Genomic DNA, 71,045 nt, shown 5'->3' on the forward strand with positions numbered 1-71,045 from the left:
TAGCAAAAGACTATAAAGCAAATTTAAAAAAATAGCAAACAAACAATAAAAACAAAGACTGCCTACTAATAAGCTCAAAACAAATCTATATATACATATGAATATGTAAGAAGGAAATAAAATTAAAACATAAGCTTTTAATATTTTTATATTTATTACAATTTATTCACTTTGTATCCCAGCTGTAGCCCCTCCCTAATGCCCTCCCAATTCTGCCCTCCCTCCTTCTTCTCTACTACTGCTCTTCCCACAGTCCACTGATAGGGGAGGTCCTCCTCCCCTTCCATCTGATCCTAGCCTATCAGGTCTCATCAGGACTAGCTGCATTGTCTTCCTCTGTGGCCTGGTAAGGCTGCTCCCCTCTTAGGGGAGGTGATCAAAGAGCAGGCCAATCAGTTCATGTCAGATATAGTCCCTATTCCCATTACTAGGGAGCCCACTGGGCCACTGAGATGCCATGAGCTACATCTGTGCAGGGGTTCTAGGTTATCTCCATGCATAGTCCTTGGTTGGAGTATCAGTCTCAGGAAAGACCCTTATGCCCAGAGTTTTTGGTTCTGTTGCTCTCCTTGTTGAGCTCCTGTCCCCTCCAGGTCTTTCTATCTCCCCTTTCTTTTATAAAATTCCCTGCACTCTGTCCAAAGTTTGACTATGAGTCTCAGCATCTGCTTTAATACCCTCCTAGGTAGAGTCTTTCAGAGGCCCTCTGTGGTAGGCTCCTGTCTTATTCCCTGTTTTCTCCTTCTTCCAATGTCCCTCCTATTTGCCTTTCTGAATGAGGATTGATCATCTTACCCAGGGTCCTCCTTCTTGTTTAGCTTCTTTAGGTGTATAGACTTTAGTATGTTTATTACATGTCTAACATCCACTTACAAGTGAGTATGTACTGTGTGTGTCTTTCTGTTTCTGTGATACCTCACTCAGGATGATCTTTTCTAGTTCCCACCATTTGCCTACAAATTTCATGATTTCCTTGTTTTTAATTGCTGAGTAGTATTACATTGTGTAAATATACTACACTTCTGTATCCATTCCTCAGTTGAGGGACAGCTAGGTTGTTTTCAGATTCTGACTATTATGAATAAAGCTACTATGAACATGGTTCATAGTAGCAAATGTCCTTGGTGTATACTTGAGCATATTTTGGATATATGTCTAGGAGTGGTATGGCTGGGTCTTGAGGAAGCACTATTCCTAATTGTCTGAGAAAGCGCCAGATTGATTTCCAAAGTGCTTGTACAAGTTTACATTCCCACCAGGGTTCCCCTTTGTCCACATCCTCTCCAGCATGTGTTGTCACTTGAGTTTTTTATCTTAGCCATTCTGATGGGTAAAGATGAAATCTCAGGGTCGTTTTGATTTGCATTTCCCTGATGACTAAGGACTTTGAGCATTTTTAAAAAGTGTTTCTTTGCCGTTCAATATTCCTCAATTGAGAATTCTCTGTTCAGGTCTATACCCCATTTTTTGATTGGATTACTTGATTTCTTGCTGTTTAACTTCTTGGGTTCTTTATATATTCTGGATATTAGCCCTTTTTCAGATATAGGGTTGGTGATGATCCTTTCCTAGTCTGTTGTTTTGTTCTGATGACAGTGTCATTTGCTATACAGAAGCTTTTCAGTTTCATGAAGTCCCATTTATTGATTGTTGCTCTTAGAGCCTGTGCTGTGGGTGTTCTGTTCAGGAAGTTGTCTCCTGTGCCAATGAGCTCAAGGCTCTTCCCCACTTTTTCTTCTAACAGGTTTAGTGTGTCTGGTTTTATGTTAAGGTCTTTGATCCACTTGTATTTTAGTTTTGTGCAGGGTGATAAGTATAGATCTATTTGCATTTTTCTACATGTAGACATCCAGTTAGACCAGCACCATTTGTTGAAGATGCTATCTTTTTTTCCATTGAATGGTTTTGGCATCTTTGTCAAAAATCAGGTGTCCGTAGGGTTTATTAAATCAGGGTTTATTTCTGGGTCTTCTATTTGATTCCACTGATCTGTTTCTATGCCAGTACCATGCAGTTTTTATTACTGTTGTTCTATTGTACAGCTTGAGATCAGGAATGGAGATACCTCCAGAAGATCTTTTATTGTAGAGGATTGTTTTAGCTATTCTGGGATTCTTGTTATTCATGAAGTTGAGAATTTTTCTTTCCAGGTCTGTAAAGAATTGTGTTGGCAATTTGATGGGAATTGCATTGAATCTGTAGATGGCCATTTTTACTATGTTAATTTTGCCAAGCTATGAGCATGGGAGATCTTTCTATCTTCTGATATCTTCTTCAACTTCAGAGACTTGAAGTTTTTCATACAAGTCTTTGGCTTTCTTGGTTACAGTTACACCAAGATACTTTATGTCTTTTGTGGCTATTGTGAAGGGTGTTGTTTCCCTAATTTCTTTCTCAGCCCATTTGTCTTTCATATGCGAGAAGGCTACTGATATTTTTGAGTTAATTTTGTATTCAGCCACTTTGCTGAAGGTGTTTCTCAGCTGTAGGAGTTCCCTGGTAGGATTTTTGGGGTCACTCATGTATACTATCATATCATCTGCAAATAGTGATAATTTGACTTCTTCCTTTCCAATTTGTATCCCCTTGATCTCCTTCAACTGTCTTCTTGCTCTAGCAAAGACTTCCAGAACTATGTTGAAGAGATATGGAGAGAGTGGGCAGCTTTTCCTTGTCCCTGATTTTAGTGGGATTGCTTTAAGTTTTTCTCCATTGAGTTTGATGTTAGCTATAGGCTTGCTGTATATTGCCTTTACTACGTTTAGATATATGCCTTATATCCTTGATCTCTCCAAGACTTTAAACATGAATGGATGTTGGATTTTGTCAAATGCTTTTTCAGCATCCAAGGAGATTATCACGTGGTTTTTTTCTTTCAGTTTGTTAATATGGTGGATCACATTGATGGATTTCCGTATATTGAACCACCCCTGCACGCCTGGAAAATAAAACCTACTTGATCATAGTGGATGATATCGTTGATGTGTTCTTGGATTTGGTTTGTGAGAATTTGGTGAGTATTTTTGCGTCAATGTTCATAACAGATTGGCCTGGAATTTTCTTTCTTTCTTGGGTCTTTGTGAGGTTTAAATATTAAGGTGACTGTGGCTTCATAGAATGAGTTTAGTAATGTTCCTTCTGTTTCTATTTTGTGGCATGAGCTTTTTAAAAAAAATAAGGTAAAGTCAAAACTCTACCAAAATTATAGTACAGAAAAAAGAAAAGTGAAATAGATGATGGAAAAGAAAGAAGAAAAGAAAAAAAAGAAAAGAAAAGAAAAGTCAGAGATTGCCCAATAATGGGAAACATATATAAGTACAATTAGATGACTGCATAATGGGAATAACATTTTTATAAATCAAATAATAAAGCAAAATTATTGCTAAATGTGTATAAAAAAGGGAAAGAACACTGGGAAAAACCATAATATGTTGGGGCAGCTTCCATGTGATTGGAAATTAGGGAGAGATGGATTTTTATGGACTTGGGTGTTCTGTGACTTACGTTGGTTTCGAACTTGTACTGGAGAGTGGCCAGCATCCACCTTCTTCACATTAGCAGACTCCCTTCACTAAATGCGAGGCTGCTTTGCTAGTGAGTGTTCTTCTACCCTCAGGAGACTGAGCCTCCAGCATATCTATTTCAAGATACTTCCAAGAGAATTGAGACTGGGGGAAGCAGCTACAGCACTGAGATCTGTCTAGGAGAGAGACTTGTCCTAGTAGTTTCAAGACCTCCTAATCTCCCCACTGAGCTAACACACCTGTAGGTGTCTGTCCACTTATTGAAGCATTAGTGCATCAGGCTCTACAGCAGTGAAATAAAGAAAAGCGGTGGCAGAGGTTGATCGGTCTGCTGAGCACCTGCTGAGAACTACCAAACTTGAGCCTCACTTCCTAGGATCTGCTACTGGCTACACCAAGGTTTGCCTTTCCCTAGTTCACTGTCTGAGCTGATCCTCCTGAAGCCTGCGCTTTTTGGTTGGTCAGTTTATACCCCTCCTGCTCTCCGCAGCTACCTCCTAAGAAGTCATCCCTGGTCTCACCAGAGCCCACAACTCATTTGAGGTTTGCAGGGCTGTGGGTTGGGGCGTACAATAGAGCAGGACTGCCCATCTCCTTTCAGCACCTGGTTGGTCTTTTGGTGTCACTTTTGTTCCTCCTTTCCCGGTAGGGATCCACTCTGTTTGAACTGTGGTTAGCTTGGCGATTTTCTTCTCAGCCTGTCTTTTTCTTTGACTTTTCATTATCACTGCCTTTGTGAATTTCCAAGCCTCCTCCCTTTTCTCTGTTTGAAAAACAGCCTTTTCCTTATTATTCTGAGTCCTCTTTATGGAACGATACAGAGGCTGCTTCTCATTAACCAAATTATGCAGAAGTCTCCACCCTAAATATTTTTATTTAAAGAGATAAATGTTTATGTTGTTCAGTTTCTAATCCAAGAAAGATTATGAAATAATTCATATTAAAGTTAGACAAAGGTTCTGCGCTGGCTAATCTTCACTGCCAAGTTTATGGAGTTAAGAACCTCTTGTGGGTGTGTTTATGAAGGTGATTCCAGGAAGGTTTAACCAAGCAAAGAAGACCCATCCTGACCACGAGAGTCACCTTCTTGTGAGCTAAGGTTCTGCACTGAATAAAAAGGAGAAAGTGAGGTGTATATTAGAACTTGTCTTCTACCTGTTATGGTTAGCCACCTCATGTTCATGCCATCTCTGCTATGAACTGTAAGCCCACATAAGTCCTCTCTGCCTCCTTTCGGTTGCTGTTATTAGCTTCTTTGTCAGTGAGAATGCAGCAACTATTACATAGAGATGGTAGTGAGGAGCGGGCCTGTTGCTGAGAAGAACCTGACCGTGGCCAGGGTCTTTGGACCTGGTGTTAGAAATGTGGAGTGTTTTGAGCTTCAGGTTAGGGAAGCCCTGGAATGCTATATGTGGAATTCAGTCATTATGGTGGAGTTAGGACAGCCCAAGTTCCTAAAGAAATGTAGACAATTAGAGGCTCAGCTCTAGATGTTTCTGAGTGGAAGCAGTCATCAGGAACTGGGCAAGCAACTATCTATGTTGAGTTCCAGCAATGACTCTGGCTTCATCCTACTCAAGAACTTGAATGAGGCAGGACTCAAAAGCAATGAACTCATTTCTTTGGTGGAGGAAATTTCACGACAGGTAGCTTTCCAGTTGTGGCATGGTTATCCATCTCTACTTTCATTCACACCTACAATGTGAGAGAACAGAAAGACATGAAGAATGCTGTTTAATAAGAAACAACGTGCATCAACTTGGTTTACTTTCCTGCTGCTGTGATGAAACGCCATAACCAACACAACTTTAAAAAGAGTTTAATTTGGCTTACGGTTCCGTACGGATGAGAGTCCATTATGGTGGGGAGCCATGGAGGCAAGAGGCAGGCATGGGAGCAGACAGCATGAGCCTCCCTTATACTCCTTACTTTCAGGGATCTTCCACTTGGTATTTCTGGACTGAAGTCAGGTACCACAGGTACCTGAAAGCCAAGCCACAGAAAAGCAGGGACTCTGGGTATTCCTGATTCAAAGGGTTCACTTCCTGGAGAAGACAGGCAGATTTGGAGGTAAAGAAAAAAATGGCATTTTAAGTAAATATTAGCAAGCCTCCTACTCAGTAACCTCTGTCATGTACCAAGGATCTCACCACAAACAGGAATAATTTTCACCTCTGTGTGGAAGTCGGAGCATCCTAGGTTGTCTATGCAAACTAACCCTCAGCTGCAGGCCAGCTTGGGACCTCACTTTGGGAGTCAGAGTTGAAAAGCAGTAAGCCAGCCCATGATCACTGGCTGAAGGAGGGCATTCTGTGTGTCCCAGGGAAACCTATTTAGTTGAGGGGACAGCAAATCCCATCATCTCTTCCACCCCGCACTGGTCAGACTGAGCCCAAGGGTCACTAGTGAGACATCTGGTCTCCCTGGTTCATGTGACAGGCTGAGTTAGAGAGACATAAGGCCACAGCTAGAGGTCACAGGAAACTACAGAAGAAAAACAAAAACAGACAGAACGCTGAAGCCAAAAGTTCTTAACCCACAGGCAGTCCTCTAATCTGAATTCTCAACAACATTCCAGATGTTACAGCTCTGTAATGTGTCTAATTTCATCTTTTGAAGTTTCACAGTAATCTAAAAACCCAACAATACTGAAATCTCAAATCTTGGAGGCAGAGGCAGGAGAATCCCATACAGCCTAGCCTGGGTACAGTGTGAGATCTTGCCTAACAGCTCAGCACACAGAGAGACAAGCACATAGCTTAATGGTAGAGCATTTATTTGCCTATCATGTGCAAAGCACTGAGTTCAGTCTCATTACTGCAAATGTATAACACACACACACACACACACACACACACACACACACACACTGAATTAATTCTGGGCCAGCAAGGTAGCTCAGCCCATAAAGACTCTCTTTGCTGACCCTGGTGACCTGAATTCTATCCCTGGAGCCTGTGGGGTGGAAGAAGAGATTCAGCCTTTGAAACATAACATATACTCTGACCTCCACACATGGTGTATTTTCACGAACATATGTGTACAAAAATTAGCTAAAGAATTATAAGCATTTTTTTTAAAATTAGTGCAGAAGAAGGAAAAAAATAGTAAAAATGGCATCAGAAATGAAAAGAGAAGAGCAGGTATAAAATGTGTCTTTTGGTGAGGAAGAAGAGAGGAAACATCAATTATCCCACTCAAAAAAAATGAAAACAGTAAAGATATGAAAGATGGAAGAGAGAGAATCGAGTATGAGAAAACACAAATATCCATATCCGAACAGGAATAACAAAAGCGAAACAAACAGAATTGTGCAAATATATTCATGAGCCTGAACTTGAAGTGCCCCACTTTCTAAAAACAGAAGGAAGGCCCCAGGAAGCCCAGGTGACGAGTGCCTAAAGTGCTAACCAAACCAAAACATCTGTGAGATCAGCACCCTACACAACTGCCCAGCCTTTCCTGGACACTCAAAAGCTCTCTGTGCCGGGGGTGGGGTGGATTGTTTCTTTAGGTCTGCCATGGAAACCAAATGCAGCATGGAAAAGGACAGTGGCAGACACTTTTCTGGTGCCTCGGGCCCAAATAGTAGCACTAAAAAGACACAGTGACAATTAGGAGTTGTTCTTCTGTTGCTGGATTTCTCCAGCCTCTTGTTCCATCATTGAGTCAAGTGAGGCTGAGATCCTATCCGGAGAGAAAAGAGTAGTAGTACCACAGCGGAACCTCCTCAGGAAGGGTTGGGGCATCCGGACATGGCTCAGAGTTTAGACATGATAGTCAGAGAGGCCAGGGTAAAGGCTCTTTGGGGTATTACAATCTTCCTCACTATTTTCTAGATTTTCTAGAGAGTAGAGGTAAGGGATGTCTAGTCTGGGATGCTAAGGAACAGGAGGACAGGGTTCTGGAGGGGGAGGGTGACCTCCTTTGTGTCAGGGAAAGAGCTTTCTTTGGGTCAGGCAGTGAGTCACTGGAGTCCTTCCAGGTCCGAAAGACACTGGACACAGGAAGTGAGAACTGGGAAGATTGATCCTCTGCTTCCCAGAGGCACTTTAAAAAGAAAGGGGAAAAGAGGAGTGGGGGTGGGGTGGGGGCGAAGGGCAGGAGTGTAAAATTCAAAAACATGACAGCAGCATCAAAGGGCAAAACAAAAACAAAAATCTTTACCAGATCTCCCAGTTTATGGCTTATCCAGTGCTTTCTGGCATTTAGTCTCTCTCTCTCTCTTTTATTTTTTTAAATCGAGGTTTAGGCAATGGCCACCCGAGAGCATCATCCCTTAGGCACATTGAGGACACTAGGGTGCTACAACAATTAGGGAGCTACAGCTTCATTCCTGGACACTTGTCCTGGCTGTGACAGACATACAAGGAGATACACACCAGACGGAGCCCTCCAACCAGGTCTATCCTTGCGGTCGACTCTCTAAACTGTTTTCTTGGGACATAGTTGGGCTTAATCCCCCTGCAGCAAAAGGCTTCACTCAAGCATCATCTGAACCCCTTGTTAACTCCACAGGCTCCGTGTCTCCTCAAGACCCTGTAGAAAGCGATTTGTGTGAATGACACCGTAAACCAAGAAGGTTATAAGGCAGAGAGTGATTGGCTCCCTGGGGCTTATTGCAATAACTTTAATCTTCTAGAACTCATCTGGTATGAATTTAGGAAACGGCTGAAACTCCCCCTGACACAGCTCTCTGGGCTTGGTGCGCTGTGGTGTTGGCTATGTTTTAAGGCCTGGTCCTGGGCTCCTTACTAATAGGCCTTGAGAAGCGTGGAATACAGAAGGGGGCGGGGCTTTCCTTGCTTTGTCCTTTGGGGAGGAAACAAACAGAGATATCTACCTGTGAGGCAGGCCTTGCTTGAAAGGAGCATCTGTCACTAGGGGTGGAGACTCGTCTGGCACCTGCATTGTCTCCCCCCACCTCCTCCCCCACCCCCCGTCCCCCATCCCCCATCCCTCGCCCGCTCTCTGTTTACAGGTCCACAAGGGAGCTGGGCTTCTGCGGTCTTTGCCACAACGAAGTGAGGTCTTTTCACCCCTGGGACTCAGGGGCCAGCTCCCCCTGTTCTTTCAAGGGTCAAGGCTGACAACACTGAATATCTCAGGTCATATCTCATCTCTAACCTTTGTCACAGGTTACTAATCTCTATCCTTGTGGCCCTTCCAGGTTCATTTAGTGAGCACCAGGGTCTTAGTGTTGCCTCAGAGGATGGAGTCCTAAAGGTGTCCTTAGTGCTTTGGATTTGGAGTGTGAGTCTGGAGGGGAGGAGGGGAGCAAGGTCTCTTTGATGCTCTGAGCTTCAGGGTCAGAGTCTTGTTTGAAAAAATCCACACTTGCCTGCGGATGAAAATAAGAACTGCATTCAGGACATGGGATGGGATAAGCAGCCAGGGATTCACATGCTTCTCTACCCTGGAGTGATTTTAAAATGTGTGCCCTTCACACCTCAATAGTGACCAGCTTCAAGGATAACCCCTCAAGGGAAGGGGATGATACTTCTCAGTTTACAAGGTTCACACTGGCTTAATCCCCTTGCAGCAAAAGGCTTCACCCAGCCCTGTTGGGGGGTGGGGGGATGTTTGCTCATGGTGTGAAAGGACTTTCCCTGGAACTCAGCAGGAGGAGCAGCTACCTGGCAGACAGACAGCTGGCCTCACAGGCCTAGCCACTCGGCCACGCTAGGATTTGGGGTATCACAGATATCTCCTGGACCTATTCTTTTTCTCTTAGATTAACAAACGATGATTCAGTCGCCTGCTTAATCGAGCCGTGTTCTGTGTCCATAGCAGTAAGTAAGGACTATTTCCACGGAGCATGCTAGTATGTAGTGCATATTCAGTTATCTTAATTTCAACTCCTCTGTCCCTCGGCATTTCATGCATGGAAGGTAGCACACGGGTTTGGAAGAGGATGGCCCACTGTAGAGTTCGCAGAGCGGCTCTGAATGCCCGTGACTCTAGACCTGACATATGGCAGGGCCATATGATGAGTAGTGTCCTTGGTGCCATCCTTGTTCACTATGAGCTCTGGGTGAAAGGGCTGAAATTCCAGACCCCACAAAGCCCTTATATGAGCCATCGGGTGCTACTTGACCCATACTGGGCCTTGCCAGGATCTGTAATCAGAGCAAAGGCAACATTGTCTCTGTCCAGGTGCCCCAAGTACCTTGCTAAGGTATGGGGAAGGCAGCAGTAAGGGATAGGGGATGGTGCCGTCCTGAAGCCACAGCTGGCCAGCTGTGAGTGCCTGGGTGGGATTCTGCAGCTGGCCAGGCTCCAGCCCCTACACTTGCCAATTCCCCCATGTCCTCTGCTAACTGAAGTAGGGAGGGTCTGAAGCGTTTGAACATTTCATACTGATGAATGCATGTTTTTAATTGTGGAATTTTGAATGTTAACTTAGGAATTCTCAAGAAACCTGGTCTTTCAAAAAAAATTTTTTTTTGTAACACTTGAGAATTTTACTTTAAAGTGCTTTCTGAATAGAAAGGATTCAACTTGAGAAGGAGCCCAAATGACAGGGTCTAGAGAAATGCCACTGACTCCTTCCTTTCTTCCTGTAAGACTCTTTCTTGGAGAGACCAGCCTGGCGACAAAACAGAGGAGGAACCAACCAGACAGGGATCCAGCAGAACTATGTCATAGCCTGGGATTACTGTCCTTGCTTCTGCGGAATTGTCTAACATTTATCAGTGACCAATCATGTCTCAATCCAGCAGCTACAGTAGGGGAGGGGAGCAAGGACCCCCCTCCCACTGGGACTAAGGCAGGCTCTCACCACCCAGGCCTACTGAGCCCCAGAAGGATGGCAGTGGGCAATCCCTCTGGATGCTCCCACCAGCTCTCCTCCTTCCCTTGCATGGTCCATGGATGGAGGAGTGGGTGATCTGGACTCCCCCGAGGCCAGCCCACCCTCCCCAGCCTTCCCTCCTCTGGTCTGTTTATGAGAACTAATAAATTCCTCCTCAACCATGGCCTGAGTTAATTCGGTTGCGTTTTAGTCACTTCTGACTGTAAAAATGTTTGGCTAATACAAAACGCCTTGCAAAAGGTTTGTAGACACTCTGCTCCAGCAAGCTGGTGGAATTTTTATTGCTGTTTCCATGATAAAAGTTTCTCAAAAAAAAAAAAAAAGAAAGAAAGAAAGAAAAAAGAAAAAAAGAAAATCACTTAAGCCTGGCCAATCCACACTGTCCAGCAGAATTTCATTGAACGCCCCGAGAAGTCACCAAAGCCCTGTCCACACAGCCTGACCAAGGGAGCCAGCTCCACATGTGAGCCTATTATATGCAAGAACTCTTCCAAATGCTCTAGCGCCTTCACTCACTGGAGACCTCTGCTAACACAGAGCCCTGTTGAGGCGTGATCTGGCAAGGCAAAGGAGAGATGAGCGGAAAAGGCTGGATGCTCACCAGGGTTTCTACGGACCTCAAAGATCAGTTTCTCCAAAATGCTGGGTATGCCTCTAGATGGCAACCACGTTGAAGCCAGTGTCGGGTGTTCTTTCAGAGATGGCCTTCCATCTGAATGAACCTTGCCTGTGGTCACTCACCTTGGCTGGGCAGCAGCAGCCAGCAACCTGTCAGGGTGGGTGTAGAAAAGTCCCACTTCTTAGGAGCTGGAGCCCCCTCAGGGCCAGCTAGAACAGTTCTCAAGGCTGTCACAGACCAAGGTCCCTTCTGCCTAATCCTGCTTCCTCTCTCCCTTCTCGCTGAGTGACCCAGAAAACATTACAAATTAACATGCCACATGTTAAAACTGATCTCAGCTGGCCACTCTCAAGGCTTGAAGGTTGAAGAGTTTGCCTAGTCACTTCAGAATTAAACCACCTTCCCAGATGCAGTCCACCAGCACCCATCTTGGGCCATCCTGGATATCTTCTCCAGGTTCAGTTGATGGAATGATGAGATGGGAAGGGTATCTGGGAAGAGGAGCAGGATGGCATTAAGGTCTAGCTACCAGGAGTGATAGCTTACAGGGCACTTACGCTATCCATGAGGACAACTTGGATAAGAAAGGAGCCAAGCTCTTTGACCACCTCCCTCTGAGGGGGGACCAGCCTTGTTAGGCCACAGAGGAGGACAATGCAGCCCACCCTGATAAGCTAGGGTCAGATGGAAGGGGAGGAGGGCCTCCCCTATCGGTGGACTTGGAGGGGGGCATAGGGGGAGAAGAGGGAGGGAGGCTGGGATTGGGAGGGAATGAGGGAGGGAGCTACAGCTGGGATACAAAGCGAATAAACTGTAATTAATATAAAAATAAAAAATGAAAGGAGCCAAGCCCACCACACACAGGCAATCACAGCTCTTACTGAGTGGCTTGAGCAGAATAAAGTTGACAGTGGTTTGGGGGTTACCCTCATCACTGAAGCCGGTGACAGCATGGCCTAAATGGACCAGACATGCAAGAACAGACTGGACAGCCTTGGGTACTCCTTAGGTCTCGTTCAGATCAGAGGAACGGTGAAACCTCAGGCCTGAAGAGTACCTCCTTGTTCTCTGGTCTGAGCACTCTGTGACAGCCTATTCTCTATTTGACCTTATGGTTGCTTCTCTTGCTCTCCCCAAACATGTCATCTTGGACACAACAGGCTTCATCCTCATTCTTCTGCTCTCCAAATGTCTCCCTCCATCCACTTCAAGTCTACCTTTAAAACCCTTTAGCCTCTGACATTTAACTGAAAGAAACAACCCTCCTTCATCGATCCTTCCAAGTTGAGAAAGCACCTTCTAGCTGCTTCCCCTACAGCCTGGTTAAGGGGAGCACTCACATGTTGGTGTAATGCCAGATCCTGGGGCTATACAGGCCTGTGAGGCAGCCACTCGAACCAAGAGGCCTCTTCTGTCCTGCCTGACAGTGTGCAGGCAGCTGGAAGAAATGGGGAAGCCAGGAGTGGTAGTTCCTGGTAAAGCCAAAATTTGCCCTTTCCGCTTACTATTGATGAAGTTCCTGACCCTGGCTGCCTTCCCTGTCACAAGGAGGTGTGATGACATGTGCACCTCTGCCCTGGTATGGGCTCCCCTTCTGCACATGGTGGCAGGGAAGGATTCTGAGGACTTCAGATATGCATCTGGACCTTTGCACAAAAGCTGTATTGGATGTGTTGTCACCAGAACTGTTCACTTCATGTGTTCATCAACGTTTGTCACTGTGACAAAATGTTCACGACAACTTATTTTTTTGGAGATTTATTTATGTGTTAGGTATACAATGCCTGCACCCCAGAAGGGGGCATCAGATCTCATTACAGATGGTGTTGAGCCACCATGTGGTTACTGGGAATTGAACTCAGAACCTCAGGAAGCGTAGCCAGTGCTCCCAACCTCTGAGCCATCTCTCCAGCCCCACTCATGACAATTTATAAGGAGAAAGGGTTTATTTGGTCCATGGTCTCAGAGGTTTCAATTCATGGACAACTGGTCCTGTAGCCTTGGGTCTGTGATAACAGAGGGTATTATAGTAGAAAAAGACTTCACTCACCTGCCAAACAAAGAGAAGAGGAGGAGTGACCACGTTCTCAACAGCTCTCCAGTCACCTCAGTGATCTAATGTGTCCCCAGTAGGCCCTTCCATCTAGAGGTTCCGTACCCCCACCCCCAGGTACCACTTTGGAGATCAGCCCCTTAATATATGGACTTTAGGGAAACATTCAAGATACATCCATAGAACCCTTTAGACAGGAAGGACAAATATTCCAGGACACTCCTGTAAAAGGTATACATGCACTGTGGTGGTTTGAATAAGAATGGTCCCTTAGGCTCATATACTTGAATGCTTAGTCATCAAGAGAGTGGCACTCTGATAGGATTAGAATGGTCTTGTTGAGGAAAATGTGTTACCAGAGGTAGACTTTGAGCTTTCAAGAGCCCAAACTCTGTCTCTGTCTCTGTCTTTGTCTCTCTGTCTCTCTCTCTCTCTGTGTCTCTGGATGTAATTCCTGCCATGCTCCCTGCCATGACTTTTAATGGACTAATGCTCTGAAACTGTAAACATGCTCCTCATTAAATGCTTTCTTTTTTTAAGAGTTGTCTTGGTGTCTCTTCACAGCAATAGAACGGTGACTAAGACACTCACCTTAGAAAGGGAGTTGGGGAGGTAAGGACCCTGGCAGCCTCTGGGGGCAGTCCTATATGTCCAGGGCACACAGACATAAAGCAAGAGGCCCTGGTGCTCATTTCTTGGACTAAAGACATTGCATTTATGACTTGGTAGAAATGGAGACCCAATGGGAAAAAAATACATAGCCCAGAGCCAGGATGCTGACTGGCTTGGCTTAAGACAGTCTTTCCTAAAACCAACCTGCCAAGAGTAGAAAAAGCCAGGCCCACACCCATAATGAACTTGAAATAACCCTGATCTGTAGCCATAGGCCACACAGACTTTATCCTCTGGGCCTGAGCCTTAAGAGTAGAAATTTGGGTTGACCGTGATTTTTTAATGTACCTCTTTCTCCCTTGCACTCTTCTAAACTGGACTTAGCATCCACCAAACATCTGTCTGGTCCAACCAGGATACTGCTGCCCAGTCCAGGCTAGGAGGAACAGGCTCTTCCCTGTCCCCTCTAGACACATTGGAAATTCCTGCTGGATAGAAACACTATCGCTCCAAGACTCAGTTGAGAAGCAGGCCACTGTGAAGCCTGACCATTAGTTTTCCATCCAATTTTTTTTTTCTTCCTTCCTCTCATCTGAAAACTAAACACTTCTACCATCTGGCACCCTGGAAATGGAGGTCAAATTCTGCACACATGAAGCATTTCCGCCTGAATAAACAAGCTCCTTTCTCTCCTCCGGTCCTCCGTCATTCCACGAATTGGTCCAGCTGTTCACAGCCCACTCTACCTCCTGGCCTCAGATGTGGTTCTAGGGCGAGCACACACCTGGCCTGGCTAGGTAGAGGGAAGCAAGAGGAGAGCTTCACTTCTACAGCCTGGGAGAGAGGAAGAAGCAGGTGGCATCCCACCCCAAGGCCAGCCCAGCCTTGCCCTCCCTGGCTGGTATTGAGGGACAGAAGTATGCTCCTGCAGCCTCTTCTCCCTAAGGACCAGGGCTGGATGTACATCCCAGGCTCCTCCGTGTGTCTCTCCAGGCTGCCATTTCTCCTTTCTTCTGCCTGTTCTTCCCCTTCTCCAACACTAGTAGAGTTCTGACCATGGACAAAGTGTTCCTGGACCTCAGGCAGGCTGCTTTTCCCTGAGACTCAGGCTAGGATCTTGTGGTTGGGACAACTGCCCCAGGAGACCCTGTATGAAGGCTTAGTGGGTCACAGGTCCTCTGGAAGCCTGCAGGAGCTCATAGGGGCTACTGGAAGGGAGTCATTTTCAACCAGTGTCCTACAGCTGGCTATAGTGTGCCTCTTAAATGTCTCCCTAAAATTCCATGTATAAATTCTCACGTCCCAGGAAGGGCTACAGGGAAGTAAGGTCCAGGGAGAGGTCTTCTGGCATTTGCTAGTGAATCACCAAAGGGAATTGTGGGACTACTTTCCTCTCTTTTTCTTTCCACCTACACAGCTTTCTCTACTAGGCATCGCCTGCCATCATGCACTGCCTCTTGGGGAGGCACCTCAAAAATGTCAGGAAGCACCTTAAAATGACTGGGGGGGTTATCTCAAAAATGACAGGGAGAGTCCCTCCAATATGATAGGAGGAGCAAGCTCATAAACGGAAACTTTCAAAACTGAGTCAAAATAAAGGAGTTGTTTCTTTAAGAAAAACATATTTAAAATTGTATGTGTGTGTGTGTGTGTGTGTGTGTGTGTGTGTGTGTGTGTGTGTACTTGTGTGTGCTTATGTATATATGTGTGTGCAAATGTGTGCCAGAAACCCATGGAGGGCAGAGGGTCGATTTCTCTGGAGCTTGCGTTACAGGTAATTGTGAGGCACCTGACCTGCGTTTTGGGAACTAAACTTGCGTTCTCTGTAGGAGCAGCAGGTGCTTTTAATCACTGAGCCATCTCGCAGCCCCAAGGGTTTCCTTTGTTTGTTTGTTTTGTTTTCTTTTTCTTTAAAAGGCAATTATCTCCGGTATTTGTTACAGCCACAAGAAGCTGACTAACACACCAAGGTCAGATATGTTGGAGGATATGGCGGAAGCTTTGACTACCCACAGCCCTCCAGCCACACATCAGCCTTCAGAGACCACACACCCAAGAGATGAGATGATACCCCATTCGCTCCCCTGCTCCTCCCTCCTCAGGTAGCCACCCTCGGCTCTGATCTTGAGTTCCAGGATTTCTCATGTGCAGATGGAGTTGAGCGCTTACCCTCACCACACAGCCCTAGGAGAGGTGGATGCACCGAAGAGCTGCTTCACGCGTCAGCTGTGAATTGGGAACTGGTAAACAGGGAGAGATGTCCCCACGCTTCTGCAGAACACGGAGAGCTTATGGTGCCACCTCAGGGAAGAACAAAAGACCCCGACCCCACCTCCAGCTTCTGTAACTCTCCAGGAATCATCACACTCTAAGAGCCCGTGACTGGCATTTGCAGCTTCTCAGGTCTGCAAGGTCAGGAGTGAGGGACTCAGTCTTCAGAAGCCTAGCCAGCGGGGCCCAGAAGGCTCCAGAAAGGCCCAGGCTGTCAAAGAACAATGGGAGCTGGTGCCATGACCCACTCAAGCTGTCCCAAGCTTCAGTCTCAGCCCTCTCGGGCTGTTATGTACTACAGACCCCATGGGCAACTGTTCAACAGACTGAGGAGACATCAGGCTTGTTTTGCCCTTCTTAGTCAGCTGTTCTGCAAGGTTGCTAGACGGCCCGCTTAACCATCGAGCAGGGCCTGGCTGTGATGCACTGAGCAATAGCCACACCAACGAGGGCACCCTGAAGTGGACGGTAGCGTCAGCAAGTGTCTACTCTTCTGTGCCCAAAGCCACCAGTGACCAAGCATTTCAACAGCAAGGTCAGGCAACAGGAAGGAACTTTAAACAAAATTAAGCCGTGTTTTCCTTATTTATGTGTGTACACGTACATGGGTCCCAGGGTACGAGAAGATGCCTTTCAGAAGTCAGTTCTCCCGTTCCATCACTGGGTCAGGCTCAGTAACAAGCTGGCCCAAGAGAAGAAGGTCTTAAAGTCAGCACTAGTAGCCAAGACCACAGTCAGGACTACAAGCCTGACTCACCCTGCCCTGAGACATGACTTCCACTCTGAGCCCAAGCGCTGCGTCGGAAAATGGCGTAAAGCATGTTGCTCCTGCATGCAGTGCTGTGTGGTCCACCTGTATGCTCGTTTTGCTCTGTTCAACATTTGGACGCACTGAAGCTTTCACGGGGGATGCTACTAACGGTGGCCACTTCAAGGATCAGTTTACTGCTTGGTCCTTGAGGGGAGGAATTCTTGTTCTTGTGAGTTTAAACTTCACTCCCTTAAGACTTCAAGGTCCTTAAGACTGTGCGTGAACGTGTATGAAATGATCGTGCATTTGAACTGCCAACTGCAGCTGGGCTCCTAGGCTGAAATACAGCCAACAGATGTGTCAACCATCAGGACCGGAGGCCCAAGTACAAACAGGCTGTATATCTCATTGACAATGGCGTGGTTGTGAGGGACCCTCACCTTGACAGCCAGGACAGTACCATGTGCTTTTCTTGGCACACCCTGGGAAGGGTGCCTTACTCTTCCTGAGTTATGAGTGCTTGGGGCTCCGGCTCCCTGCTCAAAACCTCAACCCCAGTCAACTGGTCGACAGAATTATACCCACAATGACCTGCCGAAAAAGCCACAGAAGTAAATATTGCCTTGGGTCAGATCCCCTCCTGGAATCCCAGAACTGTTGAAAGCTGCCAAGGCAGGGGTAATAGATCACCACAACCCGCCTCTGTTTACAATCGGGTAATGCCTTTTACGACCGCCTTTCTCTGTCCTGAATATTTATTTTATTGCCCCTGTAGGGAGATTTTTCCATTTGGTAAAAATCATCAGATGGTTTCAGTCATGTTAACAACTGTTCATTAAATGCAGAGGGGTAAACAGAGAAGCAAAGGTTTGTTTCTTTCCTTTTTTCTCTATTTATTTTTAACTTATGGAGAAAACTCCTGGGTGGACCCAGAGAAAGAGACATATTCAAAAGCTGTCCCTCTCAACTGGGTGGGTATCCCTAGCCTTCTTTGCTATCTTTCAGAGAGGACTAGTTTTTGAGCAAAATGAAAGGTGAATGTTTTGATCTGCACAAAACTAAGGCTTGCTACATGACCTTCATGTTTAGAGCCCCTGACCTGTTTTTTTTTTTTTTTTTTCTTTTGGTCCAAGTTGCAGAAGACATGTATCTTCTTCATGGAGAAAGCCTTCTAAGTTTAGAACAACTTGAATTCACTGGTATGGCATGGTTAGAGAGAAAGAATCAGATTAGATAGATAGATAGATAGATAGATAGATAGATAGATAGATAGATAATGATGATGAGTGGATGGATAGATGGATAGATGGATAGTAGCAAAGAGCTGGAGATGGAAATTTAGATAGAATTGTTGGTTGGATATGAATGAGTATAATGGATGAAAGGATGGATGGGTGAGGGATAGATAAACAGATGCATGGATGGTGGTAGAGATTGATGAAGGGATAAAAAGATAAAGGTATTTTTGTATAGATGAATAAAGAAATGATGTATAAGAAAGGTGATAAATGGGTAGGTGTATGGGTGAGTAAAAGGAGATTGACAGGTGATAGATATGCATGGGAATGGATAGCTAGATGGTTTGCAAGTTACTGTTGTCAATTTAACAGTCTAAAAGCACCTGAAAAGGGAGTCTAATGGAACTGTCTAGATGACATATTATGAGTATGCCTGTGGGAGAGTGTTGGGATTGGGTTTTGATTGGGATGAGAGGACCCATTCTGAATTTTAGAAGTGCCATTTAATGGGCTGAGCCCTGGAGTAAAAGAAAGGAAGAGAGAAAGCTGGACACACATGCCTTAACTTGCTGCTCTCTGTCCTTCACTCTGGATATAATATGACTGACCACTTCTCTCAAGCCACTGCTGCTGAGACTACCCGCTGTGACAGACTCTAACCTGGAACTTTGAGCCAAACTGACTAGTACTCCTTTAAGTTGATTTTTGTTTTGTTTTGGAGTGTTTTGTCGCATCAAAAAGAAACAAAACTGAGACAAATGACCAGGTAGGTGAATGATTAAGAAGATACTTCAGAGGTGCTAACAGTCCTTTTCACAAGAGCCCATCTTCTACTACTATCTTCTTGGCCAAGCTCTTAGTGGTACTTATCTTCAAACTTGGCCTTGAAAGGTTCTCTGGGGAGTCTGTGTACCTCAGGCTCCAGATATCCAGCCAAAGTGGCAGAGAACAGAGAACAAGATACCTCTCTAAACAAGAACAGCAAGCAAGGATAGAATTCTGGCTTATCTGACGTGGGGCTGGGGAGTGACTAGCTGTGCAGGGATCAGATTTAGTCCTCCACAGCTCCCACAACTCTTGTCGCCTTTCCTGGCTTTCAACCGGAATACTGTTCACGTGCTGCTGTTTTCTGGGGCATCACTTTTACCTTCCCCACAATCAGCCCATGCACCCTACATCAGAAAGGGTGCCTGTGCCTGCACTGTGTGGATCTCTGCTAGAGGAGGGCACTGGTGATGCCCAGGAGAAGAATCAGGGCTGAGACAAGTTGTCTGCTTGAACTGCAGAAAAGGAGCAGAGAAAGATCATTCTCCTGTGGCATCAACACACTACCATCTAGCATCCCTGTCTTGATAAAACTCGAGATATCTCCTCAGTGAGAGAGTGTGTGATTGAAGAATATGCTTCTCCACTTCTTTCTGTGCACATGGTTTGAATGGGCAGAAAGCCCATGGTGTATGTGTATGGGGAAGGGGGCATTCACTTAAAGTATAGATCCTGAAGTAGGGCTGTCAAACCCACCATCAAACCACAAAATACATAGGTAAGCTTGCAGCTCAGACAAACGACAAATGATTCTTTTCTATATAAAAAATATGAAACACGTGGAACTTATATTTAAATGTATTTTCTCTGAAATTCAAAGAGGTCTTGAGTTTCTACGAAGCAAATTTATTCTCACCCTTCGCCAAGACAGCCCCCTTTTAAATTGTATTTAAATCCCAGGTCTTCAGAGACATATACAAGGGATCTCACTTCTCAAGTTGGCCGGTGAACCAATCTCACAGGGCAGGTGTGAGCGCACAAGGGAGATAGGGCAGGGTGCTGAGTGACTCGGTGCCGTACCTACTCCCAAGCTCCTGCCATCCATCATTGAGGTTTGTGGTTGGCAGAACGTGGTAAACACGGTAGAGGTGAGTGCGTTCTGAAAACTCCCATGGATATTTGAAACCACACATAATACCAAGCCCTGGAAAGGCGATGGCTTTCAAGGTCAGTAACTGAGATAGCATTAAGACACTAACAAGTCAGTCGTGCATACTCTGTGAATATGCTGAGCAGAGTGATGATTTGTGTCTGGGGTATGATGGGACAGGGGGAGAGATATTTTTTATCACATTTATACAATTTAGAACACGAAATTATTGATTTCTGGGATCTTCCACGGAGTATTTTCAGAGCATGGGTTGATTGTAGGTGCCTGAAGCCACCGAAAGCCAGGCCTCTGATGAGGTGCAACTGCTGTATTCCAGCTTAGAGCCTTCCGTGGTACCGTAGCTACCGAGCTCTGTCTGCCAAAAGGAAGTGTAGCTGAAGTGAAGATGGCTAGGCCTGGAGGGGAGGGACAAATCCAGACCTGACTCTCCACGCTTGGCAGCTAGTGTGGCTTAGTCTCAGGCCTGGGCCCTGAGGGCCTCGGGTCTTCCAGAGAACATTAAATCTGGGAGGCTCTTCTCCTGTGCTCTGGGAAACACCCGTGCCTTTCGGTGTCTGGCTACTCTGAGCAGGCCCATGTTAGACATCATGGTTTTATGTTCGCACATGCTCCCCATGCATGTAGCCCTGCCTGTGTAGGTATCCCAAATCCACTGTTATGTGGCTCAGATTTGCTGGGATCCTTCCCCAACCCTGTGATAGGAGATTTTTTAAAAAACTTCAGTTTGGGATCCAGGCAAGGAAAATATGGCCAGCTCAGCACATGCTAAGCCTTAGAACTCACTCTAAACCTTCATGAGACCTCCTAGACAGCTGTCACAGAAATGACTTGTGTCTCTAAACATACATCTGTGACTTGCTGATGGTCACAGGCACTTGTGCTAGTCCCCTCCACCACCACTGATGGATGGTTCTGCCGTGTTGGTCCAGGTTCCTTGTCTTTGGAGCTGAGGTGGGACAGTTTTTACTGAAAGCATGATCTTGGTAAAAAGCCAAATGTGATAGACCCAGAACTGATAAGGTGAAGTCCTACAGACCCAGAACCGTTGAATATCTTCCGAAAGAGCTTCTCCGGGGCAAGCGTTTTTGACACTTGGTAAAACCACCCAGCACCAACTTCGACGGGTAGCACACAAGTGGTTCAAGCAGCAAGGCTGTGGGCATGTGCTTTCTTCAGCTTCACTGCTGTAGGAGCAGGCCATTTGCTCCTGGGCGCTGTAGGGGATGTCAGAGCTGAGCGAGCTTCTGTCTGCTGACAGAGCCCTCCCCCCCCTCGTGAGACCTGCATGGAGGAGGAACCTGAAGTACAGTTGGAATTCACCTTCTTCTGCACACCCTGGTCCGAGAGAGAAGAGGGAGACCACTTTCTTTCTGATTTGATGTTTCACCACTCTGAAGCCAAAAAGTTCACTTTAAAAGGAGAGCCTGCCTGAGACACTGCGCATTATGAAACTTTGGGGCTCTTGCATTATTTTCAAGATTTGATGCCCCCCCCAACTACCTAGATTACTTTGTCATATGTTAGCATAACTCTATTCACTTTTTAAAATTAAAATCATACATTAAAAAATCAATCTTGAGCAATATTTGAAGTGTTATATCAGTCTTTTTTTTTTTTATTACTTAAAAAAATATAAGCCTACATCTAAAAATAGTGTCTCCTGTGATCATTCTCTCTTATGGTAATATTTGCACCACCAAATTATGGAAATCGCCTAGGTGCCACCAACAGGTGAATGGGAAAGTGTGATCTATATGGACAATGGAGTTGTACTCAGTCTTGAAAGATGGGTGAAATTATGTCATTTGCAAGGAAATGTATGTTCAGTCTCATAAAATAAAGCATTTTTTTCTTGTATGTGGAATCTAAAGAAAAGAAGAAAACGGGGGATACGAAACTAAAAGAGATGTGGAAGAAGGAGGAGGAAGCGAGAAAAAGGCGGGGACAAGACTAACAAGAAGGTGACTATACCCGAAGTTCATTACACGTTGGCAAATAAGTGTCAGGATGCAATTTTTTGGCTGTGCACTGTCACTGTTAACAGAACCTATTTTTTAAAAAGACCGTAACGATATACTGCTTTCAGAAATAGTCAGCTGAAGCTATCCTGCCAGTTACACACATTGCAAGCGGGAATTTAGTGAAACAGCCGCCCATTCTGTGCTGTGCGGAGGAGAGCTGCAGACATTTTCCACAGAGATGGTGAGTTGATTTGGGGCCTTCGTGGGAAGCCTGACCACAGCGAGGGGACATGGGCGGAACTGGGTAGAGACGACAGCACAAGCAGGATAGCCTCACATTTGGGAGACACTTGTTTGGCTAAGCAAAATCAATCTCTAAACTTTTAGAGATTAAAAAAGAACAATCTAAAATCCAGGTCGTTGACCACGCTATTTAAAACCCCAAGCTCTTGCCTTCACTGCTGCGTCTCCACAGAGCATTTTACATGATGTATGCTTGATCGCTGGCTTCAGTGCTGCTCAAGCCCCCTTCCTTCCTCACCCTAGGACTCCTTTTTTTTCTTTTAAGTATTTCCAACTCTTAGCTCATGCCTAGCACACAGTAGGAAGACCTACCGAAAGCGTTTTAATAAATGAACGTAGGGCACAGACGTGACCCACACTAGCTTCTGGGACCTTAGTATGTGTCTGCCAGAGCCCTTGCTGGCCTCTGCCTAGCTCTTAGCCTGCACCGGACACCCCTCCCCCTATTCTCACTCCTGGGCTGTGTGTGAGCCCTGATTTTGTAGCAAACACCAAGTTGCAAGAGACCTGGACACCTGCTTTGGAGAGGTTCTCCTTGCCTCCGAGATGCCCTGGACGGGAGGAGCACCAGGACGAGTTTTTGTATTCAAAGTAGTGTCTGGCCAAGAGCAACTGGCTATTTATATATGTTCTCTCAGGAACCCCGTATGTCTGAACATTGCCTCTCGGATTTCGGGAGTGGGGGAAATATGGCCACCAGAGGGCGCCGGAGCCCAGCCTCTGCCGACCATCCTCTACAGCAGGTCCAGAAAGTTCAGAGCCTAGCACCCTGACCGCCCAACTCATGACAAAGCAAAAGCCGGTGGAAATGGATGACTGCCTTTTCTAGAATGTTACTTTTTAAACGCAGGGACCAGGTCGGAGCGGTTCCTGATTTGAAGTTTGGTCCCCACAGTGCGCCTGACGAATGAATGAGTGCAAAGTGCTCGGCGGAGTTGCTTAAGACACTCATAGCTGGAACACTTTCCTCTTGACCCCTGCCTCCGTTCTTTAGTCCCTAGGTGGAGCCCCAGGTCCAGAGGTCCTGGTCACGCCTTCAAAAACATGACCCCCAGATGCCCCCGAGACAGAGGCAAATCTCCCTTCTGCACCCATTGGGTGGATTAGGTAACAGAATCCAAATCACTAATGGGCCAAGTGGGAAAATTGGTGACAGCATGGTCGTTACTGCCTGTGGCCGAGGAAGGTCCAAGGGACGCTGCCCTCAGCTTCTCGCCCTCCGGGCTGGGGTTCGCCCCCTCCCCCTTGTCTTCCCACCCCTGTTCTCCTGTCCTCCCGGGTGGGGGTTGTTTCGGCTGATCTGCGTGGAGCACAACAGCCCACCCACAGGGCTGAACCCCAATGATGTATTTGTAAAGACACCAGTGACCACCTTCGGAAGCACTGGTTTGGGGGAGCAGGACGGTGGGGAGTTCTTTCTTCCTTTGGAGAACACTAGACTTTATTTTTGGGAAAGGCTGGGAACACCGAAGTTTAAAAACCTCTAGCTTTCCTTCACCGAACACCCACGAAAACCAAGCACAGGGAGTCGCGGCGTTTCGCAGGAGTGAGACTCTCGGGCATTTCTCCAGCGTTTCCACTCGGCGGGGTGAGAGCTGTGATTCCCCCCCCCCCCGCGCCCCCAGCCTACAGAACAGACGGGAGGTGGCAAAGAAAATGCTCGGTACTAAGCGACTCTGAGAGACCCGCTTGGCCTCTTTTGCAGAGCAGCGCGGCCCTGCGTTAGCAGGCAACTTCCCAGTGGGTTAGGGCAGTGATACTTCGTCTGGGAGGATCACTACCGTAGACTGATCGTATTGCCCCCAAGCCTAGCTGTCCGCTGCGGCCCGGAGAGCCCGGGCGTGAGGTGGGTCAGCTTGACTCCTGACCCCAAAGATGGGGTTCGCTGGCAGCTTTTAGACGCGGCGCATCAGCCCCTTGCGCCTGGGACGGACTGTTGGGTCTCACCGGTCCTCATCTCAGCTCTTTGGCCTTAAACAGCCACGAGCCCTTAAGGTCTCAAATCTGCAAGATGGGAACGTTTAAGCCCTAGGGCCCAGCCTCTTTGTAATTCAGGTCCAGGGAGCCGGCCCAGGTTGGATAGTGGGAAGATCAAAGGTCTCGGCTCCCAGCGGGGCTGGGGACACTGAGGGCGCCAGGGAGAGGAGGGAGGGGGAGGAGGGAGGGAGCGGCCGCTCCGTAGGGGGACGCGCGTCAGAGACCCCCGCCACCCTCCGGGCCCGCCCCTCGACCAGCGCCGCCCCGCCCCGCCCGCCCGCCTCCCGCCTCTAAAGCGCCCGGCGCGCGACTCCCGCGGCCGCACTTTCACTCTCGCTCCACCTCGGTGCCCTCCTGCCGTCCAGCCCCGCAGCCGCCTCCGGCGCGCCCTCCCGCCCACGCCATGGACGCCAAGGTCGTGGCCGTGCTGGCCCTGGTGCTGGCCGCGCTCTGCATCAGCGACGGTGAGTGCCATCCCCGCCCGGGGCCCGGGAGAGGCTCTCAGCTCGGTTCCCCCGCCGGCGCCCGAGTCCCGGAGGAAGAAGCCTCTTCGGCGCGGTTCATGGCAGTCGAACTTGAGGCACCTCCGGGTGCCCTTTCGCGCGTTGCACGGGTTGTTTGGGGCTCTGGGAAGCGCGGCCGCAGAGCCTGGGGAGGGCTGCAGGGGAGGACGCGCAGGATTGTTGGGCAAGCGTGGGGCTGGGGTGCAAGGGCAGCGTGGGCGGCGGTGTCCCGGGCTGGGGCCCCCGGAGCGCGCCAGCTGCGCTCAGCTAGTGGCCACCGGCGCCCAGATGTTTCCAGAGGCAAAAGGCAGCGCGGTCCGGGAGTGTACTGTATCGGAGATCAGTTTCGAGTGTAAGCGAACTCTTTAACAGCCCATCAAGGAGCAAAAAGTGCTCGGCTTGGCCATGGGTATGGTGCAACTGTGTTGCGTCCCCTCCGAGCGTGGCTGGTCCTCTTAGAGCACCCTCGAGGGACTCTGGGATGGGCGCAGCGCAGCTCTTGAACTCGCGCCTGCAGCCCCGGAGGCGCTTCTGCACGGTTCGTTGGTCCGTGGCGACGCGGACCTGAGCACGCGTCTCTTAGCTGCCCGTTTCTTCTTCCCGGGGTCACTAGACAAAGGCGCAGTAGTCACCCAGGCCATGCAACACCTCTCCCCAAACCCCCAACACACCTGCAGACGGGCGCTTTTGTAGCCAGCCCCGGAGCCCTGCGGCCCGGAGTGGGAGCTGCGGCGGAGTTCAGTCTCCCAGACCCAGGGTGGTGTCCCCTTTCACTGGGAAAGGGCTTTCATTTTTGTTTTCCTTTTTTTTTTTTTTTTGACACCGAGGAGAAAACTCTCTGCACTGTTACAGGACACCGCAGCTGCAAAACAAAACAAACCATTGCCTCTGAACACACAAAACAAAACCCCACCATTCGGGCCCCCGCCTTCCTTGGCTGCGGTGTTTCCTGGAGAGAAGTGAGGGACCGTCGGGGGCTGCATGCTGTCCAAGTGCACCAGGGCGTTGGTTTGGGTTGGGATACCGGTCTTAATGGAACCTGTAGTTCGCTGAGTGTGTTTGGAGAGGCTGGACTTGCCTAGTCCGAGGGAAATGTTCTTCAAAAGCATAGCGAGTTGCTGATCTGAAAAGGGAAAAAAAAATGTTACTGAGACCGCCTGGGAGGTTGCAGCTTCCCACTGGCCCCCATTACCCTGTCACGGAGCGTGCTGATTTGGGCGTTAATAACGGAAGGAGATGGTGAAGTGGCAAGGGTAACAAGCTCTGGCCAACAGGACTGCCTTCTGGGAAATTTTGTATGAGGCAAGAATGCAGGAAGCCAGGTCCTCAAGGCTGGAGGGCAGACTGTCCAGAGCAAATGGGGTGCCTGACCCTCAGACAGATTACGACCCTAGGAAGATTGCTGACCTCTCTGCCGTCAAGTGTCTGGAGCACACCGGTTCTCCTTGGAAGACCCATTGCACTGCCCACATCAATTTCTTTCCTTACTCCTAGCACCTGTGTGCCCGCTGGTCCTGCACGGGCCTCGAGTTGCAGTGCGGCTAACCTTGCTGTGGTTCCTGTCTTTTCCCTTCAGCTGCCCCAACTCATCAGACACCTGGAGCTTCCCGGGTTAAACCCAGGGGCAGGAGGCTTCTCATGAGAAACAGAGAGGGATGCGCTCTGGCACCCTAAGCCAAACTCTCTAGGTCCCAAGTCCAGAGTGGCAGCAGAGCTGGTCTGGACTTTGGTCTGTACATGAAGTCTGCTTTTCCTATGCTTTAGTGTCTACACTCACTGGCCTTCCTAGGCCACAACCATCCCTCAGCTAAATGACACCTGTAGAGAAAGAGAAGCCGATCCTATACCAGATTTCACCCACTTTCTGCAACTGCTTCCCAAAGGTGCAGAACTTCAGAACACTCAGAAGTCCCCTGGAACTCTGAGTAAGCGCACTTAAAATCCCGGGATTAACTATTCTCAGCCACGCTTTTAAACTCTGGTGAAAAGATATTATGTAGAGCTAGGCTAAAAATCTTGTTGGGGGAGCAGCTACAAATCCAGACCTCGGGGACTTGCAATTCCAGACTTAAAGTGTGGGTCTTAAGAGGGGTTCTAAAGGAGCCCCTTGCTAATTTACACTAATGAGTGTCAATTATGGCATTTTGCAAATTGGTGAATTGGCAAACAAAACTAGTAATCGGATCCAGGAGGCCTAAGCGTACAGGTACTGAGGGTAAATGCCACATTTGACGCCAGCTTTTGGGAAAAGCTAGATGGAAGGTAAATCCAGGGCCTCCCCTCTGGAGTCCTTTGTGATTTCCAGGGCTTAGGGTGAGTGGGAGGAGAGAAAACTCCAGGTGGTAGAGGGTAGCCCTCCCTACCCCTCACTGAAGGCCTGCACCAGAGGGAAGAGAGGGCCTACAACCTCCTCCATGTTCCCCAGGTTCTTGTGTTCCCTTAGAAGCCGAGCCAGTAAAACCTCACTGTGCTCTCTGACAGAGAAGATGACATTTGCAAGAATGCTTCTGTAGCCATTCCTGGCATTGTCCCCGATTCTTCACCATCAGCAGGCCACCATCTTATCCCCCTAACCCCCACACCGGACAGCGTAATGAATGGCCTTGTTCTCTCTCCACACCTCCCCCAGGTAAACCCGTCAGCCTGAGCTACAGATGCCCATGCCGGTTCTTCGAGAGCCATGTCGCCAGAGCCAACATCAAACACCTGAAAATCCTCAACACTCCAAACTGTGCCCTTCAGATTGTGTAAGTCTTAGCCATCAGCCCCCAAAGATGAGCACGATAAAATGAGCCTTTGACTTGGAATAATTAGTGGCAGCTGGAACCACCATGAGGACTCTTGATACGCCATCAGACATGAGTTTCAAAGGCTACTTTTGTTCGCGGGACCCTGTTAGGCTCAGCGTCTCTCAATCCTTCTTTCGAAGCTGCTGCTTGCAGCACAGTGGGCTGCCTCTGTACAGTAAAGCCATGGACTTTACTGAGGTCAGCCTCCAACTAGCAAGAGTTGTATCTTCCTGTCAGTTTCAAGGCTCTGGTGTCCAGAGTTAATCCTTTTTTTTTTTTTTTTTCAGATAATGTGTGTGTGTTATATATACATATATATATATACATACATATATATATATGTGTGTGTGTGTTTGTGTGTGTGTGTTTGTACGACCCAGATGGCATGAAAGTCAATTTTAATCACTTGCTTAGAGGTCACCATTCTAAGGTCATTTTGTTTTAGAGTTTTGGGGTTTGCTGGGTGTTAACGGTAGCTGCCGACATTTCATTTAAATTTAGGTGGGAAATAAGAAAAGCCCGAAGCATGTAAATGAAAGATGAAAATATCTCACTTAAGGGTATGGCAGACTTGGCAGAGATGTGCTGTGTGCTAGTCTGTCCTCCCCCATCCGAGGAGGGTGAGGGCTCAGAGTCTCCTAGGAGGGGTTTACATCCTCAGACGACGCAACACTAAAAATGGAATAAGGATTCAGTAGCAGGGATAAAAACTGTGCTACCCTGGAGGCTTTTGTGTGAGACAGTGGCTGCTTTTGACATTCTTTTCTTCATCAGCTTTCTTTTCCGGCCAGGGCAGGCCCACAGTGCCAACTCCAACTTTTGTGTCTAGGCGATCACTAAATAAATAAATGACTGTCCCCAGATGGACACTCAGTGTTCCCCTGTTGAAGTCACATCCCTCCTCTGCATGACAGTTCAACTAAAGGACAGCCTGCTTGATGAGGTTTACCTGTCCCTAGGACACCGAGCAGAGATTTGTTTTCCCAAGAGACCATTCAGTGGCTGGGGAGAGGTAATCTCAGGATGTTTTGGAATTACCTGGCATCCAGGACTTTATGGAGAATAACCAGGGAATGTGATATATTCGTCTCCCCCCTAGGAAGCTCTAGGGATGGGAGGAAGAATACTGAGTCAGCTTTAACAAGTCCACCAAGCCAAGATCATGGAACATTCTGTGAACTTGTAAACCCTCTCAGCCAACCACCTGACAACTCGTCCTAAGCTTCTCCTTGCCCACCTGAACTATCCCACCTCCCCTGACGGGACCCCTGCAGCCTTCTTCCTGAGCTACCCTTGAGTTTGTCGCATATGCTCTCAAGATGATGCTTCAAAAATTTAAGGCTGCTTCTGGCACCCTCCCAGAAGTTGCCGAGACCTCCCCATGAAGTCTCAGCCATCCACCCCTTCGGTGTGGCTCTTCCTCCACACCCTTTGGGCACACTGACTCCTTTAGCATCTTTGTTCTTGCGTTCTCCTTTACTTTAACTCACCTGGCCAAACTCCTGCTTATCCCTCAAGGGCCAGAGGCGCAAATGCCTCCCCCGCTGTGATCTCTTCCCTGTGTCCCCTGGGAAACACCCTTAGCACATCCCTGACTCTGAGATGGTGGACCTGAATTCACTTCAAGTGCTGGGTCTTCCCCAGAAAACAGCCAGCTTCCAAACCCGAGGCTACCAGGGGCAGCTGCTGGGCCCTTCAGTGAGAACCTTAAGCTGGGTGTGCCCGTGCAATGCCTTCCCACTTCCCCCACAACCCCCCCCCACTCAGCTGTATAGCATCTCCCCTTCTGTTTTGACAGTGCGAAGCTGAAGAGCAATAACAGACAAGTGTGCATTGACCCGAAATTAAAGTGGATTCAAGAGTACCTGGAGAAAGCTTTAAACAAGTAAGCACAACAGCCCAAAGGACTTTCCAGTAGACCCCCGAGGAATGCTGACATCCGTGGGAGATGAAAGGGCGGTGCTGGGGAGGGCGGTCTGAACCATGGCCAGGTTGGCCAGTGGGACAGCACTCACCGGGGTCATGCTGAGGTTTGCCAGCACAAAGACACTCCACCATAGCGTATGGTACGATATTGCAGTTTATATTCATCCAAGCCCTCGCCAGTGCACAATGGAGCTTTTATAACTGGGGTTTTTCTATGAAATTGTATTACCCTAACCGGTTAGCTTCATCCTCCTCATCCTCATTATTCCCATCATTCCCATCCTCATTTTTAAAAACAGCGATTACTTCAAGGTCTGTACTCAGTTTGCTCTGGAGCTTCTCTTTTTCCCCCCGGGGCCTCTGGGCACAGTTGAAGGCAGTGGCTTTTCAGGGGAGCTTTAGAGAGAAACTGTCCTCCCGAGCTGATCGGGAGGAACGCTGCAGGACTTGTCCTGCAGGGGGCGCTCCTCGACAGATGCCTTGCTTGCGCGTCTCACGCAGCTCAGGGCTTGGCTGGAGGCGCTTGGCTTTGTCTCCTTTTTCCAGTTCAGTGATTGTACCTGGGTAGGGAAGCTTCCTGTAGAAGCTGTCCCTGGGGTCTGTGCCCAGAGACCCTTTCCTAGCCTGTTCTGCTCTCCTCTGCTTGCCTCCAAAAAGCATGTTTCTGCCTCTGGCTTCTGCTTCTCACCTCTGTAGCCTGATATACCTATGCTGCATTGGAAGGAAGGGGAATGATTTGGGGTGCGCCCTCCCTCTCTTCCCTTTGCTTTCCGCTCACTTGGGCCCTTTGTGAGATTTCGCTTTGGCCTCCTGCAGAATGGAGCCAGACCCTCCTGGATAATGTGAGTCCATGCCTCTATTTACCCACAAAAGTCAAGTCTGAAGAATTGTTATAAACGAAATTTTAAATCTGAGAACTTTCTTTGAGGAATTGGACTTTTCTATTTGCTCCTAAGTCCTATGTATTCCATGGTGGCTCCATTGGCTCTGAGTTTTCCAATATCTGAGATTAAAAATAATAATGATGATGATGATGAACAAGCCAGAATCTTGCCATGAAGCCACAGTGGGGATTCCAGATTCCAATCAGAAATAGACACAAAATAAAACTTGGATACATTCTTATGATCACAGATGGCCCTGGTGGTTTTGGTAACTATTTGCAAGGCATTTTTTTTTTTTTTTACATATATTTTTGTGCACTTTTTAATGTTTCTTTGGAAAACAAATGTATTTCAGAATATATTTGTAGTCAATTCATATATTTGAAGTGGAGCCATAGTAATGTCAGTAGATAATCTCTATGATCTTAAACTACTGGCAATTTGTAAAGAAATATATATGACTTATAAATGTACTGCAGCTTTCCAATGTCAGCCACAGTGTATTTTTCCACTTGTACTGAAATTGTATCAACTGTGACATTATATGCACTAGCAATAAAATGCTAATTGTTTCATGCTGTAAACCTCCTACTGTATGTGGGAATTTATTTACCTGAAATAAAGCCTATTAGTTGCATATACATTTCTGAAGCTTGGAAAAGCAGGCCTACCTGCTGGTCAGGTGCTGTGGACTGCCCTGTAGTCCGGGTGAGCGACACTGCGCAGGCTTATCTCCTGAGCAGTTTGAGTCTGCAATGAAAGTTTTCGTGTATTTTTTTTTCTTTAACTCAAGCTCGTTTTCTGATGAATAATACTTGACTCACTAATGCCTCCTCCCCCTCCTTCTCCTCGGTTCTTTTAACATCCTCATGTAATCCCCAGACTCAACCCCAGTAATATCAAGCTTTCCTATTTTCCCATGTAAAAATCCCATGACTCTGGGCTATGTTAATATCAGGCTTTTGTGGGAACAGGTGGCCTCACCCCATAAATCATTAAATACCATTCAGCTTGAATCATTTTAATGTGACAGTCACAAACCAGTTGCTCTAATAAAAAGCTCTGCTAACCATCTCTCTCCCTAGCCCTCTAGAACAATCTCAGTTATCCCCAGGGACGCTCCCCAACATCCAGAAAAGAGAGGTGGGATCAATCACGCATCCTTCCTTAGCTTGGCCTCTCTTGGAGGGCTGCCTGAGGCTGGGGCCCCAGCCTTGAATGCTTTCTTTAATTTGAAATGCAGGGTTCACCTCTGCAATAAAAACTCAGGCAGACCCAGCCTTCCTTCCATGACCCCTGAGATGTACATTCTTGTCTCATCTTTGGTGAGCTTTGGCAGGGGTGGTAAGAACCAGGACCAGCCTGGCAAACTGGCAGTCCCCATGAGCAGCAGTTCCCAGGTCATAGGGTTAAGGCCATCCTGTTTAACTTTTGGGTGGGGGGATTGTCTAGTTTACTTTGATTAATTGCTTATGAACTACGTTTTGCCAAGTGGTCTCCAGGCCTCAAATGGAAGAGAGTTAAATCGACCCATAAGAGGCAATGCTAAATATTGTGCGAACAGGGATACGCTCCTATATGTTGCAATGTGATTAATGGTTCTACTAATTTTATCTAAGGGGGCGCAGAGAAGAAAAAGTGGGGAAAAAAGAAAAGATAGGAAAAAAGAAGCGACAGAAGAAGAGAAAGGCTGCCCAGAAAAGGAAAAACTAGTTACCTGCTTCCTGCAGATGGACCGCAGTGCCTTCTGCTCTGCCGCTTTGTAACTTGCAGACCCCACACCCCGGGCAGGGGCTCAGACTTGATGGTAAACGCTTCCCTCTTCCTGGGGCAGACCCTCACACCCCGGGCAGGTGCTCAGGCTTTCCTGCCCTGGTGGGCACACCAGCTGCTGTATTTATGTGCTTCTTAAGGTCCTGCTCCGTCTGCTAAGCTATGAAGAAAGTAAATGTACAGAGACTGGGGTGGAGGCTAAGCCACAGAGGACCAGCCTAGCCTGGCAGCATTGCCCCGAGCTGAGCCCCTGGCTGGGAATTCAGAAGGCTCACACCTAAACTCTGCAATCCTGTGAAGGCCAGGGTGATCTGCTTAGCCAGGAAAGGGCATGCACCTTCCTCTGAACCACACTGCCCCTGTGGTCCTTTCAGGACATGAGGTAACTGACTTGCTGTCAGGCCCACCACAAGCTTTTCCAAGTACCTACAGTCTGGGAAGGACCTTCAGCCCTTCAGCTCTGCTTCCCTGGCTGTGTGAGCAGCTTTGCCTGCAGCCCAGAAGGGTTTTTGCAGACTGTGTTGGGTGAGCAGCAGGGATGATGAAATCTCAGAAAACAGATGTGAGCTGCTTCTCAGGGAATCTTTTCTTTGGACGACTCACTTTAGAGTCTTTAAACGGGTCCCTCGTGGGGAGGGCAGATGTGCTCTGGAACTTTCTGAAAGGCCAGCAGCTTCAGGGACTCTTAGTCTGTCCTCCGTCGTTTTGGTCCCAACATCCCTGGGATGGTGTGCTTTCTGGAACAGCTGCCTCCGTCCTCACGCCTGAGAGATTCCTGCCTTTCATGAGTTGGGTTAAAGTTCTAGAATTTTCCACTCCCCTACCCCATCCTCTCCTAGGAATTTTTATCTTTTTTGTTTGTTGGTTTTTGTTTTGCCAGTTTGGATTGGAAGGATAGAGGCAAGCGAAGCCCTCATTTCAGTAGCGATTGGAAAGGATCTTTGTATTTCTTGACCCTCCTCTTCACCTCATGTAGACACACTCACACTTCTATGATTTTCACAATTGGTGCGGAAAGAATCAATGATCTGAAGCTGCATCAAATCGATTTCCGGGGAAGGAACGCCCAGGGCCCTGTGTGTCATACTCTCTTGGGTCCCTAAGTTCTGTGTTCCTTATAGGTTCTACCATTAAATAGGTATAGCCTTTCATGGTGCTTGGTGGGGAAGTTACCAACTACTACCCCTTTATCTGGACAGCTGTGCCAGCCCCTATCTTTTCCTCAGATCTGGGGATAGCAGGCTGGACTACAGGTGGGCACCTCTTCAGGCCTAGGGTCCCTGTCTGTCCTTCTTGTGGCGGCCAGCTGCAGTCCAGTCTCAGTGGTTCGGCTAGAGCCTCCCTCCTGTTACTAAAACACTCCCGAAGGCCAGAAAGCCACAGCTCTGCTGAGAAAGGGGATGCCCTGCCCCTCCAGAACACTGACAGCTGTGGCCCCTAGCAACCAAAGGCCAAACGAGGCTGTCCTGAGGGGAGAAAGCACTTTCTGAAATGCCCATGGACTCTTCCTCCCACCATCCATTTCTAACCCATAGGGGAGCTGGCTGTAGAGACTAGGAGAGTAGACCATTCCTTAGGAACCACAGCGGGCTCTGCTTGCTTTCTGTGACTCCCAAGAGCCCCTCTGTGCTTATGAAGGCTTCCTAATGGGCAACCCCAGCCTGCTGGACCCAGTCACCATGGAAATGCCTGAGAAACAGATTTCATCTTGTGATGGGTTGAAATAGGATGTGCTCAGGCAGGTGAAAGACGTAGTCTTTACACTGTCCAGCACAGATGCCTTCTGGGAGGACATGCAGCTCCAGAGGTCACCTTCTGAGTGCCAAGACCTCTTCTGGTGGTGTGGGACCAGCCAAGGAAATTTCAAGGAAGAATGAATTTCTGATGGAAGCTGTGGGAACTGCCTCTTGGAGCTTTGAGGCGTGGGGGTGCCCGGAATACAGAGCACCTGCTGTTGGTGGGGTCCGTACATGGCCTCAACACCACTGTCCTAAGGCTAAGGCAGTGTGCCTTGTCATGTGCTCCTCGTACCATGCCTCCTATGCCAGTGTGTGTCTGCCTTCCCCTGTGCTTGACGTGTTCACCTGTCTTCTCTGCTTCCCACCATCATCCAGACCTCCAGCGTGAGCCCTGACTGTGTCCTTCCCTGCTTTCCCAATCTCTCAGGCCTCAGAAGGAAGACACATGGCTGCAAGCTGAACTAAGGAGTAGGGCCGGTGGCTGCTTCGAGGCCACGCGGCATCCCAGGCACGTGGTGAAAACCTGCCTTAACGGTGTCTCCTCTGTTCTTGTCAACAGGAGGTTCAAGATGTGAGAGGCGTGGGGCAGACGCCTGAGGAACTTGCAGAAGGAGCCTAGGTCTGAAGTCAGTGTTAGGGAAGGGCCCATAGCCACTTCCTCTGCTCCTGAGCAGGGCTAGAGCCATTTCCAAGGGACTCGCTTTGCACAATTTGCTGTATTTTCACCATTTCATTATGTAGCAAGATACATGGTGTTTATTTCTCATTTAGTCAGATTGTCCAATGTCATTGGTGAGAGGCCAAGGCCGCTATGTTATTTCCTTTGTTATAGTATCTTTCCCATGGAAGACCTTCTCTGACTAAGGCCTCCCCAGGTTTGTCTCTCTGAGGCTCACCCTTTTTCTGAAAGGGAATTGGATGTCCCCACCCCAATGACTGCAGGGCTTTCCCAAGCTGAGGCAGGAGTGTGAGGTCAGGGGCAAGTGAGATCCACCCTCATCCCACGCTCTCCTCCTCATCCCATCATGCTCATCATTCTCTCTCATCCATCATCATGTGTCTCCAAGACTCTCTCCGTCCGTGATCCTGAAAAGGACTCTCAAGATGAAATCTTTTATTCAAATGGGACAGCAAGAAGGAAAGAAAAGTGTCTGGTGTTTCCCCCAAAAACCCTGTGCGCGTCTAATGTCTTGTTTGGAATATTGTCTGTTCAACCTCCCGCTTTTGTTCAGAGTCTATGTCCGCATGACCAATGTCCATGACCAATGTCTCATCTGTGCACTGTCTCTAACCCAAATGCAAAAGCTGAGTATGAGGTGGTGCCCTGAGATCCAGGCTGTGATCATGGAGTGTGAGAACAGTAGTCTTGGTTTCCTCACTGCTCAGAGGGTCATTTTGGACCCACAAAGCCCAAAGAAATGTGGTTTGCAGCAGCACTTAGCTCTGAGAACCGTAGAACCTCAATATTTCCATAACTGTTATCTTAAGACTGTGGCCTTAAGTCCATCATTCTGTTGAGGGTTGACAGCAGGCCGCAATTCTTTTAAATCATTTTGAAAAGGGCAGCGAATAAGCGAATGAACATTGTACCCGGCTGGGCATTTCTCTGAAGCCTAGCAGGTGGGAGTGGCCACTGTTTGATGTGTGGCTCTCCAAGTGTTTTGTCCTCTGCAGTCAAGCTCACTGCCCCTTTGACTAAAGCACAGTAAAAACTCGCCAGTTCTTCAAAGGACAAAGATGTAGGGGGAAGAGGGAAGGAAGGAGAGGCACCCGTTGGCTTCCACCCGATGGAGGAAGCAAGTTATGGTAAGATAATCTTCAAAAACAGGCGATTGAGAGCAAATAAGTCTGTAGAATTGTTAGCGATGTGTGCAGGAGGGGGGAGGATTCTTATGACTAGTCCATCCAGCAAGATTTCCATCAAATTTGAACGAGAAACTAAAAGCTGGTTAGGATGTGGGGCATGTGGGTAGTTGCGGAGGCAGATCGTTATGAGGATGCAGAATTGTTTTAAACCCTCTTGAAATGGCCGTGGGAATGGAACAGATACCACACAACCGAGTTGCTAGTGCAGCGGCCACTTGGCACCTAATCCAAGCTTTTAAGGATGTTTGCTTGGAAGGAAGGCAACCAGTTCAGCCCTCCAACTTCATTAGGGTTAGGGATCCTTTCAAGGTGTCCTAAAAAGATAAGGGGGGAACCTGCCGGGAGACTCATTTGTGTATCAATTCCTCCGATGACAATCAGTCTCTAGGTGGAGACACCCTGGCTAAAGCAAGTGTGCATTTAAATAGTACATTTACATAGGAAAAGTCCTGCCCTCCCTTAATCCCCCCTCCATCATCTTGCAGAGACTGTTGTTGATTTGGGAACACGTAGCTGTCCCTCCTGGTCCCGGTGCTGCCTGCTTCCCACCTCTCCTCGGGCGGCGCCGAGTAACCTGCCAGGCAGCCTGCCCCTCTGTTACCAGCCTGTGCATCAGGATAGGGAGAGGGGGTTGGAGACATCAGTCTGCTTCGTGTTGAAACCCAGATCTGTGCCTTGTGTTGTTTACACTGTGCTACTGCTCCCCCCCCCCCGAGGGCAATGGGACAGCAGCAAGGAAGGGCAAAAGGGGCAGCAGAGCCCTCCGTCAGATCATTGCCCGTTCAGCTTTGAGAGAGGGCCTGAAAGCAAAAGGCTGCACTCCTCTGTGGGACTTGCCTGAGGCTTTCAGCTTCTCCACTGGGTTCTGTTCATCTTATACGTGAGTTTATGGTCAGTGTTACTAGGGGTTTCTTCACAGCAGTCAGTCATCCTTCCCCAGGGGATGCAGTCTTTTCCAGATGGATGTAAACTGAGGAAGCATTCCCTCTACACACCTTCTCTGATGCTTCCCTGATCCATTTTAAGGTAACCAGTCTCGTTCCTCAAAGCCTTCCATGGAAACCTCCAAAGTCCCCAGCAGACTTCGGCCATTGCCAAGTTCACAAAACCACTCAGCAAAGTTCTTGCCAACCTCGATGGGCTTGCAGTGTCTAAGCAGCGATGTGTTCTGTGTTGCATGTGGTGAATACTGTATTTTGTTTCAGTTCTGTCTCCCAGATAATGTGAAAATGGTCCAGGAGAAGGCAGCTTCCTATATGCAGTGCGTGCTTTTTTATTATTATTATTATTATTTCATTTTTAATATATGACAGTTATTTGAGAAGCCATTTCTACTTTGAGGTCATATCAATAAAAATGATGTATCATCACTTACAATTTTCCTAATAAAGTTCTGTATTCAAATGTGGCTGCAAAGAATCTGCAGTGAGCGTTGTTACCATGTGGAATTTTCCACACTTGGTTTTGCCCTTCAAACCCAACTCTGAGGGACTATGTAGTCTTAGCAGAAGAGCTTAGCAAGCAACAGGCCCTGCTACTCACTCACTCCTCTTGGTCTAAGTGCCAGTGCCAGACAGTCTCTATGGGGAAAGGTGTTCCCTTTTCTCAGGATAACCTGGATTCCTCCTTAGAGACCAATCAGTCTTTCACTGTACAAAGAGTGGCTTACTGTAAAGTTATAGGAGTTTGTCCCACAGTCACAACAGTTTGGAAGAGGAAGGTCCTCCCTACACATGTGGGTCACGGTAGAAGGCAACAGAGGGACGCTGTCCCTGTCACATGGCTGAAAACCACAGTATTCTGCGCAGTGTTCCTGTTCTGGGTGAGGGACCTAATAAAAACCGGAGGTTTATTTACTGACTGCTGCTGGCCAGCCTCCTCCAAGAACCCTGCTTCCCCAACAGAGAGGACCAAATTCTTACAGAATTTGGAGTTTGGTCTGCTAATAGTTTGGAATGCTAATAGCCCAGGCATCCCTTTATCACCTCCACACTCAAGTTCCTGTTACTTATAGGGTAGTTCTCATGTGAGTTCTGAGTTGTGTAACACACACATGAATAAGAAGGGTTGGAGGCCCCAGGAGAGACAACGTGGGACTGTGGGACCACATGAGTGTGAAGATAATGAAAAGCTAAGAGCTTGAATCCTATTCTCTCTTTGTCCACCTCATGACTGAAGACATTGCTGCTTGGGTCTCAGTCATATGCCATCCCGAATAGAGGATTAGACTAAATAGAGGATCAGCTAAAATATAGAAAAGGCTCCACCCTGTGCTTCCAGAAAGTTCCTCCTCTCTACCTCCTGTGCTCTGAAGGTCACAGAGCTAGAAGAATGGGGTTGAATTTGCTTCTCAAACAGTCCCACAGCAAAGCCCAGTGATGAGGCTGAGCCCACTTCTCCCGGCCAGTGATAGGGAAGAAGCTTTCCACTGGTCCCTGTAGGTTCCCCAGTGTCAGAACAGTGTCCTCTCAAGAACACTAAGCCGCTTTTCCAGCACAGAGCTTGATAACCAGTTCTCATTCCAAACCACCCATGTCCACAACCTTTCCTTCTCCAAGGGCAAGGAAGCGGGCATTTCCTCAGAGCAGAGGACAGCCAGTGTCGGGGGAAGTTCAGAGCAGAAAAGTGTCCGATCCTGTACACGAAGAGTACAGCACAACAACAAAAAGCTGGGGTTCTGCCTCCTCACTCCTCTTGCTGTACCCCTGTATGCAAGGTACGATCTGTACAAAGGACGCTAAAATGAACTAAGACCCACAGTGAGATGGTAAAATGAATCCACGGTGAGAGGGGCCCGGAAGTCAGGAAAGGCATGAGAAAACCCTCCACGGGGATAATCAGATGCATGAGTACCTCAGGCCAGCTGTCGGCTACTCCTGTTTCAGGGGCATAGGGGTAAGGTTCAAACAGCCTCACCTTCTGCTTCTCCTTCTCTGTGCTCATGCAGCGGACTTGACACCCAGGACTGAGGACAGCTAGAGGAGAAACACAGAAGCCTCAAACTTCATCTATAGGACTCAGAGGTGTGGATAAGAGAGCAGGGAACCTACAGGGGAGAGGCTCAAAAGGCATTGCCATTGATCAGTACTCCATGCCCTAGCCTCCCTGTACTCCCGTAAAGTCCATTTTCATCCAGAATAAAAGCTTCTGGTAACACCAACATAGCCACTTGTAGGTCAGTTAGGCCAAGTGGGCCACGTATGGAGGCCACAGGCCAGTACATGCACAGGTTGATGCTGGAGGTCTAAGTCCTCTGCCGAGCTTCCCCAGGGATCTTCTTATAGCCCACGTGCTGGTTTTAGATGGAACTCCAAGGAAGGATTACTGTGACCATAAAAGTGTCCTAGACTATGCCTGCCATCCTAGACTGATCGAAGTCTCAGAGGCATTGCCCAAGCTCTCCCCATAGAGAACATGCTCAGAGTCCCTTTAGAGCCTGGATATTCTTTCTTCCCTAAAGATACCCACAAGCACCCAAGTGACTCAGAAGCACCCATGAAGAGACAGCTGCACATCTACTGGCCTGTCTAGAGCTACAGCCCTACAGGTGCATGATTGGTCTTAGAATGCACTCTCTGTCTCTGAGTCCAAGGATGCCCCGAAAACCATGAATTTCCAGGTGAAGTTCATCCAGGGAGTGTCCTATTGAGATGTAAGCTCCTGATGGCTTAAATGAGGATTCGCTCTCAGTACCTGATCATGATGAGTGTTTAGAGTGTACTTGAAGACAGACTTAATGCCTACAAGCCAACACCAACAGCAAAGATCCGGTGGTCTTCCTGGGCCAATTTTCAGCAACTGTTCTCAATTTCCAGCAACAGTGCTCTGATGAGTTTCGGGGTAAACAGCAGTATCTACTTCTTAGCCCACAAGACCAAATTGGAACAAAGCAGAGAGATGCTTGGGCATTCAACCTTGCAAAGAGTACAGGTACTGTGGACTGCGATATGACTCACAGAATGCTGGGTGAGGCAGAACAAGTGTAAAGTTCAGGAGACCGCCCATGAGGCAGAGTTGAGGTGTGGAATTACAAGAATACTTAACCTGTCTTCTCTTCTGTTTTCCTCCTTTTTCTTCTCTCTCTATCTGTTGTTGCTGTTTTGGTTTTTTTTTTTTTTTTTTTTTTTTTTTTTTTGAGACAGGGTTTCTCTGTGTAGTCTTGCCTGTCCTGGACTCACTTTGAAGACCAGGCTGTCCTCAAACTCACAGAGATCCACCTACCTCTGCCTCCGAAAGCACTGGGATTGCAGGCATGTGACACCACACTGGGCTACTTACTTGTCTTCTAAGCAACATTAAATGTCTATCTATCATTTGTAATGGAAGGTTAAGACTTCAGGGACAAGAGCCCCACTTCGCTCTCTAAGTAACCATAAATGCATGTCATGCCCGATGATACCATTCTGAGTGCCTGTGCCTGGAAGATAACAACACAACTGAGAGCCACAAACCTTGGTAAAGTGGAAGACATGCGTGCACACAAACATCAAGAGCACACACAGCTTTATTTCGTGTGATATTGTGGCACGATGTTGTCATCTTGAAAATTCATGCTCAAGAACCATGCAGTCAAGTTACCAAAAATGGTCCTATAATGTTTTAAGTTTGTGGTTTGTATTGGGCTAGCTCTACAGCTATCCTGGATTGCATGCCACAATGGATGGCCCTGGCTTATATCTACATGCTAACATTAAAACAGAAAGATTGTGGCTAGGGAGATGCCTCACTGGTTAAAAGAACTTTCTGCTACTGCAGAAGATCCAGGTTTGGTAGCCAGCACCCACACAGAGTAGCTCACAGCAACTTGTAACTCCAGTTCCAGCCTGTGACACCCTCTTTTTGTCTTCACACATACTGGAACACATGTGGTGTACATAATCACATGCAGGCACTCACTCAGGGATACACATAGAATGAAAATAAATACATCTTTAAAAAAAAAAAGAGTATTGTGTGTGCCTAGCTGTGACTGAACTGAGGAAGAGTCAGAACAAGAAAAAAAAAATCAAACTCTATTCCAGAGAGGAATAACACTGGAAGTTCACAGAGGTGAAATTTATGAAAACATGGCTGAAAAATGTGGAAAAAGATACAAGGAACACAGAGCAAAGAAGTAAGCTAAGAGAAATACAGCTTTAGCCTGGAAGCTCTGGAGACTCTGGTGAGAAGAGACTGCCGTTCTTGCCACAGGACAAGCCCAGAGAGAATGCTTACAAGCAGCAAATGGACTTGATGAGTTTTGATGAGACAGTGTTTCCTTTGCTGGACATGTCAGGAATAGAAAGAAATCACACTTTAAACATGTATTCAATCATCCGTTTACCTCTCCCCCACCCATGTCTGTGTCTGTCTATCTGTGTGTGTGAGTATGAGTATGTACCGTTGTATGGCTGTAGAAACTAAAGAATAGCTCAAAGAAGCCTATTCTTACCATTATTTGATTTCTGGGGATTGAACTCAGATCCTCAGGCTTCAGGGGAAGTGGGCACAGCTGTGGAGCCATCTCAATGCTCTCTGTTTTGTAATCACACTGTATGACTCAGAAAACAGTGGCTTGGCTCTGAATTGAGAGTGAACCTATTGTTTAGAACTGAGCTACCCTGGGGTCCTGAGAACTGGAAATCATCACAGGCCACCGTATTTGAATTTAAGCAGCCCAGTGTGAGAAACAGCCCTGGAAAGCAGTTGTGGTGAGTGGGAGGGACAGATACTGGCAGACTGAAAAGTTCAGGTAAACCCATCAGTGGAGAATAACTCAGAACTTCCCTAGCCCTGTGCCTGGGGTCAGCAAGTGAGTTGACTTTTTAAGCCATTTATCTTCCATTGCTGCTGTGGAGTCCCGAAACTCTGAGGCCCCAGCATGCTCAGTTAAGATGCCTGTGCAGATAGCAATGCTGTCATTGACTCCCACATTCTTAACACACTTGGAAGACATCCCCCAGCTGGAACATTAACCAGCCCAGAGACTAGGATCTGAGAGGTCCCAAAAGGGTGGGAGAACCTGTTTAGCCTACAGACTTCAAAGGTGAATGTGGCCAGCAGAGACCTCTGGTATGCTCAGAAGGGAAGCTGTGGCAGTGAGGACAGCTCTGGGAGACAACGGACACTCGTCCATCACAGACAGGCTCAAGGGTTTGTGGAGCTTGTGGACGCTTCTCTTTCCCGTGACTTATAGCAAGACTTCAGGATAAAGCAAAGGCAATTTATAATGTGACTGTTTCCATTCTAAAATCTGAGATATCTTAAATAAATAACTTAATGATGTACATCAACATCTTACAAAACAAGAATGAACTAAACTTAAAAGCAGTAGTTGGAAAGAAATAATGAAGGTCTGGGCAGAAATTAATGAAACAGAAGCTAAAAGAACAAATCCAAGAATCAATGAAACAACGTTGAGTGGATTTTGTGTGTGTGTGTGGGGGGGGAAGAGGTCTGTGTGGGGATGGTGCAAACAGGAAAAACAAAACTTTCTGCAGAGTAGCAGGATAGAAAGTCAGCATACAAAAATCAGTAACATGCTCTGGAGATGGCTACGTGCTGAAGTACTTACCTTGAAAGAGTGAGGATCTGAGTTCAAGCCCCTGAAATCAGGTAAAAAATGTAGGGCTTAGTGGAACATGCCTGGAAATCCTGTACTGGGAAGAAAAAGAAGGGAGCATCTCTTGGGGGAGGGAAGGGGAGGAGAGGAGAGGAGAAAAGAAAAGGTTAGGATTGAATTTAATTGTCACACTAATCAGGTGACTATAGATCTGATTTGTTGTTTTATCTTTTAACTTGGAGTTGACTCATGAATAAATTCAATGAGCTACTTGAAAAACACAACCGGAATCCAGTCGCTTCTTACTGTTACCATTTTGGTCCAAGCCACAAGTGTTCCTAGCCTCCTGACTGGTCCACTTTTCAACAGAGTGGTCTGTGCCAATAACAGGCCATAACAGCTCGGCTCAAACCCTCCAGTCATCTCCTGGCTTCTGCAGACTAATATATATAAAGGTTTGTACCAGCGTCTCTGTTCACTCCTGACTTGACCCCTGACCCCTCTGTTGCAGCCTCTCTGACCTTTTCTCTCAGAACAAGTCAGACCTCTCTCTTGGTGGGGCTTTTGTTCTAGGCAGTCCTCCACAGCCTTCATAACACAACTCACCCCTTGCTTCTTGCAGTTTCTGCCCATGTAGCCTCCACAGAGAACCCTAATGGACACTCCCTCCCACCCCCAGCACGCCTGCTCTGCCTCCTTTTGCTGTTCTCCACAGTGCTCCCTGGCCAGATGCTGTGATTTATTACTAGCTGCCCCAGGCCACGGACTTTGTCTGTCTTCTTGCCTAATTGATCTTTTGGGCTGACACAGGAAGTGCTGAGGAAAGAGTTTTTGAAGGGTGCCTGATAAACCCAACAGGATGTTTCGTTCTTTGCTCATTTTGACAGTAAAGGCAGCAATGGCTGTCTCTTAGGATTGTGTGTTTCTTTGTACATTCCTGGCCACCCTGGTAAGTCCTTGTTTGAGCCAATATTCAGTTCACGGAAATATTTTTCAGAAGTTAGGTGGCGCACCACCTCTAGAATCTGGCATCAGATTCTCTCTCCAGGAAGAATTCTAGCACAAGATAAACCGGAGTGGCCCATGTCCTCTAAGTCTGGTTAAAAAGTCATCCCTCTACCCAGAAGTACCTCCTTCTCAGAGCTCCTTTCTCTCCTCAGGCCCTATGCACACTGCTTTTGCAGACCATAGGGCCACATTGGTGCTCACTGATGGGCTGGGATCCCATCGATTGAGACTGTGCAGCCAGTGACCAGGTGGGCAGGGCTAGCCACCATTGCAACTGTGGATACCTCAGACCAGGTCTGACCCAGAGGAGCGTGGTTCCACAGACACTGTCTAGCAGAAAAGAAAAAGCTGACCAAAAGTTTTGTGAAGAATCAGCTACTAGAGGCCACTTTCCCTACAAATGGGCACAGCAAAGAAATGGTGCTGGAGAACTGACATCTATTTGTTCTTAACATGAGCCCATCACCAAGAGTTTCTTCTGCTTTCAGTCTGGAATTTCATGGGCCTTTCCCACAGCTCTGCCCAGGTACAGGCCTTACCATCTGCTGAAGAATGGTCAGCTAAGGGAAGAGTAGAGGTTTTTGGCAGAGAGCTTGGGTTGGGTTGGATTGGGTTTGGTTGGGTTGGGTTGGGTTGGGTTGGGTTAGGTTGGGTTGGGTTGCTGGAAGAGAGGGCCATGCCCAGGATTCCCAGTGACCTCCATCTTCTGAAGTGTAACCATAGAAATGGGCCAGGATGAGTGACCTGGCTTGGTGAGCCTGAGAGGCCTCAGATGTAGCCACAGGCTGACTTTGTCCTTCCCTCTTTCCAGGGAATTCCTAACATGGACCTGTTGGCCCAGGTCACGTGGACTTGCAAGTCATGAGTGACTAACCTTTTTGGGCATTCCGAAGCCTCAGGGCACTACCTTTCCTCTTGACCACCATGGGAACCTTCCAGTGCTTCAGTACCTGGGAATGAGGCCCACCCAGGACCAGCTCTTTCCAGTTCTTACTTCCAGAGAACACCAGTCCTGAGCATGCTGCACAGGTGCCTTGCTCAGGAGGCCAAAGGGAATGGGAGGCTAATGCATTCATGCAGCCCTGAAGGATGGAGTTTCCAGGGGGCAAACGGCACTTGATCAGGTGCTCTCTGCTCAACTGACATTTTTAGGGACAACTTGTACTTGTGGCACTTTGCACTTCATCTAAAGCTGTTCAAGTATTCATAGCAGACATTCTGCACTATTTCTTGTTATGGGTGCAGAAAAAGAAACTTCCAAATGCTTGGTGGAGGCCCTTGTTCCTCAGAGGTTGGACATGGGCAGGGGCAGGGTGCATCGGGTCTGTTGGATGGCAATGTCCTTTCTGTCCTTGCAGTGTGCACAGTGCCATAGGCAGAGGTGAGGGGCTTCAGACAGAAGATGTGGGCTTGGGCTTCAAGGATGTTTCTGGGTTTGAATGGGGGTTGTTTTAGGAGAAGTGCTGGGAATACCTCAGCTGTGTAATGTGGATAGCCTGTCATGAGCCACAACTCAGGAGAAGCAGGATGAGGAAGAAGAAGGAAAAATAATGAAGAAGAGGAAAAGTGTTGCATTGAGTAGGAAAGAAAGAACAGAGCAAAATGGAAGGTGTTGGCCTGTATCATACCTTCCAGAGAAGAGCAGCTTGCATGGGCACAATTGTAAGGCTCAGAGCACTTTTATTTATCAGTTTATTTTTCACTATAGACAGTGGTGAGTGAAGTTCTGCCCTTGTGCACACAGACATTCCCAGATAGAAAGGAGGCTGAACAGGCAGAGGCTGACAATGGACCTTCTTAATTTAGAAGCACTTGGAGTACTCTAGACTCGGAATATACCTTACAGTTGAAATGTATTTCTTAGGCTAGTTTTTTTTCTCTCCTAATGATAACCCAAACTCTTTAAAATAATGATATTTCTACCTGCACTGAACTGCTCTGCTCTGTTTTCACACTAGCACCCCTCCCACCATTCAGAGCATGCTTTTTTTTTCTTTTTCATGGCATGAAACTGGTCTTTACTTGCAAACCCTAGTTTATCTTCAAGCTAAACCCATGGGTTTTTGTCCTTTCATCTCACTTGGATTTTAGCAGGACTGATAACATTTTTATTTATTCTTACATAATAAAAGATCCAAAGGTCAGTTTAAGCCAAACAGCACAGTTCAATACTTATGTCTATTATAATACTGATGAATTTTACTTTGGTTCAACGTAGAACCTTCTCTTCCTATCCAATTCTGCCTCTTTATGACAGCCAAGCTGCAAGTGAGGAAGAGAATAGAAGCTGCAGGGTTTATCTCTGCCCTGCATGCTTTCTACCCTTCTGCTTTTCTAACTTTAGTTTTTGAGCACTGAAAAGGGGCCACCAGGAGGGAAATGAGGCAGGGGCGCAATACAATTCTTACAGAACTGGCACTGTTCATGACCTCTCAGAACTTTATAAGCATAGTTCAGGCCCAGAGCTGATTTTTCCCTCAAAACACTGTCATGGATCCTCTGAGAATTTTTGTTTCCTTTTTGCAAAGAGTTCCAGGAAGGCAGAGGCATCTAGTGTGGCCAGTAAGCTTACTTGAGGCGCAGTGAGGAGCTCTAGATCTTACACGTGCTGCTTTTCTTTGAGGGTAACTACAGCAAGTATTTTGTTTGCTTTTTTAAATAATTTTTAATTTATTTTTTATATTAATCACGATTTATTTACTTTGTATCCCAGCTGTAGCCCCCTCGTCCCTCATTCCCTCCCAATTCTACCCTCCCTCCCTCATCTCCTCCTTGCCCCTCTCTAAGTCCACTTATAGGGGAGGTCCTCCTCCCCTTCCATCTGACCCTAGCTTATCAGGTCTCACTGGAGCTGGCTGCAATGTCCTCCTCTGTGGCCTAGCTTGGCTGCTCCTCCCATGGGGGGCTAGGAAGGTCAAAGAGCTAGCCATAGAGTTCATGCCAGAGACAGTCCCCATTCCCCTTACTAGGGAAGCCACTTGTATACTGAGCTGCCATGGGCTACGTCCGAGCAGGGGTCAGAGCACACTTTGACCAGTGTGTGCCTTGGGGATGCCACTGACCCAGTTTATAAACAAGGGCACTCAGATTCAGGTGATTGCAATGGAGCCCTCATGTCATGTACCACACTGTGCCTTCCCTAGGAAAGCCGGAACATTCAAATGGTCATACAAGGTGTGTAGGGAGCTCCCAGTTTTTCCTGAATAAGGAAATCACCTCCCTGCATCTCAACATACTTCCAGCATCCCTCCTCAGATGCTGTATTCCTCTAGCTCCTCTCTCCAACTTCCATACTTTAGCTTCTAGGGAGTATAAGACCTCCTGAGAATCAGACCTAGCTTTGCATGAAGGAAAGACATAAGGGCAGGGGGTAGGAAGAGCAGCAGGGACCGTGGCTCCTGAGTGGCTGAAGGGGAACAGGGATAGGGGGTGAGATGGGAAGGGAGACCCTCTGCATTCCCAAAGCGTGAGCTTAACAGAAACCACAGACTTGCTTGCTCTCTGAAAAGTGGCTGCATAGCTTTTCATTCACACCAGAGCAGTCTGAGAAGGAAGGAGAGCAACTTCAGTCATTGCTGTTACAACAGGCAGACACTGGGGCCATCCCCGTCACATGAGACACAGGACCTGACCATGTTTTGAAGACTTGGGAAAGTCATCTGAACAGAACATCATGGACCCTCTTGATTCTCTTCAGGGCCTCTGGAGTTCAGTCCTCTCCTTTCCTGAGCTCCTGCTATCACAAGGCTCAGGAGTCCTCTCTGAGACTCAGAGTCCCAGTCTCCTTGCCTGAGGCTCTTCATCCATAAACAAGTGTTTTGTGGGTAGAAAGAACAGCCCTTAACTGCTCCTCAGGTGGATTGAGAAGGGACCAGAGCACAGGTAGGGACATCAACTCGGTGTCCTTTGACCCTCTAATACTTGGTACCAGATACTTGGTATACCTGACAGAGTTTCGTGGTCCCTGCAGAGAAATGAGGGTTCTGCCTTGTTGATGTACTGTTTTCCTCAGGCCCGCGTATGAAGCAGAAAATCTTAAATCTTCACTGATACTCTTTGTTTGTCTTTTAAATTGAGGTTAACTGTTTGGTCCACAGACACCCAGACACTGATTGACCAAACGAAGGTGTCAGGTGTGGGAAGACTTTGCAGTGACAAAATGGAGTTGCCTTGAAACCAAACGGGTATCTTCGGACACAGTTTTGCCTTCTGGCTATTGGCTATTGGCTATTGCTGTCGTTGAATACAGGAGGTGCTATGGTTTGGATCCTCAAGAAGCCAAGCACATGATGTGTGTCTGTTACCTGGCATGCTGCTCAGTCCGGACGGAGCCTGAGGAAACTACAGGCTCACAGGTGGGAGGAAGAAATGTCCTAGAAATGGGAAACGGAAGTGTTGGTACAGATGAAGGAGACCAGGCAGAGAAACACCATCAATAAAGTTATGCCAAGCGCTAATAATGAGAGACTAGGAGTTAAAGAAACTCCCTGATATACAGATGGTTAGGGAGAAAGGCATGGCTAGCTAATGAAAGTGGCAAATTTCCAGGACAACCACCTTCTCCCTTCCTTCCCCTGCCTTAAGCAATCTCTGGCCACTTAAAACAAAGGTCTTGTTGGCTTTTGTCTTCCACCAGCAAGCCCCTACTGATGGACTGCCGCAGCAAGTTTGAGGCTAGATCAGGACAGTTGACAATCAGCCATCCTATCCTTTTTCAAACTGATCAATCCTAAATCAAAGGAGAGACTTAAAAACCCCAGTCCTTAAGAAGAAACTGGGTTTTTTTTTTTTTTTTCTGCTGTCTGAGTCTCCCACCCCGACCCCACCTTTCTGCTTTGGGAAGGATCCTTTTCTTGCTTGCGTATTTCCTCATGCCCAATAAACATTCTCCACCAACTGCTGATTCATTCTGTCTGCTCCCTGTTTGCAGTGTTTGAGATTTCTCTGTTGCCGCCTGCTAGGGGATTGCTCCTGCCTTTTAATTCTTTAACTGGCAAAGAAAACAAACCCAATCAATACTCTTGGACTGTATCGATTATGTCAGTCAGAGGCAGGCTGGCTGCTCTAGGTACAGGAGATTATTGGCCCTAGCACAATGGGAAGAAAGAGGGTAACCCTGGCTCGAGAGCAGACCTGGCTAGTCCCCGGTCACCTTGTGCACACACCACCTCTCTCCCTTCTCAGCATGGTGGTAGCTTTGACAGCTAACTCCTCAGGCAGGGTATGTGGTAGTAGCCAGTGTCTACTGAGTAGGGCTCTGCCTCACTGCTTTCTTTCCAAGCTTGGGAACACGAAGATGCCCTTGTTTCTCGGTCATCCACCCTGCCTCACCTGCAATGAGACTCACGTCTTCATGGCATGCGAGTGCTGTTGGCGATATCCTGTCAGCCAGCGTAATCTCTCGCTGGTAGCTGGGCTTTCATAAGACTGTGTCCTCCTCTTATCTTTTTTCCCTGGAAGCTTCTCTCCCTGTGCTCTTTCAAGGATGTCCTGAGAAATTGGCAATGACTAAGAACAGGCCATGATTAGAAGTCAGGTTTCAGGAATTATGCCAAAGTCTTGTGTTTAGGGGCTTAACCTTGCCTCACATCCACTGGGGATCGTGCAGCTTCTCGTTTGGTCTTTTGTGAGAGTCTCTGCTGGCTCTGGGCTTCGACTGCTATTCTCCTTGGCCCTGAATTCACTGACAGGAGTCAGCAGCTCTACAAAGTTTCATGGAAATTTCCAGCTCCTAAGATCAAACCTAATGCACTATAGACTCATTGCAAGACATTTCAATTCTGTGTTGAACAGAATATTTAAACAAACAGCCAGAGGTTATGTAAATTGCCACCCACTGCAACTCTCTGACCTGCAGCTTTAGAGGGGTTGGGGGAACCACATTTCCGGACATAGACCCTAGGCCTCCTTAGAGCATTGAACCTGCACCGTTGTGGAGGGAAAGGCATGTCTAATTATATGTCTGCAGGCTGATGAGGCTAAAAACCACCTTTGTTCCTTCACCTGTGAACAGAAAGTCTTGCCTCTGCATTTCAGCGTTTCTTAATTTTGCTGATGGTTCACAAAGCACCGACCTCCATGGCTTTGAATGCACGTGTTCTTGAGACTTCAGATTCCCAAATTCCATCCTTCACTCTCAATTGCACCAGCCTCAGCAAGTTCATTCCACCATCTGTGCTACCAGGGGCTCCAGTACCACCCACGCGGGGGTCACAGGGAGAGAGGTAGAGCTTCTCTTGGTATAACTAGATGATCTCACACCCAGACAGAAAGAATAAAATAAGAAACTGTAATAATAAGATGCTTCCTAGTGAAAAAGAATGCAATGCCTTCCACCAAGGTCCCTCTACACCTCTCGACCTAGACGTTACCCAGCTGGCTTAGCGATCAGCAGGAATGTTCAACTGAGGCCAGCAACAGCACGCAGCAGGAGCTTCTAGACAGGAGGCAGATCAAAGCAGGGCACCTTTTAGCAGGTCCCAGCGTTGGAATGTTCCTTCCCCATCAGTTTTGTTCACATCTTCGCACCATTTTCAGCATCAAAGTGAAGCAAAGCAAGATGAATGTCTTCGTATGCTTTCTGTTGTTTGAGCACAACCTGAGCCTGGGTAATTCACAGAAGAAAGACATTTACTTCGCTCACAGACCTGGGGCTGAGAGGCAAGGATCAGTGGCCACATCTGGTGGACGGCCTTGTGCTTGGCCACAACGCTGTAGAAAAGCAGGGCAAGCAGGAACTCGTGGAAGAGAGACAATGGCCAGGGTTGGACTGATGTCCTGAGAGAAAGTTCATATCTCTCTTAGTGACCTTGTCACTAAGGGATTGACTTATCCCTGGCTCTGACTCTAAGCACTGGCCATGCGGCAATCAATTGTCAATATGAATCTTGGAGAGAACAAACAACGCTCACGTGATGGCAACAGAAAAAGAAGACAAAACTGGTGTATTTGGTGGGTCAGAGGGCACACAGTCAGTGCTGAGGACTGCCTTTATGAAGGTTTGCATCCGGTTCCTGCAGCTTTTACAGTGAGAAGGATCAGAAGGAGCTGCCAGCCTTGGGAATAGCTCTAGTCTTGAATGATGGCCTTTGGGGATCATCCTTGATGCTCAGTGTGAGGAAAGCAGGTTCAAGGAGTTGTTTTTATTTTGTAGCAATCAGAATGAGAAGCCCAGAGGCTGTGCGATTTGCTGGATACGGCCAGGGAGAGTCTGGAGAAATATAAAACCAAACAACTAAAAGTTGAAATGGGTGGAAAATATGATTTGTAAAATAATGTTAAACATTTGTTTTAAAAATGCTAGGAGGGCCTGAATAACCACCTTAAACACTTGGAATCTCGGATTTGGACAATTTCTTCCCTCCCAGCAGACTAGAAGTCTCTCAAACATTACAGCATGTCAGATTCTGAGGCAAAAAGACCTGCTGTGTCTAATCTGGGGTTCCCCTCTGGGTACACTCACAGTAAACACAAATAAAGACATTGCAAATGAATTATGATCTAACTCATTCGATTTCATTTTTTGATGGACACACAAGATTTGTTCACTCTTCCGATGTGGGCTGTGATATTTTTACTTCTGGGTAAACTAAATAATGACCGCCTCAGGGTAGCACACATATCCATAGCTTCAATTATGTCGACTATACTCAGAACCCTCTCTCCCAACTGCTTTGAGCTGTCTTGTTGCTGACCATTTTTAGCCTGCTAGATCATAGAACACCAGAATTTGTCAGTCCTCTATATGAAACTCTCTCCCTGCTCTCCTCTCTAGCCCTCGTCCCTCTCCAAATTTAGTCACACCTTCTTGCTCCTAACCCCTCTGTTGTTCTTGCCTGAATCATTCTCCCTAGGCCAGTGGCCAAGGACAACTGATTCCCCACAGCCCAGCTTCACTAGAGATGTCCCAGGGATGGTCAGCTCCACTCTTAGCCCACTTCCCTCACATCCCTAGCCTTGTGTTTCATCTCTAGTTGACAGGAGTCTATGGTCTGCCTGATGAGGGCACCATCAATACCAACCAGATCTTGCCCTCCATACCTCCTGGGCCAGGCAGCCACCTGAGAGACCTAACCCATCTCCAGGCTTTTCCCTCTGAAGTCTTCCTCCAACTCTTGGTCACATCCAAATGTGTTTTCTTTCTCATCGGCCAAAGCCTGGCTTACTGTTCCAAAAAGGAAGACAGGCAAAGCCTCACAGCATGTTGGGTATTTACAGAATGGGGCCTTACTTTGAGGTTGCCCATAAGCCCTGGGGATTTCCCAGTGGTCAAATTATAATAATGTGAATAATGCCGCAAACTAATATTTCTCTGAAATCTTTCATATGGTTACATTTGCAAGGAAAATGCTATATTAGGGAAAACCCTAGTATCCACTGTATTTAATAGAAGTAATACATTTGAATACAGTTTAATATAAAATACCATAACCTCCCAGCCAATAGACCACAGAGGGTTTCAGATAAAGGGCTGAACAAAATGGAATATGACATTGTTGCTGGACAGGTATAAAACCTCTGGACAAAGACTTTATTCATGAGTCTTTTGCTTGGCACTTACCACAAAAACAAACAAACAAAACAAAACACGAAGAGGAGGGCGGGTCTTTTAGCTGTGTGCTATGGTATAGATGAAGGAAAGAGAGGGGAAGCCTTGAAAGGGTTAGCAAATCAAATGAGATGAAAATGGGCTCATCAGTATCAGCTTTATCAATCTCATCATTATCTCCCAGGAAGGCTAGGCTAGCACTCCCCCCACTGGGGTCTCCTGTTAGGAGAGTGAGTGCAGGCCCCGCATGTTTGACAGCTTTCTATCCTATAACAAACTCTACGAAGGGAAAAAAAAATTACAGAGAAAAAAAAGGATGTATTTTAATTGATGTTATTTTCAGTGAAAACATTTTTAACGATTTGTTTTTATTTTATGTGCATTAGTGTTTTACCTGCATGAGTGTCTGTTGGATCCCCTGGAGCTGAGTAACAGTTGTGAGCTGCCGTGTGGTTGCAGGGAAACAAAACTGGGCCTCTGGAAGTGCAGCCAGTCCTTTTAACTGCTGAGCCCCTTCAGCTTTTAATTCACAGATTTAAGGTTCCAGCCCATGACTGCTTTGAGTCGCAGGAAGACAGACACCAAAGAGCAAAATAAAGGAGACAGGGGGACGGGGGTCCAAAGCCTACTTCAAGGTCATACCCCTACTGACCTGAGACACTCTTATCAGGTCTTACTTTCCAAAGTTTCCACCTTCCAAAAGTACAACCTTGGGCATCAAGCATTTGGCATTCGGATGTCTGGGGTCCACTTCAGATCCAAACTGTAATGCACTGTGACGACTGAAATCAACCTTACAAGTGGACCTGGTACTTTTGAAGTTCAGTAGGTAACTTCAGTGCTCAGCTGGGTGGCAAATCATTGCTCTAGAGCAACAGCACATGGGCTTTGAGGGAGAATCAGAATTTCTCTGATGGCCTCTTAACATATGGTTTGTTTTCATCCCAAAGTTTCTGATTCAGCAGGCCTGGGTGGGACCTCAGTAACATACATTTCTAATGGGTCCCAGTGGATGCAGTGTTGCATAATAAGAGCCTTAAGGTAAGGGAGACAATGGCTCTCACCCCCGGCATTTGCTCTTGTTGAAAGGTGTAGGGCTTTGTGCCAGGGGTGGTCCTGAGGTCATGAGGCAAAAGAAAGAGACAGAAAGATCAGAATCGATGCTCAGAGCCTGGGATGTTAATCTGGATCTTGGCCCCACCCTCCAGATGTACTCTCCCTTTAGAAGAGTAAGTTCTCTGATTTGGGGGTGTGGAGGGGTTGTTGATTTTTGTTGTTTTGTTTTTGTTTTTGTTGTTGTTGTTGTTATCTCAGACCTTCAACCAAGCAAATATCAAATGGAAACTTTCAGAAATAATTCGTAAGCTTTCGCTGAGCATCATTCTAAATTTGAAAGCATTCATCACTGCTCCACTCGTGCAGGATGTGAATTATCCTTCTGTCCAGTGTGGGTACGCTATAATCACTGCCCACTTACTAGTCACTCAAGAGCCGTCTTGTCACCAGATCCCCTGGAAGAATTTCAGATTTTGTATTCAAGTAGCCTTGGCAACTCTTTCTGCATCTTTCAGTGAGAAGTCAGTGTCAGTCTCTGAGATGAATTTGCTTGTCCAGAGTGTGGGAAAATATTGCTGCTCCTGCTTTAAATGCATATAATCTGACCCAGGGTCAACAAGATCTCCTGGAATCAATCAGCCTTGGCTCAGCCAAACACAGCAAAGCCACAGGCTTTGCTTCTGTCTCCTCATGGTTCCATCCTAAGAAGGGGTCCTGTGACTGTCTTCCCTTCCATGCTTGGCCATGGCTGGCCTCCTAGGATAGCGGAATAGCTGGCCAGGTCTCTCTACTATGCATTTTGTCTTGGGTCCTCTGGTCCTATCACTTGCCCACCTGCCCTGGGGGAGCATTAGAGTTACCTTCAGACTGTTTCACTCTCTGTTCTTTAGTGTTTGCTTGGCAGGTACCCGGACCCGACATCACTCTGAGCTCTTTCTAAGATCTCTCTCTCTCTCTGGTGTGTGTGTGTGTGTGTGTTGTGAAGGTGTCAGCAGAGGCCAGAGGAGTGTTAGATTCCCTGGAGCTGAATTACAGGCAGTTGTGACCCTCTGACATGTATCCTGGAAATTGAACTCTGGCCGTCTAGAAGGGTAGCCATTGCTCCTCACTGGCACTGCTGAGCCTCTCCAGCTCCTCCTCCTGAGCTTTGACAGTGACCTTAGACAAGAGCTACTCTCACGCTCTCTGTTTTAGAGACAGAGCAGCTGAGGCTTAGGGCAGAGAAGGACTCTATCAATGTCACACAGCTCACTACGCGTGGTAGCGTGCCTAGTCACAGTGTGACCAAAATCCTAGCCAGCTCTCTGTGATTTTAAGAGTCTCCAAGTACTGCTGTGGATGGCAAGGACACCAGTTGCTTCTTGAGAGATGAGGGCCGTGGCTCCTCACAAAGGAGCATGAGAGACAAGTTGGGAGGGGTCACAGAACATATACTTCTACAAGGACAGGCTTCTGACTGGATTCTTTGGAGGCAGGGAGCTGACAGAAAGGAAGGCCTGAGGTATTCTAGGTTGTCCCTCCAAGGCTTCCTTAGCTTTTGCAAGTTCTGTGGAGTTCACACTAGAGAAACTGTATGTCCATCCCAGCAGTTCCTCACCTCCTCCTTGCAGGGCACCCCTGCTTCCCATCTCTCTATCTACTTTTTGTTTGTTTCTTGCCTTTCCTTCTTCTTCCTGCCCCTCTCTGTCCCTTCTTTTGGGGCATGTTGATTGTGTAAAGAAGATGTAGAAACCATTTTTGAACCCCAGAGCTGTGGCAGAATGTTTTGGGGGAAAGAGGCCCTGAAGGGCTTAGCACTTATCAAAGACACATCAGCATCTGGGTGGTGAACTTCCTGTTTAGACAGCCCTTCTCTTCCCCAGAGGCTCAGCTGAAACTGGCCAGCTGTGGCTTGGGCAAGCCGCCTGACTCCAGAGCTTTTATCGGGACCCCATCGCTCACCTTCAGCTCTCTGGACTCCCAGTGCCAACGGCTCCCTTCTGCACAGTTACTCCCCATCTTCCTCCATCAGGAGGCTCTGAGTCACCAAGTTCTTACTACTGGAGCATGACATCCTTTCCCCAGCTGGTCCACAGAGACTGGGATACAGAGTCATTGTATCTAACCTGTGACAGCACCTATTCAGCCCCTGCAAATATATGAATACCTACTAGGTTCTCCATACTTCTCCAGGGTCGCAGTGATACAGTCAGGAAAAGGCAAGGACCTTTGACTATTTCTACCCTCATGAAGTCCCCTAACTGATGGGGATAATGGGTAAGGAAAGAAACTGACAAGAAACCGTGCTGTAATAGTCTGCGGTGTGGGGCAAGCAGTAAGGGGCGGGCAGGACTAGAGATGATCTGCGTTAAGGAGTATAGAGGTCTCTTGGGGAGGGGAAGGTGTTTTGGGACCTCAGTGAGCTGAGGAAACTTGTGAGAGGCAAGGATGGCTAGACCTGTGGGTCCCTGAAGGGAGCGTGGATTTTTGTTCTCCGCATCAAGAAGAGAATGGCTGAATTGATGCTCAGTCATCAAAATAGGCTGGCGGAAGCTGTTGGCTGTCTGGTAAGGGTCTGGAACCATAAAAGGCTCTGTTGTAGCCTTTTATGTAGCTGGACTGTAATTTAGCGACGCCGTGGACAGTTTGGCTGTCACACACATGAGGGAGGTCCTTGCTCTTCTCAGCAATAGGGCCATCCGTGAGCAGAAGGGGGATGTGGCAGTCTACATGACCCTGGATGGGATGGACAAGAAACTGGCTTCTGCCTTTCAGCCTAGAAGCATGTTGTCTCGGTTTGCCTCTCTGACTTCGTATCTGGTGACTCCGTTGCTGCTGGCGTAAGTCATGCTGCACCGACCCACAGAGAGTAAGTTCTCAACCTGTGGGTATGGAGCGGTTGTGTGGAATATGGGACAGAAAGCAAGGACTGGGCACCAGCATCGGGAAACTGTCCCTGTGTCCATGCGCAGCCACCGGAGTGACTCAGTTTGACTTCGCTCATGAAAATACCCGTCCCGAGCCACAATTCTGTGTTAGAATGAGTCAGTCCATGGAGTGCTCAGTGACCCGCCATCAGACGTTTGCTCCACCTAATCACTCAGGCTGGCAGGCAGCATTTTGGTCTTATCAGAGGCATCGCTGTTTCTCAGAGGCAAAAAAGCACACACAGCTGGTTGTGAATGGTGGCAGATGGAAGGCTGAAACTTATATAGAGGATGTAAGTTCTTAACTGGGACCCGGGGTCCTTCAGCCTAGGAAAGGCTCTGAAAGCAATCAGAGGCTGGACCCTGAGCTCAGAGTGAGCCGAGCTCCCCTTTGCAGAATGGCGAATGCTGTCTTTCCTCTTCTGCTTTTCCAGTATTTACCTCAACTATCAAAGCAGCACAGACTTGTGACTTGAAATGCTGACACTGTGGGAAAACAAGAGCTGAAAGTGAGGCCACCCAGTGTCTCAGTCTGGGCCCCTTCAGAAAGCAGAGGGCATGCTGGTCAGGGTAGGCCCAGAAAAGCTGGTCGCAGCACTCCCCACAAGGCTAGAGAAGGCACATGGAAGGACGAGGTGGTCCAGGGTGTGCTGCCTCTGGGGCACACGGCGTCACTCTAGCAGAAACGTCTGGACCACCTGGCCTGAAGTCGCCAGAGAACAAAGTCATGACTTCAGCTCACCCCCACACCTGTGAGTGGAGCAGACTGTAATGGTTGTGGGAGAGTCCCAGGGCTGAGGCCTGCTGAGAGCAGGTTCTCTCTGGAGAGACTGAAAGGTTTCTCTGCACTCCGGGGGTAGTCTGTTGACAGCCTTGTCTCTTGCCCTTCCCCAGGGACTGGTCTTCAGGTCAACCACCAGACCTAGATTTCATCTCCGTGCCAAAGTCCCTGCAGCCTATGGGCGGCCCTTACATTCTTCAGGTTGCCTGAATAGAGCAGAGGCTTTTCTGATCCCACAGGAGGGCCAGAGATGGAGGTTAGTGGGACATGAAAAAGATGGGAAGGAGATGAAGACGCTGGCCAGACCCATGGGCTGCTGAGACATGGAAGGAACAATGGGCTGCAGTGCTCCACAGACTGTTGGGTGTGAGCTCCGCATTAGATCCTGGAGATACTCCCTAAGACATCCTGGCTACACACACTTGCATACAACAGCATAGTGATTCTCCTGATATACTTGCCAAGCCTTTGCCTTTCAAGCTGGGCTAAGCACCACACTGCAGGGAGATGTGACCTTCGAGTATAGGGAGACAGGATGGGAAGCTTCCGTCACCGTGATCTTCCGGAGCTGGTGGCTGGGAAGGCAAGCTGGGCTTCTGACTCCTCAGCGCCGCTCTGGCTGAGTCTCTTTCTCTCCTGTTCTTCCCATCTAGAAATCTGTTTGTCCCCTAGGGAGTGCCTTGCTGCCTCAGCAGTGCCGGAGGTGGTGAGTAGAAAAGCATCATTCCTGCTTGGTATCTGAACTCTGGCTGATGCCAACTCTGGCTGCCAACAGCAAATTCAAAATCAGTAAGTGACAGGGGCCAAGGCCACATCCATGTAAGCATGAAGGTGTGTTTGGTTTAAAGAAGAATAAGAATATTGGTGGGCAGGTAATAATGTGTGAGCTAGGGTAGGATGGGTGGCATAGCCCTTGGCACTGAGGCTTCAACTCTGTCAACTGGTACGCTCTAGCCTCAGGTTCTGTGGAACAGAGGACACAAACTGTCCCTTCAAGGGCTAGGGAGCACAGTGACAGGTTTGGTCTCACACTCCCAGGCCCGCCAGCCTCTTTCCCTCCTTCCCATAGTGCTCCTCTTGCACAGTGTTTATTCGTTGCAACGGTATCATGACTGCCTCCCAAATCTCTACCTGTTCCCACGTTCACTCCCAAACTCAGTGTCACAATTCGTTGCTGCCACCATCAGTCTGGCAACCCATAGACAGCACAAACTTGCTAAAGTTTGACCTGAGGATCAAGTGATGTAGAGGGATAGAGAAGACAGAGAAAGAAAGAAAGAAAGAAAGAAAGAAAGAAAGAAAGAAAGAAAGAAAGAAAGAAAGAAAGAAAGAAAGAAAGAAAGAAGGAAGGAAGGAAGGAAGGAAGGAAGGAAGGAAGGAAAGAAGGAAGGATGGAAGAAAGAAAGAGAAAGAAGAGAAAATGCTTTAAAGGAGTAATTTTTTTGGTTTTCAGTGTGTCCCAGCTCTCCCCAGGTCACACTGTACTTGGCATCCAGTAGGTGCTCTGTAGCTGTCCACTGTGAGTGAATCAGCGGCGGGCCCCCCTGCTTTCCCTGAATCAGCCAATGTGAAACCCAGGAGATTTCCTCAGCCCCCAGCTCGTCTCCCTCATTTTCAAGCTGCATTGTGTCACAGGGCAGACAGTCCCTGACCAATGTTTCCTCTTTGGAATTTTGTGAAAATGCGAAAGCAGTAAGATCGAGTAGAAAGGGTCCTGTATTTGAATCTTCCTAGGCTTATGTTCTGTGGTGTGTCACTCTTCTGCAACACTGGGCGGGGCATTCAAGTACCCTTCCTACTGAGCCACAGGGGGTGGGGGAGGGGTACAGTGGGGGAACAACCCAAACACAGAAGGCTATGGTAGTAAGCAAGGATGTTTGGGAGCTTGGGGAAACTGAATGCATTCCAGCTTGTGTTTTCAGCGTACAGTGTGTTAATCGGGATACAACCCATGATAAGTCAAGGCGCAGCTACACCTGAGCATGCCTGTGTCTCCCCTTCAAGCTGCCCCTCCAGTCCATCTTGGCTAATCACCTCATGCCAAATATACTATTACTTGACATGGAAATAAGCGAGCACGCTAACCGTGTGCTGGGCTCTGAGCTGAAGGTCTTGAGTGCCCCACTTCAAGTGGTCCTCAAGAGCACCGTGGTAGAGGCTATCAACCCCCAAGCCCCTGGAGAGAAAGCAGAGCTCCCAGGCAGTGCAGCAGGCAGGGCTCTTACACCGCCCTCGGTGCTGAACTTCTGTCAGTGTGTGGCTATCTTGGGCACTGTATTGCATGTATTTTTAATTTTCTCTGCCATGTTATTTTTCTATATTAAAAAAGACAACAAACAAACAAACTACAACAACAACAACAACAAAACTCCAACAAACCAACCAACAACAAACAAACAAACAATCCTCTCTGGAACTGGAAAATTCTGTTAGATGGCCGGGAGCATGTCTGGCCTGCAAGCTAATCAGTCAGAACCTGTAATAATCTGGATCTAGGTGTTCTTCCAAAGGTTTCCTATTATAGACTTAGTCCCAGCATGGTGCTACCTGGAGATCATGGAATGTTGAAGAAGGGGTCTGGCCATTAAGATTAAAAAAACAAAAAACAAACAAACAAACAAACAAAAAACCCCTCAAGTGATAGCACATGTTGGCGAGGATGTAGAGCAAGGGAAACACTCCTTTATTGCTGGTGGGAGTGCAAATTTATACAATCACTTTGGAAATCAGTCTGGCGCTGTCTTAGAAAATTGGGAAAGTTCTCCCTCAAGACTTCTGGGCAAATACCCAAAAGATGCTCCACCATACCACAACTATGTTCATAGCAGCTTTATTGTAATAAAGCCAGAAGCTGGAAGCAACCCAGATGTCCTCAGCTGAAGAATGGATAAAGAAACCGTGGTACATTTACACAATGGAATACTACTCAGATATTAGAAACAAGGAAATCACGACATTTTCAGGCAAATGGATGGAACTAGAAAATGTCATTCCTACTGAGGTAACCCAGACCCAGAAAAACACACATGGCATGTACTCCCTTATAAGTGGATAGTGGCCATACAGTACAGGTTAACCATATGACAATTCACAGACCTAGAGAAGATAAGTAACAGGAGGGACCAAGGGAGGGTGCTTAAATACCATTCAGTAGAAGAAACAGAATGGACAGAAAAAGTGGCTGAAGAGAGGAAACTGGGGCTGGGGGGAGGATGTGGGGAGAGAACAAAGGTGGAGATCAGATGTGGAAGAGCTGGGGTAGGAGTCGAGAGGGCTGGGAGGGAGATGGGAAAGCAAGCAGGGAGGACATCTTTGAGACAAGCTGGACACTGGTGACAGCATAGGGTCCAGGGAGCATATGGGTGTGACTTTAGCTGAGATTCATAGCTGTGGGGAACGTGGAGACTGAGGTGGCCACCTCCTAGCCAGTCAGGACTTCCGGTGGAGGGAGGGGGATACCAACCTATCCACAAAACCTTCCACCCCAGAATGTTCCCTGCTTACAGGATGTGCAGGGATTAAGATAGAGCAGAGAATGAGAGAATGGCCAAACAATGTCCGGCCTAACCTGAGACCCACCCCTCAGTAAAAAAACTAACCCCTGGCACTATTAATGATACTCTGTTGTGCTTGGAGACAAGAGCTAGCATGACTGTCCTCTGAGAGGTCCATCCAGAAGCAGATCAAAACAGTTGCTGAGACCCACAGCCAAACATTAGGTGGAGCTTGGGGAGTCTTGTGGAGGAGTGGGGGGGGTGCGGGGAGAATAGAAGGTCCTGGAGGGGATAAGCACTCCTCAAGAAGACCAACAGAGTCAACTAACCTGGGCCCATGGGGGCTTACAGAGAGCACTAACCAAAGAGCTTGCATGCATTGAATCTAGGCCCATGACACATATGTAACTGATGGGCAGCTTGGTCTTCATGTGGGTCCCCTAGCAAGTGGAGTGGGGGGTCCTATCTGGCATGAACTCTGTTACCTGCTCTTGGATCACTTTCCCCTAGCTGCACTGCCTTGAATGGCCTCAGTGAAAGAAGATATACTTAGTCCTGATTTGACTTGGCGTGGTGGTGGGGGGCTCACCTTTTCTGAGGAGAAGAGGAGGGGGAGGGAAGTGGGAAGAGTGTATGAGCAAGAGGAGAGGAGGGAGGGGGCTGTGATTGGGCTATAAATGAATACATGAATAAATTTAATAAAGTTTTAGAAAAGAAAGCTGGTCTGAGTGGTCTAGGCTGTAAGGTCTTTCAGTCATTGGGGGATGTTTTTGAATGAGATCTAGGATTCTGGTCCCCTTCCCAATGATTTCTGCTTCCTGGACATAAGACCAGTGGTTCAGTTTGTACCCTTAAGATCTCCCGCCCATATGTGTCCATATACTGGAGGTGCAAAACAATGTTGACTAAAATTTTTAATACTAGCAGTCAAAATAAGTCTTTCCTTTGTATAAGCTGATTAACCCGTTATGGTAACGGAGCTGGTTCACATGAAACCCTGCTCCTCTCTCTGTCCCCTCCTCCACACAGGAGGCAATGCTCACCTAATTTAATTACCCAAGGGACAGTTTTGTTTCCTTCAGCCAAAATCTATTTCTGATATCCTCATTTCCAAGTGGATAGCATTAAGTGAATGAAGACACTGGGAGATAATTAGTCTCAGAGGCAAAGTCCTTACTAATGGGATCAGTGTCTTCATGACAGAGGTTCAAAACAGCTATGTGCCTCTTTTTCCATGTGAAGACAAAGAGAAGGCACCGCCAATGAGCCAGCATTGGGCTTTCCAGACTCTTTTTATAGTTGTGAGAAATAAAAGTTCACTTTAGAAGCCACCCAGTCCATGGTATTTTGTTATGTTTTTCTGAACAGGCTAAGACAGAAAAATCTTAGAAGTAACCAGGCAATCAGAGAATTAGCCGTGGCCCAAAGCCCACATACCATTTTCACTGCCCATACAATTCTACCTTGCTTCTGCCCCAGAAACTACACCAAAGTGTGTGGCCTGAGCACTACCCTGGCTTCTGACTCCCCATGTGGCCCTGGGCAGTGTTAGAATCTGTGAGCACAACAGACTGCTTTCCTGTGGTGTCCTCACCCAAGTCACAGGAGTAACCAAGTTTTCCCCCAAGGCCTACAATGAACCTTCCTCAAAGAGGTCATATCCCTTCTTCCTGTCCAGGGAGGAGAGCAGTGAGGGACAGAGGAAACTGCCCACTTCATGGCATTCAGGAAGCAAGAGAGAGAAATGAGGGATCCAATGTCCCCTCCGAAGAAAAGTATGTGCTCAATGACACAGTTTCCTTCTTTCCATTAGGTTTCCCTTCTTCAAAGTTCTGTCATCTCCCAATAGTTTCCTGGACTGATGACCAAGCCTTCAACAGGTAAGTCTTTGGGACACTTCTCAAGATCTTAGACATCATTCTTACCTTCTCATCTTTCTCCCCTAAAGAGGATGAGAATGTCCCCCATTCAAGAAAGATCACCTCATTGGGGCATGGTGGTACACATCTGTAATCCCAGAACTCTGGGAGGCAGAGGCAGACCAATCTCTGTGAGTTTGAGGCCAGCCTGGTCTACAGAGTGGGTTCAGGACAGCCAGAGCTACACAGAGAAACCCTGCCTCAAAAAAGAAAAGAAAAAAAAAGGAGAAAAAAAGAAAGACCACTTTTACGCCCATGACAAATGAAACACCTCATCTCTGGAAACTCGGGGACAGATAGAATATCTGAACAGACAGGCCTTGTTAAGTCCTCATAGTCTGCTACCATCAAACTAAACAGTCCACCCCCAACAATCAATGGTGGTCATGAGGAACAGGGAGGGTCGTGGTCCAGGTGGGAAGCTGGGTATGTCCCAGTGGGTCCATGCATAGAGCGACCTACCACCCTTCAGCCCCATTTGCCCTCAGGGACAAGAAGGAACCCAGGCATGCTTTCATTTTAGGTTCATGATTTGTGACTGCAGGAGTGAAAATGCTGTGCCAGAGCAGCCACAGCCCATACTTTTTAAGGACTGTCTGTAACTACTTACAGCTCCAACAACCTCATCAACCTTCCAGGCAATCTTGGGGCTAGGGTGACTATAGCTTTTGAGCTCTAGTCTCCTTCATCACCCCCAGTTCTCCCAGCTAAATGGAAGACCATGTATTCCCTGTGGAAATGGCATGTCACTTTGCCTTCTGCATTTTGTCTTCTAAACCCACAGGCATTTTTCAGATGTTAGAGGCATGCTCTGCTTCTGAAGCCAGCCCCCTAATGAAGTCCTTTTTATTGGGGAATTTTAAAGAGACGGTAATGTGAGAGCCCACAATCTGCTCTGGGTCCCTGCGTGCTGCACAGAACAACACCTTTCAGGCGTGCCTTGCCTTGAGCCATTTCAGAAAGTAACAAGCTTGACCTGAGTTTTTCCATCTTGAGTCTAAGTATTAAGACTGAACGGCTGCACATTTTGTTTATACAAGTGAGCACCCGACATTTTATATTGGATCCTGGAAGACACAGATTAATCAATAATACATCCATGCCAACAAATAACGGCATCTGTGGATATGTCAAAGTATATTAGACACACACACCAGACACACTAGTCTATCAGACTTCAGATGCAAACACCCTCACCTGGGACCATATGAGAAAGAGCACCAGAGACCGAGACATGGAAAGTCTGCTGACTTGTCACCCTGTCACTGGGCACAAGCCTCATACAGGAAAATTGTCAAGGTGAAAGCTATCTGTCTGTCCCAGAGCTCTGGCTGGAGTGCAACTTCTCCGGTTTGTGACACACAGCCCACTTGAAACTGACACTTTAAAACAGCCCGCCACGGGGACCTGCATCTGTCTGTGCCGTGAGCTGCCCTGCGCCTACAAGTTTACAAGATTTCTTATCTGGTAGCCGATAGAGACTTTCCTCGGCCCTTATCAACTTAGTGCCTCTCTGAACTCTGTAGCCCTCTTAACCCTTCCTCACCCTGTGGTGTATGTGTGTGTGTGTTTTACTAGTGTGTGAGTCATAAAAGTGTGGTCTGAGAGTTAATAATCATTAAGACTGGAATAAAAGGACACTTGTGTGTGAATGGCCTTGGGTACCCAGTGAAATAATGCATGTAGCATGTGAGTGAATTGTTAATCAAATGCTGACACCGTGGCGAGACACAAACATGTTCGTCTGTCTCTGACATAGCTTGCTCATGACAGCATGGATGGAATTAGAATCCCCTGCAGCCGGAATGTAAAGAACCAGTTTTCTCAAGCCTGTCCTCCCGTCTACAGAAATACTCCTGGCTCCCATGTCAGGCTGGGTAGTGCAGACTGGAAGACAAATAGCCCCGTTTCTCTCTTGCCTCTCTCCAGAAACGCATCTCCATCCAATGCAACCTCATCATTCACGTGTGTTCCCAGAGCCTGTCATGGCAAGAGACTCCAGGCCAGTTCAAAGCTAACCCGCAGAATTCCTAAAAGAGGGCGGGAGGTGTTGCTTGTTGGTGGCAGAGCCAGACTTTGGCATGTGTGAGCCACTAAGTCCCACAAAGCCAGACTCGTGAGAGTATCTGAAGAAGGAAAGAAGTATGGACTTTGGGAATTATGACTTCCTTTAGTTTTTCTCTTAAAAGAATGCATCAGCGTATCCTAAGCTGAATTATTTATCATAATTGAAGTCCTGCAGCTTCTTTATAATTGGGTTTCTTTGTAAGCTGATGCATCCTGTGGTCAGAGATTGCTGAGAATACAGAGATGCATAAATTGAAGAAAACTGATGCTTTAAAACTGAGATTAATTGCAACGGGCCACAGAGGACTTCTAGGGAAGACAAAAGAGAAAACAGAGACAGAAAGAGGCAAGAGCACAGAGAATCTGGCTTCATGGGGACTGTTTGGGGAGCTGCAGCTTTCAGCCGTACCAGCAAAATCTCCCCTCCAGCCCCTCATACCCCACAGCAATCAAAGTATGGTGAAGCTACCTGCATCTCACTGTGTGCACAGATTCAGGGGCTCATGGGTCTGAAGAGGGAGAATGGAGGTGTCATATTTACACACATGCACACACACACACACAGACACACACACACACACCATGTTCTCTCAGGCTTCAGCTCGAGAGAGAGAGAGAGAGAGAGAGAGAGAGAGGAATGACAGACACTGATGCCTCGAGATAAGACTGGGTATGAGTCCCCCCAAGACACCTGCCCTCCATACCTGTCACCCGCGCTAGCGACAGGTTGGATTGTGACGGAGATGGCTCACAGTGTGGCATCCAGATTCCAGAAATCAAGGCCTGTGATGACTTTAGCCGGGCCATGGCACCCAGATATTTGATCAAACATCAACTTGAATGCAAAATTTTAGGTGAACTGAACTTACCAATTGCTTCTAAGCAAGTTTAATTAGCCTCTGTGTTAGCCAGTTCTATGTCACAAAATAACTGAGGAAAAAAATGTAACTTGATAGATAAAGTGTTTCTTTTGGTTCATAGAGAACTGGAGAGACAGCTCAAAGATGGAGTGCTAGGTAGCATGCGAAAGGCCCTGAGTCCTGTCCCTGGCACATAAAATTGCAATAATTGGGGTACTAGTTTCAGAACTGTTTCAGTCTATTGTCATTTGGCCATGTTGTGTCCTAGCCATTGTAAGACAGGACATAATGATTGATGGACAAGGTGGTAAAGAACAAAACCGTTCATCTCATGGTAGCCACCACGTGAGAGAATGAGAAAGGGATAAAGCATGTCTCGGAGGCCGTGTCCCCAGCCACCAGCTTCATTTGATTAGGCCTCACCACCTGCAGGGACCTCCTGGAAGAATATCCTCTTAGCGAATAAGCCAACTCCTGGGGAGACCAGAGTGCTCACAGGCTAGTCATGTCCCATGGCCCCTCCCACCTCTGAAAAACAGCCCTGCTAGGTACAAAGCTTTCCATGCATGAATCTTTGAGAGGGCTTTTCAGATTTAAGCCACAATACCGCCTCAGTGTGGTGGGCATCTTCCAGTCATCTTCTCAGCCTTCACTGAGAAAAGCCCATGTTCTCACCTAGCTGACAGAGGTCTATATCCAGATTATCTTTGGATTTGACCAGTGGTTCCCATTGGTGCTGGGCAATTGCAGCCTAAGGAATGCTTCGGTGATCGCCATGATCTTGGGGACCAGTTCCTTAGAATGTCCTCCTGTAAACATCCATTGGTTCTGTTTATCTAGCGAATACTGATCAATATACAGCTGCACAACTGCACTAGTCCAAGGAGAGTACACTGAGAGGCAGAAGTATCTAGGCCGCCTGTGCCAAACCCTAGAAACCATTGGACATCACTCCCTGGTGCTCTTTTACCAACACCCATATTCTGGGAGCTGAAATGACAATGGCCGTTAGATGGTAGACTCATGCCAGGGGGAGGGGACCATCTCAGGAGCCAGCTAGGCAGGTGAAGAAGGGGGCATGGGTCCATCTAGGCCTCTGACTCCTCGAGGCACTACACTGCATCTCCCTACCGGAAACAAGAGCAGAAACACGTCCTAGCAGAAAAAAGTCACAAAATGGAACATCATCCTTGAGCTTTTAGAGAAATATGTGGCAAGGGACTCTGGGAATCTCCGGTGGGTTTATTATTTGAATCAGGCAAGTTGGAGGAGGGGAAATAGTCAAGACCTAAATATGTATTATTTATTTATTTATTTATTTATTTATTTATTTATTTATTTATTGACTATGTGTGTGCACACGTGCGTTCCACAGCATCCACGTGGAAGTCAAAAGACAACACGTGGGGAGTCGGGTCTCTCCTTCCCCGGGTGGACTCTGGGTATTCACCTCAGGCTTGTCAGGCTTGGTGGCAAGAGCATTTACCTGCTGAGACTCGTCCTCCCAATCCCTAAAGTTCTGTGAGTTGGGTTAATCCAGAGCTGGGTGTTTGGGCTGTAAGGTAGCTGCTGTGTGCGCTCTGTGAGCCAGATTGCACTCTAAACTTCCACTGTCTCATTTCACTACTAAAGTGAACATGCCAAATATCATCCCTGTAAACCGTTATAAATTCTTGGGTGTCAAATGGCAACAGCCATTTTTTTTTTTTTTTTGGTCAATTATCTTGCTTGTGGAGCTGGCTAGGCTCAGCAGTGATGCCCCACCCTATGTGCTCATGAAACCGTGGCAGGATGGTGCCGTGGATTAGATATGCTTTGAATATGTTTCATATACTAGAAACTTGGTCCCCAGTGGCAGTGCGGAGATTAGGAACCCATACCAGGGAAGGGCCTAGAAGAAGGCAATCGGGTGATTATGGCATGTCCTTCAGAAAGAATTAATGTAGCTCTCAGGTAACGGGTTGGTTTTCACAAGGGTGGGTTTCTATGAGTCAGCCGTGGTCTAGGCTCTTTCTCTTTCTTGCTCGGTGTTTTGTCAGCTGTTATCATCAACTACCATGTCCTGAACAAGCCAGACTAGAGTCAAGCGGGTCTGGAGCTGTTTATTATTTGAATTAGTGGGGATGGAGCCCAGAAATTTGGACCTACTGGGCGAGTGTTTAACCAGTGAGCTGTATCATCAGGCAAGTATTGTACTTGTGAACCTCTGAAACCAGAGGTAAACAATCCTCCTTTCTTAGTTAGTACCCCACCTCAGGTCTTTTGTTATAGCAACACATAACAGAGTAAGACAGAGGGTTGAAGTCACTTTGAGCCTTAGTTAGTGTGGATGTGACATCATCTGGGTACTCTGAGGTCCTGGCTGAAGTTCCCATGTGGAGTCTTCGGGTGGTGCTTGGCTCTTTCACGGTGAGAGGCTGGGTTCCAAGTAGAAGCATCACAAAGGAGTCAGCAGAAATTGCACGGTTTACGTGACCTCACCTCAGAATTACAAATTACAGTGTCCTTTCTACTGCCTTCTGTTTGTTACAGTGAGTCACAAAAGCCAGCCACATTCAAGGGGAAGGATTGGGGAAAAAAAAATCACAGGTGGGTCTTGAAACCACTCTAGTCAATATGCATTTCCTTCCGCACACAAGCCTGGCGATGCCTATTCTCCCACATAGTGGCTCACACAGCCAGCAAGTGGCAGAAGGGAGAACTGAAAGCAGTTGAGGCAGTGCCCAAAGCCTGTTATCAAGCCACTGCATGACCCTGTCCAAAACCAGAAGAAAGAAACCAATGAGCTCTGATAGAAGCAAGGAAGGAATGGATGTCCTCTGCTAAGGGAGCTGAGAGGAGCTGAGCTGCGGAGTCAGCAGGGTGGAGAAGGAGCCAAGACCGCTGCAGCGCCTGGGGAAAGGAGCAGGAGAGCATTCAAAGCAGACAAGGGGTGTGTGGGGTCAGGAACACACACGCAAACCCCGACCTCCGGGTGAGCAGAAAGGAAGAAAACACAGGAGACATGAGCTGGATGCCGTTGGTTATCAGAGCCCATCAGTGCCGGCCTGAGGCCCTTTCTGCTCTCATGTCTCTGACTGAGCAGCATCAGTGCTTCTTAGCCTGGAGCTGGACCTACGGAACCAGAACCGCTGGAGCGGGGCTCAGCATGCTGTGTTTTCCCAAAGTCCTCCAGGTGATTCTGGTGCAGACCTGGACTTGAGACCGTCTGCTCTCAGGTACTGACAGGGGCAGGCGGTTACTTAGGCAGATCTGCTGACGGATGTGCTGAGCAGGCTGTAAAGAGAGAGAGAGACACGATCATCTGTCCGTGAGCTCGTGTGTATGTGCATCCGTGTGTATGTGTGCATCCATGCGTGCGTGCGTGCATGTGTGTGTGTGTGTGTGATTTCTGGCTCACCTAGAGCAGGAGGAGGGGAGGAAGGAAGGAGAAGAGGGCTTGGACTGTGCTTGGTGAGGCACTGGGCATTGAGGCTTGGCTGTTTGAGGAAGAGTGAGCGCCTCCCTCACTGTCCCCTATAAAGCTCACAGCACAATGTTTCTCTGAGTATTTGAGCCCTATTGCTCAAGAGTCAGAGTATCAACAGCTCTCCGCTCTCCGGGTCAAGTTACATGCTTGGCTTCCTGTCACAGTATCAACCCACCTACTCTGCATTTTGCCTTTGGCAAAGCTTTGGCTGAGTCACGCAGCTTCTCTGCCTTCTGTCCTGGGCCATTGACTTTTCTAGGACGTATACCTGGAAATTGAGAACATTCTAGGCACAAATATATTTGCTACTTCCTATACCTTGTTAGTCATCATGTATTTATTCAGTACTTGTTGTGCACCTACTAGACACAAGACCCTCAGAACATAGCCATGGTCTTGTTGTGCATCTAGTAGGCATAAGGCCCTGAGAACACAATTGTGACCTGATATCTGGGCTTCTTCTTTGTTCTTCTGTGAGATAGAGAAAAACACTGATATTGGAGTTTAGTATTGGGCTTCAGGCATTACGTTTATGATCCTGTTAAAATCCCATCTCCAGGCACACTGGGTCACTTAGAAATGGACTGAAGATCTGCCTTTCATGTCTCAAGAATCAGAAAGAATCAGAGTAAAGCTGCAGCTGGAGAGTGGTGAAGGCTGTGCACACCCAGCCTCCGGGATGGGGCAGGTTTGTGCTCCTCCCTCCTTTCCTCCTTCCCTATCACCTTCTGTCCCACCCTGTAGGGTCCTTGGCTCTAAACAGAACACATCCCTTTGCTTAGCTCCTAGCTCCCATGTAGAGACCTACAGATGTCATTCTCTTTCCAGCTTCTCCTAGCTGGCTGCTGTTCCAATTCAGGAAAAAAAAAAAAAATCAAGAACCCACATTCTACATGGCCAGCTCAGGGTACAATGCACACAAGCTGCTTTTTTTCTATTTCTTTGCATTCTCTGCTGGGAATTCTCACTAATGTGATGATGGAGTCAGCGGCTTACCGATATGTAAGGAATTCGTCCCTCTGCTACATAGGGAACCCAGCAAGTTCTGGAGCATGGAGGAAGTCTCTGGTGGAGGAGAGAAACAGGACAGAGAACACATAGCTTCCTGGGTGCCTAGGTGGGAGACATGGGAGGATGGCAGTAGGAAAATGCAGAGACCTGGGTCCCTGAGCCCAGTCTTCTATAGGATTTTAGGCCCTGTTAACTACCCAGAGTAAATTGTTAGGGAGTTTTACACATAGATTTTTAAATGCTTTCTAAAAAAACAAAACAAAAATACAAATCTGTAAACCAAATTAACCATCAGGACGGATCGCTGTCCACTGGTTGAGGGGGTGGCCCACCGCCATCAGGAGCCCTCTGAGGACCAGGCAGGCCCTTGGCAGTAGAGACTTTCAACCACTCACAAGCACACATGGCAGAGACCAGGCCTTACAAGTACAGGGTTTGACTTGTCTCTGATGGTTGCTGCCCCTTGATTGCAGCTGGAAGCAGGCACCCTCCTAAGGGCCCTGCAGTGGCCCTGAGGTTAGGGAAGAGGGGCTGTTCTCCGGACTTCCGGATATAGGATCCAGTGACACCTGCAAGGGTCAGGCTGTGAATGTTTTGGGTAACATCTCAATTTTTTCTTTCTCAGCATTCCCCGAAGCTAATGCTCACCCACCTGTTTGAACAATGTTTTCTTTTCCTAGCCAAGAATGAAGGCCAGGGAACTTTCCCACCAACAAATGTCTTTTGAGAATGTTCAGCTCCCAGACTGGGCTCAGTGAGGCTCCAGCTGACCTTTGCCCTGCTTTGCACCTGGAGCCTAAGCTTAGTGACCTGAGCTGGGTGACCTGTGGGCTACAGTTTCACTGAGTGGACATGCACATACAAACAGCTGTACCAAATCTCCACCAGAAATAAAGAGAGGCCAGGAGGTCCTGAGGGCACGTGGTGGGTAAGGCTGAAAAGTCATGCTCCTTTGTCAGAAGGAAGGGAGGGAGGGAGGAGAAGAAGAATGAAGAAGGGGGAGGAAGAGAAAGAGGAGGAAGAAGAGGAGGAAGAAAAAGAAGATAAAGAGGAGAAGAAATAAAAATGGGCGAAGGGGGAGGAAAAAGAAGAGAAGGAAGAGAAGGAAAAAGGAAGAGAAAGAGAAGAAGGGGAGGAAGAAGCAGAGGAAAAAGAGAAGGAGAAAGAGGAAGAAGAAGAGAAAGAAGAGGAGGAGGAAGGCGAAGGAGAAAGAGGAGGAGAAGGAGGAAGAAGAGTGTGGATGGCTGATGGAAAGGACACTGCTGCTACAGAGACTATCAAATAATTCCATCCTGGAAATCATCACCCTGACCTCTGGGTTGGAGGACCAGCTCTTTCAGGATGAGTGAGCTGAGAAAAGAGCACTATCTGACTTTACTTTGGGGGAGACTGAAGGTGACATGCCAGAGAGCCTTGATACTTGCTGTACATTGCTGCTGCTGATAATGATCTGCAGTTTGCAGTTGGTCCCCTCCAAGTCAAGATCTTGAGCAGCCAGCATGGGGAAACACTGGTCAGCAGGCAGTCTCTCTGCACAAAGCACAGTATTTGGCTAAAATTTAAACTCATGTTTTTAAGATCATGTTTTTAATAACATGATATTGGTATTCCCGATTGTGTTTTTAAATTTTAAAGATTTGCCTTTAATCGTGTGTGTGTGTTTCTGTCTGTCTGTCTGTGCTGTGTGCTCGCTTGTGCATGTGCATACAGTACCTGTGGAAGATGGAAAAGAGCATCAGATCCCTGCAGTTGGTGTTAAAGACAGTTGTGAGCCTCCTGACATAGGTTCTGGGGATCAAACTCTGCTCATCTGTAAAAGTGCCTCTCCCTTCTTCCCACTTTCTTC

The 71,045-nt window shown here is 47.6% G+C and overlaps 1 protein-coding gene and 1 long non-coding RNA gene across 3 annotated transcripts; one reads left to right on the top strand and one right to left on the bottom strand.

The window, feature by feature from the left end:
- The first annotated feature begins 24,370 nt into the window (after positions 1 to 24,370).
- On the top strand, positions 24,371 to 36,947 carry Cxcl12 (C-X-C motif chemokine ligand 12). Of its 2 annotated transcripts, none has more exons than XM_055604203.1 (4): positions 24,371 to 24,523; positions 27,192 to 27,309; positions 29,150 to 29,236; positions 31,781 to 36,947. In XM_055604203.1, exons 1-4 carry the CDS (start codon positions 24,463 to 24,465, stop codon positions 31,872 to 31,874), a joined length of 360 nt encoding a protein of 119 aa, XP_055460178.1. In that variant the 5' UTR covers positions 24,371 to 24,462; the 3' UTR covers positions 31,875 to 36,947. The 2 variants fall into 2 exon arrangements, with proteins under 2 accessions (XP_055460178.1, XP_055460179.1); XM_055604204.1 differs by having other exon boundaries at positions 34,233 to 36,947.
- On the bottom strand, positions 25,321 to 27,183 carry LOC129674297 (uncharacterized). The gene is made up of 2 exons (XR_008719792.1): positions 25,970 to 27,183; positions 25,321 to 25,685 (listed from the first exon to the last, which is right to left on the bottom strand). It is a non-coding gene; the product is annotated as an uncharacterized LOC129674297 (long non-coding RNA).
- Positions 36,948 to 71,045: the final 34,098 nt, after the last annotated feature.

This window comes from Psammomys obesus, unplaced genomic scaffold, assembly GCF_907164565.1.
Source record: "Psammomys obesus unplaced genomic scaffold, mPsaObe1.curated_primary_1811, whole genome shotgun sequence".
Lineage (NCBI taxonomy): Eukaryota > Metazoa > Chordata > Mammalia > Rodentia > Muridae > Psammomys > Psammomys obesus.

What these genes read in the sequence shown, in the direction of transcription:
- Cxcl12 (XM_055604203.1), top strand. Translation starts at nt 24,463, where the DNA reads ATGGACGCCAAGGTCGTGGCCGTGCTGGCCCTGGTGCTGGCCGCGCTC. An exon ending in CGCGCTCTGCATCAGCGACG is followed by an intron (nt 24,524 to 27,191) that starts GTGAGTGCCATC and finishes CACCTCCCCCAG; the next exon opens with GTAAACCCGTCAGCCTGAGC. An exon ending in CTGGAGAAAGCTTTAAACAA is followed by an intron (nt 29,237 to 31,780) that starts GTAAGCACAACA and finishes ATTTTATCTAAG; the next exon opens with GGGGCGCAGAGAAGAAAAAG.